The sequence below is a fragment of the Phyllobates terribilis genome, unplaced genomic scaffold (genome assembly GCF_046119375.1).
Source record: "Phyllobates terribilis strain yellow unplaced genomic scaffold, ASM4611937v1 Scaffold_2__4_contigs__length_985480577, whole genome shotgun sequence".
NCBI lineage: Eukaryota > Metazoa > Chordata > Amphibia > Anura > Dendrobatidae > Phyllobates > Phyllobates terribilis.
Window position 1 is genome coordinate 328,593,713 of NW_027362762.1, and position 72,089 is coordinate 328,665,801.

Sequence of the window (72,089 nt, forward strand, 5' to 3'; positions counted from 1 at the left end):
CAAAAGTAAATTTGCAGAAATTATTCCTGCCATAGAAAGGGATGCACGCATGCAGGAGTATCAGCAGAGACTGTTGCAGAATCTTACATGTGCTTTTCCACAAAACACCAGTGGTGCACGTAGTGAATCTCACAGTTCCAACTTGCCAACCGTGGGACCGTCAAGTGTTCAGCACTCAAACCGTAACAGAACCACAGTATCTGCTGGTAACATCAATTTTGCGGAATCATTTCACCACTTTTTTAGCCCATCCTTTGCAAGGCCACAGGAGACAAGAAGTCTGACACATAGTCAACGCCTAGAGACGATGGTACAGGATTATCTCCAAGTAAACATTGAAGCCATGACTGTGTCACTGGACCCTTGCTCTTTTTGGGCTTCCAATCTGGATAAATGGCCGGAGCTAGCCACTTACGCCTTGGAGATTTTGTCATGCCCCGCAGACAGCGTTCTGTCTGAACGTGTGTTCAGCGCTGCTGGTGGTGTGCTGACAGATAAGCGCACGCGGCTCTCCACTGATAATGTAGACAGACTCACGTTCATAAAGATGAACAAATCATGGATCCGAAACGACTTTTCTACCCCTGTGTCATCCTGGGGAGAGTAAAAGCTTGATGATTGGTTAAAATCACCCTACCAACCGTTTTAAGCTTTCAAATTACTAATCATGTTTATCTGTATCTTGACTGGAAAATTATTTGGGCTTTGTAGCAGTGTGCAGCACTGATCCTATTAGCCCATCTATACTAAGCTCCACCAGATTTAAAATTAATAATAATTTGTAGCTGCATCTAGCCCGGAAAATAATTTTGGGGCTCCGAGATGCGCAAGACACATAAGTGCCTTCTTGCTGCACTACCTGCAACATGACCCTCATATTGTCAGAATTCTAAGTAATCATGACTACTGGGTTGCCACACTCTTAGATCCCCCAAACTTTTCGATCAACCTTTTCATTTTAATAAAGACCAAAAAAATGGTCATTTTTGAAATTATAAGCATTAGCAGATTATTAGAAACTGAAATCAAACAGTTTTCAACTCAAAACTTTATTCTAGGTGATGTTACATTTTCACATAGGACCCGTTGTTCGAAAGGAGCTTCTGAACTCTCTCGTCCATTGAATTTGTCAGGTTTTGGATGGTTTCTGCTTCAATTGTTTTGCATGAGGACAGAATACCCTCCCAGAGCTGTTGCTTAGATGTGAACTGCCTCCCGCCATCATAGACACTCCTTTTGATGATGCTCCAGAGGTTCTGAATGGGGTAGAGGTCAGGGGAGCATGGGGGTCACACCATAAGTTTGTCCCCTTTTATGCCCATATCAGCCAGAGATGCAGATGTTTTATGTGCAGCATGAGATGGTGCATTATCATGCAAAAAAATGATCTTGCTGTGAAATACATGGTTCTTCTTCTTGAACCATGGCAGGAAGTGCTGTTTGAGAAAATCCACATACATTATAGAGTTCATCTTTAGCGCCTTCAGGGATCCTAAAGGGGCCGACAATCTCTCTCCCCATGATTCCAGCCCAAAACATTACTCCACCTCCTCCTTGTTGGCGCTGTAGCCGTGTTTGCGTGGGGTGTCCATCAACCAGCCATCCTCCACTCCATCCATCTGGACCATCGAGCGCTGCACGGCACTCATCGGTGAACAAAACAGTTTTGAAATCAGTCTTCAGGTAATGTTTGGCCCACTGGAGCCGTTTCTGCTTGTGTGAAGTGGATAGAGGAGGTCGACAGGATGGCATATGCACAGCTGCAAACCTCTGAAAGACCCTGCATCTTGTTGTTCGGGGGACGTTGGAGGCACCAGCAGCTTCAAAAACTTGTCTGCTGCTATGACAAGGCTTTTTGCCGCTGCTCTTTTAACCTGACGTAATTGCCTGTAGGAAAGAGTCCTCAATTTGCCCTTATCAGCACGCACACGTGTGTACTGTGAATCAGCTACATACTTCTTGATTGCCAATACACTTCATCCTGATCATCGCACAATGTTGATTGTAGTCATGCCTTGACCTAAACACTCCACAATTTGTTGCTTCTCAGCAGCCGACACATCCTTTTTCTTTCCCATTTTGGCAGAAAATGTAGGCTGCTTAATAATGTGAGACAGCCTTCTTAAGTAGTCTTGCCTTTCATTGGACACACCTGCCAAACTAATTAGCACAGGTGTCTGCAATTGCTTACAGTGATATAAAGAGCCCTGACACACATCACCATCAATGAGTTTAACTGACAAACAAACAAATTCTTCCCTTATCACTCCTAAACACTTTTTGCATAATAATTTGGAACACAGTGTACATGTGCTTTTCCACAAAACACCAGTGGTTCACGTAGTGAATCTTACAGTTCTAACTTGCCAACCGTGGTCTGTATGGAGTTGTTCAATAAAGGGCCCAAAATTAAGATAACATAGATGGGAGAGGTCTCTATGAATAGGAATTCCTAAGTATTTGATACCCTGTGAGGGCCAGGCAAAGGGAAAGTTGGACTGGATGGAATCCTATATGGATTTGGGGAGGGAGACATTGAGGGCCTCAGACTTCGCTGCATTGATTTTAAAATTTGACCATGTAACAAAGTGATCTATTTCAGCCATAACAGCATGGATGGATATATGTGATTGAGTGATATATACTAGTACATCATCAGCAAATAGAGAGCACTTGTACTCGGTGCCTCCCACCTCAATCCACCTAATATTGGGGTTATGGCGAATTGATGAGAGCAGGTGCTCCGTCACTAGGATGTATAAGAGAGGGGACAGAGGACATCCCTGCCTTGTCCCATTGGTGATTGTGAAAGGTGATGAAAATGTTCTGATGCACCCCCTGGGCCTTGGGACACCTGGAGCCGGACCCTTTTTGGTGGATGCTGGTGGTTGTAGTCTTCGTGGCGGCGACCCGGTTCCATGGCTCAGGGTGGTCAAACCAGTGGCGGAACTATTTATGTGGTTTTGATGTTTAAATGTCCGACTACGCCACCCGTGGATTGCGGTCAGAGTGAACCGCCGCTGCAGGGCAGACCGCTGAGGCTGGTGTTGTGGGTGTAGCAGAGCGTAGCATAACTCCCCACGGGAGGAGTATAGCCTCAGGGCAGTGTATGCGGAGGATGTGGGTGATGGTGCAGGGCAGCAGCAGTAACGACACGGAGTCAGTGATGCAGTCCAGGGCCTTTACTCACAGTTCTTATTATCCAGACCACGTCTGCAGGTAACGGCTGCCCACGTCGTACTGTGCTCACCAGGTGAGGGGCTCAGAAAACTCCCAGATAACTTTGGAGCACTTCACAGGACCCCCTTTGTGTGTCCTTTGTCTGGCCTTTCTTACCAACCCTTCTGTCCGGCTGCCTCGGGCCTCCTCTTGGTAAACTTGGCGCCAGTTTCCCTGACCCTATGTGCTGCCCTCCTAGCGGGTGTAGCGAGGGGCTGCGCCACATAAAATGTCACAGCCTCTGGTTTCTAGCTGAGGGTCGTTTCCTGCCTCCACTAGTTTCGGGGACCGGTCTCCCCCTTTGGCCTGACCCCTCCATGCAGGTGGATTCGGGCGTGCGGTGGTGACTCTCCCGTCCGCACCCCTGGGATCCCTTCGTTCCTCGTTCCTGGAGCCTTCTCCGCTCCTCTTCCTTCCTTCTCCCTCTTCCAGGCCTGGGCCTCTGTTACTAGGCCCGCCTCCGGAGCAGAGCTCATGCAGAGCCCCTGCTCCCTGCCACTTCTGCTCAGACTTCTCTGCACTGAACTAAGATGGTGCCCACCTTTTATACTCCCTTCTCAATGCACCCAGGAACTGCTTCCTCCCTGCTCCTGCACTACAGGGTTCCCCTTCCTCAGTGTTCCCTCCCCCCACTCCAGCCAGGGACAGGGACTGTCGTGCCCATCTCAGGGGCATATTGGTCGCCCTGCCCCACGGCAATGTGGTGTAATGCATGCAGGTGTCGGGTCCTGATCCACACTCCATCCTTACCTGAGAGTGAGATATCACACCTCTGGGTGAGGTGCAATACCTCTGTAGCAACCGAGCCCTCAGGGTGCTACAGTTCAATTTATCTTCAGCCTAGGTGACGTATTGCGATACAGGGCCGTGATTTTGGCTATAAAAGGGTCCCCTAGACCCCTACCCCAAGCTTTTTAAGAGAATCATATATGGCGTGCCAGGAGACTCTATGGAATGCTTTCTCAGCATCCAACGAGAGTATCTAATTACAAATTTTTAACTGCATCTAGCCCAGGAAATACTTTGTGCCTAGTAGCAGTGTCTGCTAGTCAGCGGATTATCCCGGCTGTTAAGCAAGCTACACCACCTGTAGTTTGGACACTTAATTTTTTCAAAGGAAATGCTTCGGGACCACGGGATACTCAGTGAAGAGCATCAGGAGACACCCCAAGGCATAGGGGCTGGGACTGGCAGTAGGATGCCTTGCGGTGGACAGCCGAGCTCGATCCTTATAAAAGCTTTTTAACTGCAGCAGCTTTAGTGGACGCTACTGGAGCTGGAATTACGCGGCTGCTGGCATGAGACTTGCCCTCCAATAGATCCTTGTAAATGGATTTAAAGTGTATTCATTCAAATTAGAGAGACAATTTAAATTAAAAAGCTTAGAGCTGCCTCCACCACAGGGGGGCTCGCTCGACCCACCAGCGGACAGGCACCAGTATTGGGAGAGGGGGGCTGGCCGTCAGGGTTCACCGCGGCTCTGGCACAAACCCGGTGACACGGAGGTGGCACGGGCAGGAGCGGACTGAACGTGTCGGCTTCTCACTTTTTGGATTTTAGAAGGGCATGACATGCCTATATCTGTGTCTCCCCCTCCTTTTACTCCTCCACCTCTTTTCTTTTCTCATGACTATATGTACTTGTCACTTTTCCATGTGTTAGTTGTGTCTTCTGAGCAGTTTGTCAGCTTTTGGACACCTTTGAAGGTGTTCTCTATGTGTTTCTATGTGTTTTTGTTTGCCTGCCATTGGTTTTAATGGTGTTCGAAGGTGTTCGACGAACAGTTCGACGAACAGTTCGGCGAACACACGGGTGTTCGACGAACCGAACCGAACTCGAACACTACGGGGGTGGCTCAACACTACTTGCAATGCCTCTTACAAGAGCCATGCAGTACAGCATATTACAAACATTATTCCCATTATTGGGGAGTGGGTCTCCCATAGTCTTTGCTTATGCCTTCCAAGCAAAAGCTGCCAAAAATTAGGACAGAGGAACTAGCAATGCCCCTTACAAGAGCCATGCAGTACAGCATATTACAAACATTATTCCCATGATTGGGGTGTGGGTCTCCCATAGTATTTGCTTATGCCTTCCAAGCAAAAGCTGCCAAAAATTAGGATGGAGGAACTTGCAATGCCCCTTACAAGAGCCATGCAGTACAGCATATTACAAACATTTTTCCCATGATTGGGGAGTGTGTCTCCCATAGTATTTGCTTATGCCTTCCAAGCAAAAGCTGCCAAAAATTAGGACGGAGGAACTTGCAATGCCCCTTACAAGAGCCATGCAGTACAGCATATTACAAACATTAATCCCATGATTGGGGAGTGGGTCTCCCATAGTATTTACTTATGCCTTCCAAGCAAAAGCTGCCAAAAATGAGGATGGAGGAACTTACAATGCACCTTACAAGAGCCATGCAGTACGGCATATTACAAACATTATTCCCATGATTGGGGAGTAGGTCTCCCATAGTATTTGCTTTTGCCTTCCAAGCAAAAGCTGCCAAAAATTAGGATGGAGGAACTTGCAATGCCCCTTACAAGAGCCATGCCGTACAGCATATTACAAACATTATTCCCATTATTGGGGAGTGGGTCTCCCATAGTGTTTGCTTATGCCTTCCAAGCAAAAGCTGCCAAAAATTAGGGCGGAGGAACTTGCAATGCCCCTTACAAGAGCCATGCAGTACAGCATATTACAAACATTATTCCCATGATTGGGAAGTGGTCTCCCATAGTATTTGCTTATGCCTTCCAAGCAAAAGCTGCCAAAAATTAGGACGGAGGAACTTGCAATGCCCCTTACAAGACCATGCAGTACAGCATATTACAAACATTATTCCCATGATTGGGGAGTGGGTCTCCCATAGTGTTTGCTTATGCCTTCCAAGCAAAAGCTGCCAAAAATTAGGACGGAAGAACTTGCAATGCCCCTTACAAGAGCCATGCAGTACACCATATTACAAACATTATTCCCATGATTGGGGAGTGAGTCTCCCATAGTATTTACTTATGCCTTCTAAGCAAAAGCTGCCAAAAATTAGGATGGAGGAACTTGCAATGCCCCTTACAAGAGCCATGCAGTACAGCATATTACAAACATTATTCCCATGATTGGGGAGTGGGTCTCCCATAGTATTTGCTTATGCCTTCCAAGCAAAAGCTGCCAAAAATTAGGACGGATGAACTTGCAATGCCTCTTACAAGAGCCATACAGTACAGCATCTTAAAAATATTATTCCCATTATTGGGGAGTGGGTCTTCCACAGTCTTTGCTTATGCCTTCCATCAAAAGCTGACAAAAATAAGGACGGAGGAACTTTCAATAATGGCAACACGGACCACGGTCACCCTGGTAGTATAGTGGTGGTGGAGGCTGAGGATAAAGAGAAGAACATAAAACAGCCGAAATGAGGAAGCGTATACCCATGTGTGGGTGTGAAGCGGTGCATGTGAATACACCTCCCGAAAAAACACAGTGGATTTGACTTTATGTTACTCTGCTGTCATTTGGTGGTGATGAGAAGTCTGGCCCAATCCAGCCCTTGTTCAATTTGATAAGGGTCAGCTTGTCAGCATTGTCAGTTGACAGGCGAGTGCGCTTATCAGTTATAATTCCCCCAGCGGCACTAAATACACGCTCTGATAACATGCTAGCGGCAGGGCAGGCCAGGACCTCCAAGGCGTACAGAGCGAGTTCATTCCAAGTGTCCAGCTTGGATACCCAATAATTAAAAGGCAGAGCGGAATCACGGATGACGCTGGTATGGTCGGCAAGGTACTCCCTCACCATCATTTGATGGGGGAGTACCCCGCGCCTCAGGACCTGTAAGCTGGGCGGGTCTCAGAAAACTGTCCAAGAACTTTGACAGTGTTCCCCTGCCTCTGCTGGATTGGAGTTGCCTTTCTCTCACTTGAACGCCTTGGTTGGTCAACGAACTCTGACCTCTGCCGCTAGCATGTTCAGATGGGAACTTTTTTAACAGTTCTGCAGCAAGGGCCTTCTGGTACTGCCCCATTTTTGTAGACCTCTCCACCTCAGGAATAAGAGAGTGAAAGTTCTCCTTGTAGCGGGGGTCTAAAAGTGTCACCAACCAGTAATGACTGTCACCCAACATTTTGACAACGCGAGGGTCACGGTTAAGGCAGCGTAACATAAAGTCAGCCATGCGTGCCAGACTGGTAACGGACAAGACTTCCGTGTTCTCCCCAAGATGACGACTGACCATGCTCTCCTCCTCCTCCTCCTCCCCCCTGTCCTCAGGCCACCCACGCTGAACCGACGGTATGACAGTTGTACAGGTACTACGGTCTACAGCGCATGATACAAGCTCCTGTTCTTCCTCCTCCTCCTCCTCTCCCTCATTGTCCCCCAATGCACGTTGGGATGAGATGAGGCTGGGCTGTGTGTAATCGACCACTATGGCTTCTTGATCCATCTCATCATACTCTGGCTGCAATGCCTCCTCTTTAATTCTCTGCAGAGAGCGTTGCAAAAGACAGACAAGTAGAATGCTAACGCTAATGATGGTGTCATCGCCACTCACCATCTGGGTGGACTCCTCAAAATTTGTCAAGATGGTACCAATGTCAGACATCCAGGTCCACTACTGAGGTCTTATGTGTGGAGTCTGACCTGAATATCGACGGCCTTGTTGCAGCTGGTACTCCACAACTGCTCTCTTCTGCTCACAAATCCTTTGCAACATGTGGAGGGTAGAGTTCCAACATGTGGGGACTTCACACACCAGTCGGTGTGACGGAAGCTGCAAATGCTGCTGCAACACAGCAAAGGTGGCGGAAGCTGTAGCCAATTTGCGAAAATGAGCTGACAGGCGGCGTACTTTGAGGAGCAGATCTAGCAACTCGGGGTACGATTTAAGAAACCGCTGAACCACGAGGTTAAGCACATGAGCCAGGCATGGTACGTGTGTGATCTCGCCTCGCCTCAGAGCCACCACCAGGTTACGGCCATTGTCACACATGACCATGCCGGGCTGTAGGTTCAGCGGTCTCAGCCACAGATCTACCTGCTCTGTCACAGCTGTCCACAACTCACAAGCAGTGTGAGGTTTCTCACCTAAGTTTAGGAGTTTCAGCTGTTATGTTCTGCTACCAAAGCTAAGGAAAGAGAGGAGATCTGTCCCTACTATAAGACTCAGCTGAATCCCTACGATGTAACAGGGAACCTGATCCTGCGATCAGACCTGCTAAAGTCCTAATCTAGTCTGTACGGAGACCTATAGATTTGGGGAGGGAATCCCTACAAGTACTAAGGACTGGGAGGAATATGGGACACCTCCTAACAGAAATAGTAGCAGACAGACGAACAAACAAAATAGATAGAACATAGAGGTCCGTAGACCAAGCAAACTAACAGAGTTAGATACAGAGCACAGGCTAGCTAGAAAGTAGATATACAATGAAGTCCAGCAAAGCCAGAAGGGCGGAGCAGGATTAAATAGGCCAACAAGGTCATGTGACCAGCAAAGGAAAAAAAACCTAACAGCAAGGTTCTAACAGTACCCCCCCTTCTAAGAGGATCCTCCGGATCCCCTAGGACCAGGCTTATCAGGAAATCTCCTGTGAAACGCTCTGATAAGTCTGGACGCGGAAACATCATCTGACCTCACCCAAGAGTTATCCTCGGGTCCGAAACCTTTCCAGGCCACAAGATACTGCAAACTACCTCTATACCGTCTAGAGTCAAGGATGCGAGAAATTTCATATTCCCCGTCCTCCACCACCGGAGGAACAGAGGCAGAGGCGTCACCATCCGACACAACAGCTTTTTTTAACAGAGAGACATGAAAGACCGGATTAATTCTCCAGGAGGTAGGAACCTCCAACCTAACAGCAGATTGGTTGACAACCTGAAGCACCTTAAAGGGCCCTACAAACTTGGGACCCAATTTCTTAGAAGGAATCCTCAACCGCAGATTCCTAGAGGACAACCAAACCATGTCACCAACAGCGAACAAAACCTCCTGTCGTTTCCTATCAAAGTAGTCTTTAGATTTTCTGTTGGCCTCCTGAAGATTACCATGCACATCCGTCCAAACTCTTTCCAAATCACCGGAAAAATTCTCCTCCTCAGGCACGGCAGATCCCAACTTGGAGAACGACCCAAACGACGGATGTCTCCCAGAACAACAAAAAAAAGGCGAACAACCAGCAGAAGAAGATGTATGATTGTTCAGAGCAAATTCGGCAAGTGGCAGAAACTCAGACCACCCCTCTTGATTGTCTGCCACAAAACAACGCAAGAACTGCTCAACATCCTGGTTTTTCCTTTCTGTCTGGCCATTAGATTCAGGATGATATCCGGACGAAAACGACAAATGAATTCCCAACCTGTCACAAAAGGCACGCCAAAAACGAGCCACGAACTGAGGACCCCTATCAGAAACAATGTCAGTAGGAACGCCATGAAGTCTGACAATTTCCTTGACAAAGGCCTTAGCGAGAGTTTTAGCGCAGGGCAGTTTGACGAAGGGAACCAAGTGACACATCTTGCTAAAACGGTCCACGACCACCCAGATGACAGTAAAACCCTCAGAGGGGGGAAGGTCAGTTATAAAGTCCATAGCCAAATGTGTCCAAGGAGCACTGGGGACCTCCAAAGGACAAAGCAACCCCGCAGCAGGAGTATGTGAGGACTTAGATCTAGCACATATAGTACATTGGCGCACCCACTTAATGACTTCCTTCTGCCATCCAGGCCACCAAAAACTGCGACCCACCAGTCTCTTGGTCTCAGAGATTCCGGGATGACCTGCCAACCGAGATTCGTGACACTCAACAAACAAATCTCTCCTAAAGGTCCCAGGCACAAACAACCTCCCATGAGGAGTGTTAGATGGGGCATTCTCCTGAGCTTTAAGAATCTCATCTTCCAAAACGGAGTCTAAAGCAGCTATCACAACACCTTCTTGTAAAATGTTTTCCTCTTTCTCAGCACCGACTATGGGAGAAAAACTGCGAGACAAGGCATCCGCCTTAACATTCTTAGTACCAGGGATGTAAGTAACGGAGAAATTAAACCGCGAGAAAAACAGTGCCCACCTAGCCTGACGGGCATTCAGGCGCTTGGCAGCGTCAAGATATATCAGATTTTTATGATCCGTAAGAACCTGAACGGGAAATTCCGCACCTTCCAAGAAGTGGCGCCAGTGTTCAAATGCGAGTTTAATAGCCAATAATTCCCGATTACCAATATCGTAATTCAATTCAGTCTCCGAAAATTTTTTTGAAAAAAATGCACAGGGATGTAATCCATCCCCGTTATCCTGAGACAATACTGCGCCAACCCCCACAGAGGAAGCATCAACCTCAACCAAAAACGGCCTAGTAACATCAGGCTGCATAAGGATGGGAGCAGAGGTGAACCTCTCCTTGAGATACACAAAAGCTTCAATGGCCTCAGAAGACCACTGAACCACATCAGCACCTTTCCTGGTGAGATCAGTCAGAGGTTTGACAATACTAGAAAAAATTTTTATGAATTTTCTATAGTAATTGGCGAAACCCAAAAACCTCTGTATCGATTTCAAACCAATAGGTCTAGGCCATTCCTGCACAGCCTGAACCTTAACCGGATCCATCTCAAAACCTTTGCTGGAGATAATGTAGCCCAAAAAACTAATTCTCTGTACAGCGAACTCACATTTCTCCAGCTTAGCAAAAAGCGAATTGTCCATTAATAACTGTAATACCTCACGCACGCTCCGCCAATGAGACTCCAGATCTGGCGAATAAATCAAAATGTCATCCAAATACACAACCACATTTTTACCGATCAAAGGTCTAAGGATGTCATTAATCAGATTCTGAAAAAATGCAGGAGCATTAGTAAGACCAAAAGGCATAACCAGATTCTCAAAATGACCCACAGGAGTGTTAAAAGCAGTCTTCCATTCATCACCCTCCTTCATGCGCAACAGATTGTATGCCCCCTTAAGGTCAATTTTAGAGAACCACTTGGCCCCCAATAACTGGTTAAACAGATCAGGAATCAATGGCAGTGGGTAAGGATTGCGTACCGTAATTTTGTTAATCTCACGAAAATCCAGACAAGGACGTAAACCGCCGTCCTTTTTTTTTACAAAAAAAAATCCAACCGCCACAGGAGACTTAGAGGGCCTAATGTGACCGGCGGCCAAACTTGTCTGTATGTATTCCTCCAAAGCCTTCCTCTCAGGAATAGTAAGGTTAAATAAACGACTTTTAGGAAGAGTCGCTCCAGGGACAAATTCAATAGAACAATCATAGTCTCTATGGGGAGGCAAAACCTGCGATTCTTTCTCAGAAAAAACTCTCCAAAAATCCTGAATAGGAACAGGCAATTCTCCCCTATCCAAAGCTGCAATACGCCCGTTACAACACTTGTCATAACATTTATGGCTCCAGGATTTAATTTCACTGGTAGACCAATCCAGTACAGGATTGTGAAATTTTAACCAGGGCAAACCCAATATTACTGGAGAAGGCAAGTTATTCAACACTACCAAATCCAATTTCTCATGGTGAACACCATTAATAGTGAGAGGAAATTCACTGACCTTGAGAGTAATATTCTTCAAAGGGGAGCCATCCACAGAAACCACAGCAATGGGGGATGATAAAGGTTCAGGTTTTAAATTGAGTTTTTCCACGAATCCCCCATCAATAACATTCAGTGTAGATCCGCAATCAACAAACACCCGAAATTCCATTAATTTTTCCTGAGCAATCGTGGAAGCAGCTAAAAATATACCCTTGGAATTTAAACAGGCAATACGGGTGTGACTGACCATTTTTGTTTCTTTCTTCATACGAAGCTCACATCCTTTAATCAAATGACCAGATTTCCCGCAATAGAAACACAAGCCTTCTGAAAAACGACGGTGTTTTTCTTGAGAGCGAGGTGCCACCGATCCAATCTCCATCGGTTCACCACTGTTAGTACACACATTATCATAACCAGAAACTGACATAGCAGAGGATTTGCTCTCATTAACCCTAGCACGCAGTCTTCTATCCACCCGTATAGCTAATTGCATAGCCTGTTGCAAATCTTCAGGTGTAGGATAAGCAATTAGCAGGTCTTTAACCTTTTCACTGAGCCCAGCAAGAAATAGACTTTTCAGAGCAGAATCGTTCCACCCTGTTTGAGTGGACCAACGACGAAAATGTGTACAATATTTTTCCATATTACCTGATCCTTGTTTTAAACGTCTCAACTCAGTCTCAGCTGATGCCACACGGTCAGGATCATCATATAATAGTCCTAAAGCAGAAAAAAAACTATCCACTGATCTGAAGCATGTATCACTAGGTTGCAAAGAAAAGGCCCACTCCTGAGGCTCTTTGCGCAAAAGTGACATTATGAACCCTACGCGCTGGGATTCATCCCCAGAGGACTTGGGTCTCAAACGAAAATACAATAAGCAAGCATTTTTAAATGAAAAAAATTCTCGATGTTCACCAAAAAATAAATCCGGCAAACATACCTTAGGCTCCAAGAAATATGCTCCAGGACAGTTACTCACATGCTGACGGAGCTCGGCCACTTCCAGAGAGAGTCCCTGCAGGTGTTTAGCCAAATCCTGAACCGACACCATGATGGAACAAAAAAAAATCTTTCCTTAGAGAATTTACAGGCTGGACTTACTGTTATGTTCTGCTACCAAAGCTAAGGAAAGAGAGGAGATCTGTCCCTACTATAAGACTCAGCTGAATCCCTACGATGTAACAGGGAACCTGATCCTGCGATCAGACCTGCTAAAGTCCTAATCTAGTCTGTACGGAGACCTATAGATTTGGGGAGGGAATCCCTACAAGTACTAAGGACTGGGAGGAATATGGGACACCTCCTAACAGAAATAGTAGCAGACAGACGAACAAACAAAATAGATAGAACATAGAGGTCCGTAGACCAAGCAAACTAACAGAGTTAGATGCAGAGCACAGGCTAGCTAGAAAGTAGATATACAATGAAGTCCAGCAAAGCCAGAAGGGCGGAGCAGGATTAAATAGGCCAACAAGGTCATGTGACCAGCAAAGGAAAAAAAACCTAACAGCAAGGTTCTAACATCAGCACAGCCTGTTGCCGCTTGGAGGAGGCAGTACTGCAGTGCTTCCAGCTTGTAACTGATGTGGTGATATCTGAGATGGAGGCTGAACATGATGAGGAGGAGGAGGATGATGCGCAGGAGCTGTACACTGTGGGGGCAACTCTGACTGACATATGGCCCGCAATCCTCGGTGTGGGGAGGATGTGTTCCGTCCCAAGGTCCGGCTGGGTCCCGGCTTTCACTATGTTTACCCAATGTGCCGTCACGGAGATGTACCGTCCCTTGCTACAAGCACTTGTCCACGTGTCTGTTGTCAGGTGGACTCTCCCATTAACTGTGTTGTTGAGGGCACAGCAGATGTTTTGGGACACGTGCTTGTGTAATGTGGGGATGGCACACCGGGCAAAATAGTGTCGGCTGGGGACCGAGTACCCAGGGACAGCCACCGCCATAAGGTTGCGGAAGGATTCCGTCTCCACCAGCCTAAAAGGCAGCATTTCCAATGCAAGCAGTCATGAAATGTGTGAATTTAGGATTGTGGCCTGTGGGATGTTAGCTGCGAATTTCCGCTTTCGTTCAAAGGTCTGGGATATGGACAATTGAATGCTGCGGTGGGACGTGGACGTGGACGTTGATGCTGTTTCTTGAGAAACTGCATAACAAGTGAAGACTGAGAGAAGGGGGCATCTTTGCATGCAGTATGGACAGGGGATTGCCTTGCAGACACAACAGGGCGCTCTATTGCACGCACAACAGTGGAAGAAGCAGTGGTGACACCCACTGACATTGGTCGTGGACGCTGGGTTCGCCCCACAAAGTCGGGTGCTTTGCTGCCATGTGCCTGATCATGCTGGTGGTGTGGTGGTCAGGCTGGTAGTTTTGTCACCCCTGCTGATGCTGGCCTGGCAGGTGGTACAAATGGCCTTTTTGGGGTTATCAGCAGAGTCTTTAAAAAAAATTCCAGACTCTGGAAGACCTACCGCTTGTACTGGCAACGTCCCTCGTGTTGGTGTTACGGGGAACGGTTGCCCGCCTTCTGTCTGCGGCCACCACACTGCTTCTTCCTGCCTGTTGGGGTACTCTGCCTCCCTCCCCCTGTGTGTTGCTGGCCTCCTCTGCATGTCCTTCTGCCACGTGGGGTCAGTTACTAGATCATCCACCACCTCCTCCTCTTCCACTTGCGCACCACGATCCTCCTCCTCACTTCCTGGCAATTGTGTCTCGTCATCGTCCACCTCTTGCGACAAATTGCCAGCGTCGACTTCCTGTGGCTGTGGCTGTTCAAATATTTGGGCATCGCTACATGGGATCTCCTCTTCCACCACTTCAAGCGTATCAGGCGAGGGGCACAAAACTGGAAATGGACCAGTGAACAGCTCTTCAGAGTGTCCAAGTGTGGGATCAGTTGCTGTCTGACGACACTCGGCATGGTGGGAGGAAGGAGCATCAGGGTGAGGAGGCGTACGCGGTTGAGACTCATGGCTACTAAGAGTCGACTGTTTGGAAGACAGGCCGGAGGTGGTGGTGCCCAGGTAACTGGAAGGATTATCTGCTATCCAATTAATAACCTGCTCACACTGATCTGTTCGCAATACTGGTGTTGTTCTTTGCTTCCCTGGTAATTCGGTCAAGAAGTGGGAGCGAGAAGATGTGGCTGTTGGTTGTGGCTCATTTTCACCTTGGCCACGGCTCCGTCCTCTGCATGCACCATCGCCAGAACATCCACTTCCATGTCCCTTGCCATGCGCCTTGCCCATTGTAAAGTAAGTAAAATAGCTTACACTCAAACTATCAATGCAAAAACGGTAAGAAAAGGTAGATTAGAACCGTGGAAGAGGAAAACCACAGTTCTATTTCTCTGGCCTACACCCGACTCTTTTAAACAATCTGAACAATCAGGGAGAAAATATTACTGTTTTTCTTTGCGGAAAAAATGCCAAAAGCTGAATAATAGAGATTTCTTACTGTGGAACAGCAAAACCACAGTTATAATTTACTGGTGTATACCAGACTTTTTTAAACATATATATTTGCGGCTGAACAGTGAGCGACACACTCAAACTGTTTTTTTTAGATACAAATGGCCCAAAAGTGGATAATACAGAGGTTTGAACCGTGGAACTGCAAAACCACACTTGTATTTCTCGGGCCTACACCAGACTATTTTCAACAGATATATTTGTGTCTGAACAATCAGGAGACACTATTGTTTATTTTTTTACGGCCAAAAATTGCGAAAAGCAGGATAATACAGAGATTTGACCCGTGGAACAGCAAAACCACACTTGTATTTCTTGGGCCTACACAAGACTATTTTGAACAGATATATTTGTGTCTGAACAATCAGGAGACACTATTTATTTTTTACGGCAAAAAATGCCAAAACAGGATAATAGAGATTTTTTACTGTGGAACAGCAAAACCACAGTTATAATTTACTGGTGTATACCAGACTTTTTTAAACATATATATTTGTGGCTGAAACAGTGAGCGACACACTCAAGCTGTTTTTTTTAGATACAAATGGCCCAAAAGTGGATAATACAGAGGTTTGAACCGTGGAACTGCAAAACCACACTTGTATCTCTCGGGCCTACACCAGACTATTTTCAACAGATATATTTGTGTCTGAACTATCAGGAGACACTATTATTTATTTTTTACGGCCAAAAATTGCGAAAAGCAGGATAAAACAGAGATTTGACCCATGGAACTGCAAAACCACACTTGTATTTCTCGGGCCTACACCAGACTATTTTCAATGGATATATTTGTGTCTGAACAATCAGGAGACACTATTTATTTTTTACGGCAAAAAATGCCAAGAGCAGGATAATAGAGATTTTTTACCGTGGAACAGCAAAAGCACACTTCTGTCTCTCTGGCCTACACCAGACTATTTTCAACAGATATATTTGTGCCTGAAAAATCAGGGAGACACTATTATTTTTTTTTTTACGGCAAAAAATGCCAAGAGCAGGATAATAGAGATTTTTTACCGTGGAACAGCAAAACCACAGTTATAATTTACTGGTGTATACCAGACTTTTTTAAATATATATATTTGCGGCTGAACAGTGAGCGACACACTCAAACTGTTTTTTTTAGATACAAATGGCCCATGGAACTGCAAAACCACACTTCTCTTTCTCTGGCCTACACCAGACTGTTTTCAACAGATATATTTGTGCCTGAAAAATCAGAGACACACTTTTTTTTTTGAGGGGGGGGGGCACCAAAAGGTTAATAAGACGGGTATTTGTACAGTGTGAAGGAGGAAAAAAAAAGGATTTAGATGAAAAAAAAAGGATTTTTCCTGACCCCCGAGACCTGGAGCTATGTCCTGCAATTTCAGCAACAGGAGCACACAGGACTGTAATGCAGCGTTTGCTGGTATAACCACTGCATCTCCTATACAGCCTGCCTGCCTGCCTGATATCTGGGATGGATATTAGTCCTGAGAAGGACTGTTTGTTTGATCTGGCAGCCTTTACAGACCCTACACTAACTATTTTGCAGGATATATCTCTCCCTAAATCAGCAGCGCTGTCCCTACACTGTCTGATCCGGAGTGACTGTGTCCAAGATGGCGGCGCCCGGTTTTAAATACTCGAGGAGACGCTGTGCGGCCAGCCAATCACTGTAATGCCCACAAACAACATGGCTGCGGCATTACAGTGACTGGCTGGCAATCCCTGCATGTTCATTGGCTCTGAAAAGAGCGCCAAACATGCAGGGTGGAGACCCGAGCTCCCGCCAGAGTAACCCGGAATTGCTCCGTGCTCGCCGAACATTCCGAGTAGCGTGATGCTTGGGCGAGTACCGAGTAGTGTCGAGCATGCTCGCTCAACACTAGTTAAAACCAATAGTCATTTATTATAAACATTTTAAAAATTAAGGGGAAATATTACAAAATTAAGAACAGGCGGTGAAACCTCTGGCAAGAGGTGGAGGGGGGACGGAGGCAGGAAAAAAATTACGCAATGATACGTGTTTCAAATGACAAGCGTTCTTAGGCTTTGGTATCAGACTAATAAGACAGACAGAACAAACCTTCAAGGAAGAAAGGAATAATTAGAGAACAGGAATGAGATGGGTGAGATGCCCCCGGGGAAAATCCTAAATAACAATCCAAAATAAATAGGAATAAAAATAAGCCTACATTAATGCTCATCTATAGCATACATTTCCAGATGATTTCAAATATTGTGAGATGCAATTTACACAATCTAAGAGAGGATGAAACAATGGACAAGATTTTACAGGAAGGTATAAGAATATTGCACGAGTCAAATTTCAGGTTCTGGAACATGTACCACCATTAAGAAGCGGGGGCAATAGGATTCAGACGTTAAACATCATGAAGCCTTTTGGATCCATACGTTGGAGCCTCAGGGTCTAAATAGATAGTACGAGTTATCTAGCTTTCTGTAAACTGTATCAATTATTGTTTTTTCTGCTTCAGACACATACTACTTGATTCCTTTCTCTGGAACGGCATGAAATCACATTTCGTCTCATAGAACCTCATTCACTCCTGTGGGTGATGATGTTGTCTGTTGATTAATGCTACATATCACCTACTCCTCTCTATTTTCTCCTCTCCTTTTCCTTTCTTTTATTTCAATCTAATACTACATTAGGCAGTGATCGGTATATTTCCTTATATTACTTTTCCTTATCCACTCCCCCTTTTTTTCCCTTTTTCCTTTGGCCTAATTTATCCTTAAACATGTGTTACCCTATTTCTCATGCCATTAGACTCTCATAAGAATAATACCATTGTTAGCTAGAGGTCCACGCTCTATTAATAGCTGTAAATCCATTATACATACTCCCCACTCATTTTAACTGCTTTTACCTATTTTTATCTTTCCTATTTGGATCTGGGTTATTGCAGATCCAATAACATGACACGGGTGGCAACAGACACATTTGTGCTTGTTACTTCTGGGTTCGCGATTGTGTGACCTGATCACATGACCGGAAGTGAGTCACGCAGGTCCTTTTGCTCAGATTATATTGCAACTAATGAAACAGGAAGTGACCGATTGGCAGGTCCTTGTCTCATTACACTGATCATATAAAAACCCAGGGGCTCTACAGACATTAGCGCTTTTCTCCTAGCACTTGGGTGCTTTTCCTCACAGCGCCATACAGGACTTCCTGATGCATGTATTTTGCTAACAATCCCTGGGTAAGCTTATATGTCTGCACCTGTCTTTCTTCTATAGTTAAATGATGGACAACATCCTGATTTAGCTCTTCATTCTATTACAGATCTTTCTCCAGCCATATTTATACAGCTATAAAATTCTGGTAATGCTGTTTTCATTATTTTTCTTTATTCCCGCTTCTCTATATACCTCTGGATCAGATATGCTACTTTAGTGTATAGATTCATTATCTTCTTTTACTCACGGTATGACTATATGCATTTTCTGAGAGGTGATGTACTAACCATTTTTTTTAATATGTGTCTGGATATATTGCCATATGACTATATTGTACCTCTTTTTTTTTTTCTTTTACTTTGTTTCAATGTATTGATATATATATTATACTTTGTTTATAGTTCTGAAGAAGGCAAATAAATAGGCCAAATCTACTTTTCTTACTTCTGGAGTGGTGTCCTATTTGTGCACCCTCTAAGAGAATGCCACGCAGCCCTTTTTTTACTTAACATATGATTAGTTATGCAGATTATTGTCATGTCACTGAATTGTTACTGTTTTGCTCCTGGTGGTGGAAAAAAATAAATTCTTCCTGTATACTACAAAATACAACCTGTTCTCACATTCATTTATAGCTCAATGTGTTATTAGGTTGATTCCCAAGTGAAAGGTCATTAGTTTGAATCAAGGAGCAGCCATGAATAAGATTACCCAATAAAAGAGAAACAGCATCATCCAGCTCATTGATAGCAGTCTTTGGGCCAAGAAAATTGCCAAACTGCATCACGTGTGCCATGACTGTTGGAAGAATATGAAGTTAAGTCAGTCCATCCATTAAAAAGCCAAGAGCTGAACGTCCAGGCAATAGATCGGGGTCAACAAGTCAGTTCATCACAAGGTCTATCACTTCTGGCCCGACAAACATGGCAGTGGAGTTGGCTTGTATGCTTCGTAATAGTGAGAACACAGACATCCATGCAAGTTCCGTGCAATGCACATTACACAAGTCTGGAATGGAGGATCGAAAAAAGGTACAGAAGCCTCAACTTCAATATCGTCAATTGAAGCGTCAGATCAAGTTTGCAAAAAAAGTATGAAAAGTGGACGGTAGAAGATTGGAAATGGGGGATTTGTTGCGATGAGACGAAAGTCAATAGATTGGGCTCTTATGGGTCCAAATCGGTCTGGAAGAAATAAGGAAAAAAGAGGCTAATGGATCAGGAAATTGAAGGGACTGTCAAGTTCAGTGGAGAGAACCTGATGATATGGGATTGTTTTACAGCCAAAAGCGTTGAATACTTGACTAGGTTCAATGGTGGTCTCAATGCTGAGCTATATGTGAGCATCCTACAAGACAAGTTACTTCATACACTTGAGTACTATGGGTATGAAAATGACAACATAGTGTTCCAGTTGGACAACAACCCGAAGCATACCTCAAGATTGATGAAGAAATTGTACAATGACATAGAGGTGCTGGATTGGCCTCCTCAGTCCACAGACCTCAACTCAATCGAACATTTGTGGGTAGATTTAAAAAAAAAAACTACATACCCAAGTGAGTCGACCAGTATGCAACAACTTTGGGAATGTGTAGAAGAGACCTGGGATCAGATTTCGGGCAAAACATGTTTGGATCTGATCGAGAGCGTGCCCAGAAGGATTGAGGCAGTGTTGAAAACCAAAATACTAACAAAATAATAAAATTAACATTTAGATTTTTAGAAGCAGAACAGTAACAATGCAGAGGCATGACAAGAATCTGCATAACTAATCATATGCTAAACAATTGCAAGTTAAATTAATGTATGAGCTAGCTAATATAATTGCCTATGAAATTATGGTAGTCTCACGTTACTCATGTTACTTTATTTCTTTCTTAAGACAAAAGAAAAATCTGAACATGCCAAAATTTTTAATGCACACAATGGGGAAGTTTTAAAAAGTTTTACATTTTTTTGCACACTTATAAGTCTAATATTACACTGGTACATGTTATGGCTTTATGTTGGGAGGAAGTAAAATATTGTTAAAAAACTTTATTTTGAAAAGCTTAATTGATTTATCACACGTTTTACTTTTGGCATACCTTTTTTACTAGTCAATTTTAGCAATTGTATACTACGCAAACATACTGCGAGTTTACTTTCTGTGAATATGCATTTGACTAACATAGTAATAAAATTTACCTGTCATTTGTTATTACATTGTCCTTTTTGGCTAAGAGGATATAACTTAGCTTAAAAAAATAAAAAGGAATTTAATAAAATCTAGAGTTTTTATTGTTCTGCTTTGTTTTAGTACACCTGTTTAATTTTGCCAATTGGAGACGTGTAGACAGGACACCAATACTATCGGCAGAGCTGTTTTTATATTAGCCATTGTGGCCCGCTATGTGTATCTTAACTTACATTTCTGGTTCATTCTATATTTTTACAAAGTTGGAAAAGAGTATTTAAACTTTTTTTGTAAACTTTATAATTGTGTCCAAAATGTATGGTGAATGAACATGATAGTGTAAGAGAAAAAAACTATATTACAGCTAAAAATGTTGGAGCCATAAACAGCAGCAGCACCACCTCTGGCACCAAGCAACCAAGCATCCTGCTTGTAGAACTAGTGCCAAATGCAGGCCACAATTGCCCTCTTTTCCTCTAGCAAGCATATTAGTGGTGAGAATGTGGAGGGTGTATTGGAATGTATGGCACATCCTTTAACTCACAGTAGGAAGATGTTACCAATGACAGTGACAACATCAGCTTGAATCAGTGTTCTGAACAGTCTTTCTCCTCCATCTCCAAAATACCTAATATTTTTCAATTGTGCTAATAACTCCACTTTCCACTCAGCCACTTAGTCCCCTAACCCACAACACTTCTGAAGTTATTTCATAAGAACAGCTTCTTCTAGTTGATTTATTGGATGAGATGACAGCCTATATACTCAGATGGCATGCGGCAGAAGGTGATGGAGGACACAATTCAAACACCTAGCAGTGTTGCTGTCTCTGCAAGCCATGGCTATTAGGGAACTGGCAGTGGTATTGGGACTCTGAGACTTTAGTTGTGGTCGTGTTGGTAGCGAGTCTTATGTGCAGCATCTTGGGTGTGGAAATTCTTTTCCACATTGCCAGAGGACCAGTCTTTTGCAGTGTACATGCTCTGATGTTTTAAAATAAGCTACAGTTGAAACCAGTAGTTCACATACACTATATAAAAAGACACATATTTATTTATCTATTTTATTTTACTCACTTATATAGCGCCATTAATTCCACAGCGCTTTACAGACATTATGGGCACTGTTCCCATTGAAGCTCACAATCTAAATTCCCTATCAGTATGTCTTTGGAATGTGGGAGGAAACCGGAGTGCTCGGAGGAAACCCACATAAACACAGGGAGAATATATAAACTCTTTGCAGATGTGGTCCTTGGTGGGATTTGAACCACCGAGCCACCATGCTGCCCCTATATATTAATAATAATCTCTTTATTTATATAGCGCCAACATATTCCACAGCTCTTTACAATTCATACACATTATCGGCACTGTCCCCATTGGGGCTCACAGTCTAAATTCCCTATCAGTATGTCTTTGAGTGTGGGAGGAAACTGGAGAACCCGAAGGAAACCCATGCAAACACGGGGAGAACATACCAACTCCTTGCAGATGTTGTCCTTGGTGGGATTTCAACCCAGGACCCCAGCGCTGCAAGGCTACTAACCACTGAGCCACCGTGCTTGTTTTTCTCAATATCTGACATGAAATCAGAATAAACATTTCCAGTTTTAGGTCAATTAGGATTACCATAATTTTTCATATTTGTCAAATGCCAGAATAATGAGAGAATGTTTTAAGACATTTTTATTACTTACTGCAAAGTCAAAAGTTTACATACACTAAGATTACTATGCCTATAAAAAAAATTCTGGACTGCCCATATGATGATGTCATGTGTTTGGAAGCTTCTGTTTTTGGCAACATCTAAGTTAATTAGAGACACACCTGTGGATGTATTTTAATGCACACCTGAAACACACTGCTACTTTGTGTAGCATAATGGGAAAGTTTAAAGAAATCAGTTAAAATATCAGGAAGAGAATTGTGGACTTGCACAAGTCTGGCTCATCCTTGTGTACAATTTCAAGATATCTGAAGGTGCCTTGTTCATCTGTACAAACAATTATATACAAGTACAAACAAGATGGGAATGTCTAGCCATCATACCGCTCAGGAAGGAGATGGGTTCTACGTCCCAGAGATGAACGTGCTTTGGTCCAACATGTGCATATCAACCCATGCACAAAAGCAAAAGACCTTGTGAAGATGATGGAGGAAGCTGGTAATATCCACAGTGAAATGAATACTGTATCAACATGGGCTGAAAGGCCACTCTGCCAGGAAGAAGCCATTACCCCAAAAGAAACATAAAAAGGGCAGATTAATGTTTGCAAATGCACACAGGAACAAAGACCTTAATTTTTGGAGACATGCCCTGTGGCCTGATGAAACTAAAACTTAACTTTTTGAGCATAATGACCATCATTACGTTTGGAGGAAAAAGGGAGAAGCTTCGAAGCCTAAAAATACCATCCCAACTGTGAAACACGGGGTTGGCAGCATCATGTTGTGGGATTGTTTTGCACTTCACAAAATAGATGGCATCATGAGAAAAGAAAATTATGTGGAAATACTGAAGCAACTTCTCAAGACATCAGCCAGGAAGTTAAAGCTTGGGCGGAAATGGGTCTTCCAAATGGACAATGACCCGAAGCATACTGCCAAAATGGTAACAAAGTGGCTTAAGGATAACAAAGTTAATGTTTTCGAGTGGCCATCACAAAGCCCTGATCTCAATCATATTGAAAATTTATGGGCAAAGCTGAAAAAGCAGGTGCGAGCAAGGCGACCTGCAACCCTGGATCAGTTACTGTCATGGTTGTGTCGCCACGAAGATCGTCACGATTGCACAGCCTGACTTCTCGCAGCTGAGTTTTTGGTGCTTTGTGCTTTTCGGCAGTGAGGGAGTTAACTCTCTCTCTCTGTGCTAGACAAGGTCCAGCCTCGCCCAGCTGCAATCAATTCTGCAGTAGTGAGATTCCTTCATATGTCTGCTGCTCTGTTAGGGAAGTGTCGGTGAAAGCATTTCATGCAGACTAACAGAGCGGATTGTGGTATTTGGAGTTTCAGAGATAAGTGTATTTGGAGTGTTTTTTCCCTTCCTCGCTTTATCATTTATCTCCTTTCCCGTTGGTGTTCCCTCTGTTGTAGTTGTGTAGTTTTTGTATGCAAGGTGGTTTTGGTTTTACCCTTGTACTGTCTCGTTCGTCTAAGTACTGAGTGTTGGCATATTATTACCTGTCCCCTTTTGTTGTGATCGGGGTCCTTCTCAGGACTAGATTACTTAGGTGCAGGGATCCTCAGGAGGTAGGGGATACGCTGGCGGCCTGGACCTCTGTACCTTTAACAGTACCTCCAGGTAGAGGGATTAGTCAGGGCCCCAGCTCAGGGTCAGCTTAGGCCCCCTACCTCCAGTACACAGAGACAGCGTGACAGTTACACCAGTTTTTTTGAGAGAAATGGGCCCAAATTCAAACCAACTATTGTGAGAAGCTTGTGGAAGGATATTCCAAACGTTTGACCCAAGCCATTCAGTTTAAGGCCAATGGTACGAAATGCTAATGAAATGTATGTAAATTTTAGACTTTGCAGTAAGTAATAAAATCACCTTAAAACATTCTCTCTCTCATTATTCTGGCATTTAGCAAATATTAAAAATGATTGTAATCCTAACTGACCTAATACGGGAAAGGTTTATTCTGATTTCATGTTAGGTATTGAGAAAAACATACATATGTGTCTTTTTATATAGTGTATGTAAACTTCTGGTTTCAACTGTATGTACATGTCATGTTACACATCAACTGTCTTCTGTTACCTTTGTGAAAATCTAAAAGTTGGGGCTAAAGCAATATTGTTCTGGGAAAAAGTACAATTTTAATTTTTTCCTTCCACATTACTTTAATCTATTAGAGATGGCTCAAAGTGTTATACACTGCTCAAAAAATAAAGGGAACACTCAAATAACACATCCTAGATCTGAATGAATGAAATATTCTCATTTAATACTTTGTTCTGTACAAAGTTGAATGTGCTGACAACAAAATCACACAAAAATCATCAATGGAAATCAAATTTATTAACCAATGGAGGCCTGGATTTGGAGTCACCCCCAAAATTAAAGTGGATAAACACATTACAGGCTGATCCAACTTAAAACAAGTCAAAATGAGACTCAGTATTGTGTGTGGCCTCCACGTGCCTGTATGACCTCCCTACAATGCCTGGGAATGCTCCTGATGAGTTTGCAGATTGTCTCCTGTGGGATCTCCTCCCAGACCTGGACTAAAACATTTGCCAACTCCTGGACAGTCTGTGGTACAACGTGACGCTGGTGGATGGAGCGAGACATGATGTCGCAGGTGTGCTCAATCGGATTCAGGTCTGGGGAACGGGCGGGCCAGTCCATAGCTTCAACGTCTTTATCTTGCAGGAACTGCTGACACACTCCAGGAACATGAGGTCTGGCATTGTCCTGCATTAGGAGGAACCCAGGGCCAACCGCACCAGCATATGGTCTTACAAGGGGTCTGAGGATCTCACCTCGGTACCTAATTGCAGTCAGGATACCTCTGGCGAGCACATGGAGGGCTGTGCGGCCCTCCAAAGAAATGCCACCCCACACCATTACTGACCCACTGCCAAACCGGTCATGCTGAAGGATGTTGCAGGCAGCAGATTGCTCTCGCCAGCGTCTCCAGACTCTGTCACGTCTGTCACATGTGCTCAGTGCCAACCTGCTTTCATCTGTGAAGAGCACAGAGCGCCAGTGGCTACTTTGCCAATCCTGTTCTGTGGCAAATGCCAAGCGTACTGCACAGTGTTGGGCTGTGAGCACAACCCCCATCTGTGGACATCGGGCCCTCATACCACCCTCATGGAGTCGGTTTCTAACTGTTTGTGCAGACACATGCACATTTGTAGCCTGCCGGAGGTCATTTTGCAGGGCTCTTGCAGTGCTCCTCCTGTTCCTCCTTGCACAAATGCGTAGGTAGTGGTCCTGCTGCTTGGTTGTTGCCCTCCTACGGCCCCCTCCACATCTCCTGGTGTACTGGCCTGTCTCCTAGTAGCGCCTCCAGCCTCTGGACGCTACGCTGACAGACACAGCAAACCGTTTTGCCACAGCTCACATTGATGTGCCATACTGGATAAGCTGCACTACCTGAGCAACTTCTGTGGGTTGTAGAGTCCGTCTCATGCTACCACGAGTGTGAAAGCACAACCAACATTCAAAAGTGACCAAAACATCAGCCAGAAAGCATTGGTACTGAGATGTGGTCTGTGGTCCCCACCTGCAGAACCACTCCTTTATTGAGGGTGTCTTGATAATTGCCAATAATTTCCATCTATTGTCTATTCCATTTGCACAACAGCATGTGAAATTGATTGTCAATCAGTGATGCTTCCTAAGTGGACAGTTTGATTTCACAGAAGTTTGATTTACTTGGAGTTATATTCTGTTGTTTAAGTGTTCCCTTTATTTTTTTGAGTAGTGTATATTTTTAAAAGTGCTGCAAAAACCTTTGGAGATTAAATATCGAATCAAACAGTAGAAAAGTGGAAAAAAACACGTAACTTTTACAAATTTACTTCAATTTTTGTGTTTCTCTCTCTTACCATCCAAATAAAATACAATATGTGATGAAAAAACAATGTAAGAATTACTTTGATTTGCAAAACTTTCAGGTAAGGTATGTGAACACAAAGTCTTTTTTCAGCTGGATTCCACCTGAAATTTGCCTGAAAAAGTGCTTGAAAAAATGCTAAAATGATCCTACATATGTACTGCAATGTCAAGAAACTTGCTGTGTATATTTTCAGTCTATTTGAGCTTCTTTTAACAACTTCAGGCTTCAAAAGCTGCCAAGCAGCTTAAAGAAGGGACCCGTTCATGCTTAGGCTATGTGCCCATGATGCAGAAATGTTCTGGATTTTTCCTGAGCGTTTCTTCATCTCCCTGGCAGAAAAAACACATGCGGATTTTACATGCGTTTTTCCTGTCAGGGACAAGCGTAAGTAAAGCGTTTTGATCATGCGATTTCGCATCCGGATTGTCAAGCGCTTTCCAAGTGATTTTAGCATCACTTGGAAAGTGCTTGAGAACTTTGTCACACTATATAAATCCATGCAACTGGCATAGATTTTATATAGTGTGACCAAGTTAGTTAAAAAAAAAAGAATAAAAATGGTAAAAAATAAAAAAAAACACATATACTCACCTTCTGATGGCCCCCGGTCTCCTTATCCGGTGTCTCACGGTTGTGTAAAAGGACCTTCCATGACGTCATTTAGTCATGTGACAGGTCACGCGACCGCCGACTTCAGCGATTGCGTGATCCATCTCATGACTAAATGACGTCATGGCAGGTCCTTTTAGACCATCACGAGCTGCCGGGGAGCCAGGACACATCGCTATGGAGACCGAGGGCCATCCGAAGGTGAGTATAATCTATATATTTTTTATTATATTTCTTTTTTTTTACAGCTACTATGGTACCCGGGTCTGGATGAGAGTCTCCTCTTCTCCAGACCCGGGTACCATCCGCACATTGAATCGCTTAATATCCGCATGTGCACATGTAGTGATGCGGATGTTAAGCGATTCAATGCAAGTCAATGGCGGGGAAAACGCCGCGATTACGCTAAATAATTGGTAGTGCTGCGGATTGTTCCTCAATGATAATCCGCCACGGAAATTGCCGCAGCATGTGCACAGCACATGCGGATTATCATTGGGGAACATTGCAGATCTTCTACCAAGTGTTTTTAAGCGTTTCTGCAGTGGAATTGCCGCTGCGGAAATGCTTAAAAAACGCATAGAGGGCACACAGCCCACATGCGGCTTTTATTTGGAAGCTGCTCATTAGTAGTATTGAGCAAATTTGTTCTGTGAATGTTCAAAAGTTTCAAATATGACACATTCGGATTCGTGATTGCAAAGGTGAGCAAATTTTCTTAAAATCGGAAAAGTTCAACTAATTTGCACGGGACCACGAATACAGGGCAACCACAGCGTTTTGAACAGTTTTGTTAGCATATTACAAGTGTATGATGAGCGGTGACATGTGCCAGGTGAGTGTGGGGGCTGTGGAGAGCTTAGAACAGGTCAAATCAGCTGCGCACTGCTTTTTTTTTTGTTTGTCAGATAGTGTAGATAATTCCTGGCCTGTGTACCTCTGCAACCGCTGGTGCAGCACATTTTTGGTGTTCTTGTGCAAGTATCGAGATTCTGACAGAAACAGAGGGTCCATGCCACACAATAGTGCTGTGCACCGCTGGTAAAGAGTTCCATGTCTCAGTATACCTTGAATCTTTTTTTGCACTTGCTAATGTGATCAAGCAAGCGCTGTGCACCTTTTCATTTAGTGGGGTGGAAATTGTTCTCTGCACAGTCTGCAGAGCTTCTTATTGCAGAGCACAAAATCTGTTTTTTTTCTGTTGCTATTGTGATATTGAAAGCTGTGTGCACTAAAGTTTTTTTTAGTGTCAGATACTATTATAGTGGAGTTGAACTTCAGGTGGTTTCAGAGTAAAAAAATAATTTTTTTCTCTTACTACGCCCAGTCCAAAAAATATTTGTTCCTGTGCCAAAAGTCATACAGTGCTATAAGTCAGCTATTACGTCAGTGGCGGTCAAATTCAGCTTGTACGCACAATCAAACCTATATATATTTTTGGTTGGCAGGCAGGGTTCACCAAAAGTTTTTTACTGTGGCAAAGTTGATCCAGTCTGCTAAAAGGCAGATCCTATTTTAGTAGCGTTGAACTTGTCCTGGTTTCACAGTAAAAAAACAAAACTTCTCTTACTAGGCCCAGTCCAAAAAATATTTTTTTCCTGTGCCAAAAGTCATACAGTGCTATAAGCCAGGTCACTACGTCAGTGGCAGTCAAAGTCAGCTGGACGCAGAGCATAAGCAGAGTAACCCAAAAACATTTTTTGCTCTGAGTAAAGTGATACAGCTGGCTAGATCTAAGTTTGAAATATTTTGGAGCATATATTCTATGTCATACTGGCCTCATCCACATTAAAAAAAAAGATTTCTTCTGTTCCTAAAGTAATACAGCAGGGGACATCTCAATTTGAAATTGTTTGGAGAATATCTCATAGGTTTTATCGGCCTCATGCACACTAACAAATTTCTTTTGTCTTGTTAGTAACGTTATACGACAGGCCATATCTTACCTTGTCATTTAGTGTCGCTGAAATTCAGGTGTGTGCTGAGCTATTGCACAGGAAAAAAAATATTTTTCTTTAGATAATTGCATTCTCCTACCACTGTATCTGACCAACATGAGTGGGAAACAGAGATGGCGTGGTGAAAGGGGGAATAGGCTTGGTGTTCAAGGTGTACATGGGGTACGTGGTAATGTTAGTGAAAGCACTAGTGAACCAACACAAACAGGTCCAATCCAAAGACAACTGACAACTTATGTTAGTGGAAGGCCTACTGCACTCCCTTCCATTGGCAGCCGCACAGCGATATGCCTTGTTGTTAAGGCCCAGAAAGAGCAGGTGCTCCAGTGGATGGCAAGCTCTGCTTCCAGTGCCCTCTCCTCTTCTTCCTCCACCTCAACATCACACGTAGTACAGTCCACAGAGGTGGCACCCCAATGCTTCTCCCCGCGTCACAACTGGCAAACAGCCCAACTGACTGTAGCAAACCACAGATGGGTGAGTCTGTGGAACTCTTCACCCATTCTACACCATGGCCATCAGAAGTGTACTCCAAACAGTCACAGAGTCAAGGAGAGGAAAGAATCTGCCCCGATGCCCAAATTTTTTTTAGCTTCTATTCGGGGCAGGACGAAGTAGGGTCCAAGCAGGTTCCTGACCCTTGTCACCAGAAATTAACTGCAGGGGAGGGAGGTGATCCGGATATGACTCAGATACCTGAGGCTCATGCAGACGGTACTGTGCTGTCCGGACAACAAGAGGAGAGGGGTCACTCTGAGGGTAAGGAATGGGATAACACATTGGATGATGACGAGGTTGAAGATTCTACTTGGTGTTGACCCCGAGTCACGCATTCGAGTAGCACATCTTAGGAGGTGGAGGAGGAAGATGAGTAGGTTACATTTCGCCCTACGGTGCAGACATGGAGTCATGCAAGCATGAGGAGCACTGCATCCTTAGCCACAACCGTGGCTGTGGCCAGCAGCAGTCACAGGTCTGCAGCTCGCAGGGGCAGCAAGGGTTGCCTAGCCTGGGCCTTTTTTGTCACTGCAAAGTATGAGCCAACTCACGTTATCTGCAAACTTTGCGATAAAACACTCAGTAGAGGGAAAAACTGCAATAATTTGACTACTACATGCATGAACATTCACATGCTCAAACAACATTATTTACACTGGGAATCTTACCGCACTGAAATGTGGACCAGCGCACCTCAACAACCATCAGCTGCCCCATCAAACGCATCCTCTGCTTCTTCCTCCTTCTCTGTTACCATGCCAAGTATTGTCACTCAGGTCTCCCATCACAGAAACTCTGGTTCTTTACCCGCTCCAGTCAGGCTAAGTGACAGCCCGTCAGCTGTAATGGAAGTGGACACGCCTGCTGTGTTTGTTTCACTGAGCACACCGCATGTTACTCAATCCACCGTAACATCTGCACCTCACTCACTCTCCACCAGTTTTTCCGGTTCACCATACTCCACCCTCTCTCAGCACCTTAGCCAGCCCTCGGTCCCGCAGTTGTGGTCACGTAAAAGATTGTTTCATCCTATGCATGACAAAGCTAAGAGGATGAACTCCACCATCTCCAATATGTTGGCCATGGAAATGCTGCCTTTCCGCCTGGTAGATACAGACGGTTTCCAAAAACTGATTACTGTCGCAGTCCCCCAGTCACCATTACTTCTCTAAGAAATCTGTGCCTGTGCTACACCAGCATGTCGCAGACACATAACCTGTTCCTTGTCTAAATCTACGTGTGCCACGGTGCATTTCACCACAGACACCTGGATGAGTAAGCATGGCCAAGGGCGTTACATCTCACTGACTGGGAACTGGGTGAATCTGGTGGCTGTGGGGGCAGGCGGGGAAGGGGCAACTCCACAAATCTTGGAATCCCCAAGGCTTGCAGAAGAAACCTCTGTATTTACCACTTCCTCCGCTGCTTCTGCGTACTCCACCTCCTCTTGGGCCTCCACCTGTGCACTCAACCTCTGCCTTAACGAGACATGCGTTCCAAGGGTGCAGAGCGAATACACACCACCTCCATACTGGGCAGTCAGGGCTCACCGTAATCAGGCAGTCTTCAAATTAAAATGCCTTGGAGATTGCAGTCATACAGGTGAAGACTTGTAGGCAGCTGTCTAGGCTCAGTTTGCGCAATGGCTTTCTCCGCTGAATCTAGAGCCAGGGAAGGCCGTGTGCGATAACGGTGCAAACCTGTTAGCTGCCCTAGGCTGAGGCACACTGACACACGTGACTTGCATGGCTCACATCCTCAACCTGCTGGTACAGCAATTTCTCCACCACTATCCTGGCCTGGTTGAGCTGCTTCACGAAGTACGTAAGCTGTGTGCTCACTTCCGCCATTTGCACCCCTCATGTCATCGACTTGCATCGATACAGAGGTCTTTGTCTGTGCCAGTTAACAGGTTGATCTGCGATGTCCCGACGCGGTAGTATTCTACTCTGCACATGTTGCAGTGACTGTGCCAGCAGCAATGAGCTCTGATGCAGTATGTCATGATGTATAGCTTTGGGCAACGCTGTACGGACTTGGGGCATATCACGTTTGCGAAGTGGGAACAGATTAAGGACCTCTGCACCCTTCAGCACGGTTTTGAAATGGCTACTAAACTGGTTAGCACTGACGATGCCATCATCAGCCTCACTATTCCAGTCATATACATTCTGGAGCAAACTTTGAATAACCTGCGGCAGGAGGTGGTGGCCCCAGAAGAAGAGGAGGATGAGGAAGGGATACCAATGTCTCAAATTTCCAGACTGTCATCACACAGGCGGATGCCAAGTGACGGTGGATTACTGCGATTGAGGGGGTTTGGTGATACCAGGCAAACTGTTAGTGAAGGTGCAAGAGCCGAGGAACTAATGGAGGAGGAAGAGGTGATGGGCGAGCAGCTGTCAGAGGATGAAGAGGATAATCATTCCCTCTTATTTGAACATTCTTGGCAGGAGGGGACGGAGGAAACAGGCATCAGTGTTATGCTGCCCACAATACAGCTTGGTTTTGGACCTCCTGGAAGAGCCCGACATATGAGTGCCTTCTTGGTGCTCTATCTGTAACCTGATCCCCGTATAGTTAGGATTCGAAATAATGCTGACTACTGGGTTTCCACTTTGTTAGATTCACGTTATGAGAGTCAATTTTGCCAGATGCTTCCCGCCCTGGAAAGGGGCCTGCTTATGTTGGAGTATCGAAACAAGCTTTTAAGCAACCTTTATATAAGTTTTCCCCAAGATAACAGTGAGGTACACACTGTGCATCGCAGCTGTAGTCTTTCAACCTCCAGCACGTCAGTTCGGCAACGCCAAAACATTAGCTGCAGCAGCAGAGTAAGTGGCAGAAGCAATTTGTGGGAGTCCTTTCACACATTTTTTGCACCAGAACAACAGAGTACAAGTCTGACATGTGGTGAACGACTGGAAAGGATGGTGTAGGAGTATCTAGAGTTCAATATCAATACCATCAGGGAGGGTTTGGACCCTTTTACATTTTGATCTTCAAAAATGGATGAATGGCCTGAGCTCACCTCTTACTCCTTGGAGGTTTTATCATGCCCGGCAGCAAGCGTTCTCTCTGAACATGTCTTCAGCGCTGCTGGTAGTGTCTTGACGGATAAGCACACTCAGCTGTCCCCTTAAAGTGTAGACCGCCTAACTTTCATCAAGATGACCAAGTCATGGATCTACAAGGACTTTTGCACCCCAATTGCAGACTGTACAGAGTAGGCGACTTTGTCGTTTTGAGTGTGCTGCATTGATCTCTTGAAATTGCAGTCTGTGATATGGCTTCAGTGCCTGCTCTTGCTCTTGCTGCTGCTGCAGGTTTTAGACCCTAATTTTGGGAAATGTGGAGAATTCTGATTGTGTCTCCATCCATTGGGTTGGCTGCAGTGGGACAGGTTTCGGTCTGCATTAAACTGCTTGTAGTCTGATGACATTGATGCCAATTTGGTGGTGTTAGGCCCTCATTTAAGGCAATGTGAACACTCCTGGTTAGGTGTCCATCTCCTAGGTTGGCTGTACTTGAAGAGGTGTGGGTCTTATATACACTATTTCTACAGTAGTGAAATTGATGCCACTTTGCTGGCGTCTGCCACTAATTTTTTTAAATGTGGGGAATCCTGATTGCGTTTCCATCTATTGGGTTGGATGTAGTGGAACCTTCCTGTTCTGCAGTCTAAGTTGTGTAAGGTTTCGTACCAGTCCTTGCTGCACTCCTGATACAGACTCTGCCTGCTTCACTCCTGATACAGACTCTGCCTGCTGCACTCTGATACAGACTCTGCCTGCTACACTCTGATACAGACTCTGCCTGCTGCACTCTGATACAGACTCTGCCTGCTGCACTCTGATACAGACTCTGCCTGCTGCACTCTGATACAGACTCTGCCTGCAACACTCCTGATACAGACTCTGCCTGCTGCCTCTGATACAGACTCTGCCTGCTGCACCATTTAGTCTGTCCTACTGGGTCCAGCTGCTGCGCATTCGTTGGTCTGTCCTCGAGTGGTACCTGGCGTTCATCGGGAGCCAAGTCTAACCTCATCATCAGAGGCTCTAGTGAACAGTTCAGTGCTCGCTCAGTCATGCCCCTCCAGGCTCTCCAGGGACTGTGGCACAGTGGTTCCACAAACCACGTCCGTAACAGTGCGCCCTCGCAGGCAGGGTCCTCTCTCTGTTGTACCAGTCGGTGAACCCTTTTGACATGTAAAGCGTAACTGAATAAATGTCGCTGTCACAGTAATAATAATTATAGTACTTGTACTATGGGTCAACTGATGGCACTTCCCTGGTGTCAACACCTAATTTGATGTGTTTTGGCATCTTTTGGTCCCGTTTCTAGGTGTTGTATATGCATTGACTCCTATGGGATTTGGAAATGTTCGACGAACATTCGGCGAATATCAATTTGTTCGGCGAACTTTTCCGAACCGAACATTGAAATGTTCGCTCATGCCTACTCATTCGTTTCTGTAAACAGTTGCTGCAAAATGTTCAGAAAGACGCCAGAGAAAAATGTCGCTGGCATGAAGTGGCTTCCGCTTCAAAACATCTGAGGATGGTATATGCTCATACCTTTACAAAGTTTTCTTTTCATCTGATAAAATCAGACATTCCAGTTTTCCAATATCTGGCTTGGTCATTATGGTCTAAACTGCCTCGGTCATTAAAGCATTAATAGTGTTATTATTGTTCTTATTTTTAAATTATATTATTATTATCAATTTTACGTTAATTTGTGAGTTTTATCCCTTAGTATTCCCAAACCAGTTTTTTTTAAAGATAAATACTTATGACATATATTGAATTTGATTACATTAGAACAAGTGGGCTTTGATTGATAGCTTTATATTTAAGCAATGGAAATCATCAATCACCAGAGAAATAATATCAGTTACAACCTAATGCAAAAATCAATGTTGGGAGTGTATAAAATTAACTTCAGTCCTCTATGTGGCCCGGATGAAACAATCTAGACACAATATTAATACACCGAGACCATAAAATTTTAAACAAAAACTAGCTATTTGGAGACCTTTAAACTAAATTATAGCATTAGTTATCATGAAGTGATTGACAAATGAAATAATAAGTTGATAAAGATTATTTATTCAAGTTGATTACATGCCAACAACATATTTGACCGCACTGTACAGATATGCTCATTACTAACATACATCATGTTCCTAATGGGGCTTACAATCTATTTCCCTAGACACAAATTAGTACCAACTTCAAAGGAAGCAAATTCACTTAGCAATTTTGGGAGATGTGGTCCCATGCAGCTATCAGAGAACATGCAAAGTCCAAGCAGATATTGTCCTTGAATGGATTTAAACCCAGGCTTCCAGCACTACAAAAAAACAATAATAACCACTGAAACACCAGGCACAATATATTGAATTGCTATATAAACAGATTGTAGGAACAGTCTGCCATTTATTAATTAACTGTGTACAAAGCAATAAGCACAGAAATTACAGAAGGGACCGATATTGAAGAAGCATCAATGAAACACTGACTTGATTTCTTTTAAAAAAATTAGCACAAATTTATTAAGGAGTGTATGGGTTTGAGCATGCTTTGTGTTTTTGCCGTGTTTTTATTCTTTTTCCGCAAGTTTTTGCCACAGAACAAATGCAACGTTTTACAGTACCAGCAAAGTAAATAAGATTTCTGAAATCTCATTCACGCGATGCTTATTTTCTCCTTGCAGATTTGAACAATAAGGCTAAGTTCCCACAATGAGCTTTTGGTGCCATTTTAACGCTGCAGAACTTCTCCACCATTTCGGCACCTATTAAGTAAAATAGGTTATTTGCATTTTTTTTTTTAAATCTGCAACATCAAAAACTCACCAAAAGCTCATTGAAAGAATGTAGCTTTATGCTACGTTCTCACAATGAACTTTTGGTGAGTTTTTCACGCTGCAGAATTCCTGCATCTATTATTTAAATTAGGTTACATGCGGTTTTTCATTGCATTTTTGTGTGTGTGTTTTTACATGTGTTTTTATCGCGTTTTTAACACTGCTGTTTTTGTCTCTTTTTGGTGTGTAATGCCTTAAATATGTTGATACCTCCTGGTATTAGGATTTGACAAAACTTTATTGATATATTTAGGTGCGGATTACTTGCGTTTTTGATTAGTTTCCGCCAAGGAAACTCTCTAAAAATGCATGTGCTTTTTTAACTATGGAATTTCCACACCTAATGCAAGTCTTTGGGGAAATTACCCAGAGAAAACTCAGTGTAAGAGAAACTGACACGTTGCAGATTTCAAACACACACTGCAGGTCAGTTAATCCAGCGTTAGAAAGAAGCACTGTGGCACTTTACGCAGGGCCAAAACGCAGCAAAAGCTCATTGTGGAAACGTACCCTTTCTTTTCAATTCCAGTAGTGTTTTTTTTTTTCAGTTCTGCAGCATGCAAATTCCTTCAGCATTTTTGCAGCATTTTTCACCTATTCAAATGAATGTGGAAAAAAAACAGGTAAAAATGCATAAAAAAATGGACATTTTACACAATGTTTTTCCTGCCAGCACCCTGTTTTTTTCAGCAGAAAGCTCAGCTGTAAATACCTTTTCATGTGCCATTACCCTATGGCAGTGTTTGACCTACAGTGTGGCACTAAAATTTTGCGATGGTTTGCAACATTTTAGCAGCAAAATGTGTGACCTTTTTGCGTCACTTAATCAATTTGGCCAGTGATGAGAAAATTTGATTGACCTGATTCATTATTGCATTTGAGCCTGTTTAAAGTTGAGATTTTACCCTATGTGCACATGGAAATGGGCCAAAAATGCTAGGTAATCCGTGTGCCAGCTAATGCAATGACAATCCTGAAGTGCTGTGCACATGATAAAGAATTTTCCTGTCAGGATTGTCATTGTGTTTAAATCTGCAGTATTTCAATTCTTTGGGTGTTTATGCAGTGTTTTTCACCCATTGACTTCAATTGAGTCAGTCAAATCCACAGCAAAAATGCAGGTATAAATATATTTACGGATTTGCTGCGGATGTTTGCTGCCTATTTGACTGACTCAATTCAAGTCAATGAGTCAAAAATGCTGCAAAAATGCACAAAGAATTGTCCATGGGAGACTACTCCTCCCATCATTCTACGGCCGCTCCCACTGACAATAGCGGGAGCAGGCGCGGCTGAGGGAAGATGTAGTCTCCTCAGCCGACGTGTGTGCGCTGTGTAAAAACATAAATAAATAAATCTATATTACAATAAAAACACTTTATATTCAACTGTCCGGCGTAATTCCAATGTCCCATGGTGATCCGATCACCCGGCAGCACTGTATACACTGACGGGAGCGCGATCACTCCCTGCAGTGTATAGCGCAGAGCTGCTGGGACTGAGGTCATTTGAGTCCATCAGCTGAAGATCAGCTGAGAGCTCCGGTGCCCTCACTTACAGCATCGGATCAGTGCTGCTTGTGAATTTTTCCATACAACACTGATGCAGTAACTGAGGTCACTGGAGCTCTCAGCTGATCTTCAGCTGATGAACTCAAGTGACCTCAGTCCCAGCAGCTCAGTGCTATACACTGACAGGAGTGATTATACTCCTATTAGTTTATATAGTGCTGTCCTCTACAATAGGCACACCAGTGTTTGCTGGTGTGACTGCTGTAGAAGTGCCCCAGATCATGGTGTGGCAATGGATTATGTCACCACGGCGGACAGGTGAAGGATATTGTTGTTTTTTATTTTTGGTGGAATTTTATTTAAGATAAAAGACTTTATTCTGGCTATGTCTTTATTTAAAAAACTTTACTATGGGGTTAGTAATGGGAGTGTCTTATAGATGCCTTCCATTACTAACCTGGGCTTCATGTCAGCAGCCAATACAAGGCTGACATGAACCCCAACCCTATTACCCCACTTTTTTTCTGGGGTGCCCCTGTAATTTATCCAGTAAAGGCTAAGCAAACAGCTTAAGGCTAATGTCCCCTTCCCCTTCTACTTACATCAGCCCCCAGTGATTGGCTTTCACTCTGCTGGTTATGGAAATTACGCGGGAGCCCACACCATTTTTTTTTTTTATTTAAGCTATGTGCCCACAATCCGAACATATCAATTACTTAGATTTTTTTCATCCCTTTTCTGCGTTATACAGTTCAACTACCTTTTCCCGTAGATCTGTTGACAATTGTTTTGCTTTACCCATGATTCACAATCCAGAAATGTCAGTGGCTGGATGAAAGATGCAAGAGCCTGTCTGGATCCCAGAAACTCACTCAGCTTTTATGCACACACACTGATTACAAGCAAAGAGGTCATAGGTGAGGATGTTACCTTTAGTAGCCATTCAAACCCATTTGTGTCAAATTCTGTGCATGTTATCAGGCCAAAATCACCAGGGTACGTGAACTTTTGATCAGGGTCATTTGGATGTTTTTGGTTGTTGTTGGTTGTTTGACAATAAATGGCTTCACCCAACCAATAACCATGAGTGGAGAAAAAGTTTTTTTGTTATTGTTCATATTCTCTGAAACAAGGCCAAAATAGGAAAAATTCTGCCGGGGTATGTAAACTTTTGAGCACAACTGTATATATATATATATATATATATATATATATATATATATATATATATATATATATACAGTACAGACCAAAAGTTTGGACACACCTTCTCATTTAAATATTTTTCTGTATTTTCATGACTTTGAAAATTGTACATTCACACTGAAGGCATCAAAACTATGAATTAACACATGTGGAATTATATACTTAACAAAAAAGTGTGAAACAACTGAAAATATGTCTTATATTCTAGGTTCTTCAAAGTAGCCACCTTTTGCTTTGATGACTGCTTTGCACACTCTTGGCATTCTCTTGATGAACTTCAAGAGGTAGTCACTGGAAATGGTTTTCACTTCACAGGTATGCCTTGTCAGGTTTAACAAGTGGGATTTCTTGCCTTATAAATGGGGTTGGGACCATCAGTTGTGTTGTGCAGAAGTCTGGTGGATACACAGCTGATAGTCCTACTGAATAGACTGTTAGCTGATTTTTTCTTGCCATAATACAAATTCTAAGTAAAGAAAACAAGTGGCCATCATTACTTTAAGAAATAAAGGTCAGTCAGTCTGAAAAATTGGGAAAACTTTGAAAGTGTCCCCAAGTGCAGTTGCAAAAACCATCAAGCGCTACAAAGAAACTGGCTCACATGAGGACCGCCCCAGGAAAGGAAGACCAAGAGTCACCTCTGCTTCTGAGGATAAGTTTATCCGAGTCACCAGCCTCAGAAATCACAGGTTAACAGCAGCTCAGATTAGAGACCAGGTCAATGTCACACAGAGTTCTAGCTGCAGACACATCTCTACAAAAACTGTTAAGAGGAGACTTTGTGCAGCAGGCCTTCATGGTAAAATAGCTACTAGGAAACCACTGCTAAGGACAGGCAACAAGCAGAAGAGACTTATTTGGGCTAAAGAACACAAGGAATGGACATTAGACCAGTGGAAATCTGTGCTTTTGTCTGATGAGTCCAAATTTGAGATCTTTGGTTCCAACCACCGTGTCTTTGTGCGACGCAGAAAAGGTGAACGGATGGACTCTACATGCCTGGTTCCCACTGTGAAGCATGGAGGAGGAGGTGTGATGGTGTGGGGGTGCTTTACTGGTGACACTGTTGGGGATTTATTCAAAATTGAAGGCATACTGAACCAGCATGGCTACCAAAGCATCTTGCAGCGGCATGTTATTCCATCTGGTTTGCGTTTAGTTGGACCATCATTTATTTTTCAACAGGACAATGACCCCAAACACACCTCCAGGCTGTGTAAGGGCTATTTGACCAAGAAAGAGAGTGATGCAGTGCTACGCCAGATGACCTGGCCTCCACAGTCACCAGACCTGAACCCAATCGAGATGGTTTGGGGTGAGCTAGACCGCAGAGTGAAGGCAAAAGGGCCAACAAGTGCTAAGCATCTCTGGGAACTCCTTCAAGATTGTTGGAAGACCATTTCCGGTGACTACTACTTGAAGTTCATCAATAGAATGCCAAGAGTGTGCAAAGCAGTCATCAAAGCAAAAGGTGGCTACTTTGAAGAACCTAGAATATAAGACATATTTTCAGTTGTTTCACACTTTTTTGTTAAGTATATAATTCCACATGTGTTAATTCATAATTTTGATGCCTTCAGTGTGAATGTACAATTTTCATAGTCATGAAAATATAGAAAAATCTTTAAATGAGAAGGTGTGTCAAAACTTTTGGTCTGTACTGTATATATATACACATATATATATATATATATACATATATATATATATATATACCACTCACTATTTATTTATTTCTTTAGGAATGGTGATTGTATGGAGTTACATTTATGTATTATGTGAGCGGTTTCCAAGAAAGTTACTTTGATTACTATTTTTCCTCTAATATTAGTTGATTTATTTTTTAGCAACATGTATCTAGGAAGATGTGTTTTATGATGTTGCACAGTCAAGTATATACAACAATAATGCCATAACCATGGGTTTTTATGCTCCATATATATGCCAGACTGTCTTTTTGGAATGTTTGACAACTTACCAACTAAATACTGTTTTTTGAAAATGTTATCAGCTGATCCTGTCAACTGCAGGTATATCCAATGTCTAAAACAGTTGTATGTATTATAATAACTGTCTCTGTAAGATCTCTTATATATGGCAGCAGTTCTAGATGCTTAGTTACTATTACTTTGTAAGGTCAATGGAATGATGAGTATGGTATAATCCAATATTTGATATGCTTGCTTATATGGCACCAACACATTCTGCAGCTTTTCGCTACATTTTTATCACTGTACCCATTAGGTTTCACAATCTGAATTCCCTATGAGTTTGTCTTTGTTTGTCTTTGGAGTGTGGGAGGAAACCAGAGAACCCGGAGGAAACCCACAGCAACACAGGGGGAACATACAAACTTCTTGCAGATGTTGTGCTTTGAATCTAAGACCACAGCCCTGAAAACCACTGAGCAACTATACCAACACTCACCAAACCTGAGAAATAAGCTGCCTATATTAGGGGGTGTTGTAGAAGTGAGGATATGCAAATAGCTTCTGTTTTAAGACTGTAATTTTATACAATTCTGAAATTGAGATGACAAGGATAACAGTGTAACATATTATTCTTGAATAGAAATATTCTCAGAATAGTTTTATAAAGCTGTTTAGGCAAGAAAAAATCCTATGGTTTATAGAGTAATTTTCCATTTTCCAGGTCTGCTGTTTCATATCTAAGACCAGCACAACAAGTTGTGTACTTTGTGCGCTTGTCTGGAAAAAATGTTGTACTTCTTATTCTTTGATCCTGCTCCTGAATCTGTCAAGCACAAGGGCGGACATATCATTAGTGCAACCTGGGCAGCCGCACAGGGGTCCATGAGGTAAGGGGGTCCATTTTCACCTCCAAAGCAGGTGGAAATGTGCACTATGATGGTCTATGGTGATCTATTGGACTGCAATGGGCCCATATACTGTTCTTTCACAGGCTCCCTTTTCTGTCTTTCTCAACCAGTGGTCAAGCACAATAAATGGATGTGTAGGATGTCAGAAAGAATTCAATAGAAAAAAAAAAAAGGCATTTCTATACCGAGTCTTAGAGAAAAAACACTGGGTGGCCATAGATATGTCAACCCACCATAAAATTTATACAAATCTTTTCTAGAAAGTTTTTATTCATAGTCACCACCCATAATCCTAAAGAAACAAACATGCCTTAATTGTTGCATATGCATATATTATCTAAGTAAAAAAAGTTGTTACATGTTTACTTACAAAATAAAATTATATATTAATAATGATGTAAAAAAGCGAATGGAGCTCTGATTTAATAATTGATGATAATGTTGTCGATGATGATTATGATGAGGACTGGCATTGAAGATTACAATCTGCATTCATTCTTTAGCTTAATAATAATAATGCCAACATTTTGTTTTTCAAACCTCTTAAACTATTTGCATTCTGAAAAGTCAAATGCATATATTGGCATGTGAAAATTAAATGCGAAATTAAAGCTTAATTGATTGTAAAGTCAGATAATTTAATAATGGAGTAGACGAGACTGCCTCACCAAGACGCAAAAGCCCAGAATTGAGCTCTTTTCAGATCTGTCAAGAAAGTTTATAAATAATAAACATTCAGCCTGCTTTATTAGGAAAAGTGCCAAGGTCTGAGAATGTGCAGCATAGTGAAACCAAAGTTACGGTACATCTCAAATATAAAAGAAAAAAAGATGCAATCAATCCTTCCTCTCCAAGGAAATGAAAGAACAACCCCTGGCCAACAATCCAGCACTCAGTGTTCATTAGTTCAACACAGTTAAAATATCATTTGGCTAAGAAGACAAGTTTTCATAAGCTTTATGTTCAAAACAGCATGTTAGAGGGAAATGACTGGCACAAACATGACACATGGTCTGGTTCAGGTAAATGACTGCACTGTAATTGATAGAAAGTATCTAAAGAACGTATCAAATGGAAATGTTGGGCCTTGGGGGCCTGACCATACAAAGCTCTGAATGCGCCATTAAATTAGAAGTCAGATTAAACAATTCTACAGTGCTGTTGAAGTGCTGAATGCAATGATCACAGCAAAATTGATAGCAATGGCAGCTACCGGATGTCATTCTAATTCAGAGCTGTCAAAACAGAAAAGAATAAATTGCTTCTTTAACTTCACTAACAGACAGTTTGATTGCGGCACAACGAGCAACCTGTAATGACTTCCCAACAACTGTAAACCATGTCACATAAAAGTATGCTTTGTTTTTGAGGTTAGGAATGATTTGTGCTATAGATAGTATTTGCTCAAAATTATGATGGTTGCTTCAATTTTAATGCTGGAATATTCGTGGACTTTAGCTCTGAAATGCCAAAAAACAGCAACAAAGACACATAAGATCACACCTGTTGAATTTCCCATTTGCATCCAGAGACTTATATAAATGAACATTGGGAAAACTATGGTTCCTAGTTTGTTTCATAGCTATGTATATTGAAAGTAATTTTTAAAATAGCTAAAATGAATTCCATTTTTTTCTATGGGACAAAACTCAATTTATTTCCCTTTTGGGGTTTTTTATCCTTGTTTTCCAAGAGCCTTATTTTTTTTACTATTTTTTAGGTATAACTTTTAGTTTTGAATGTCACCATTTAATTTACCATATAATATACAGAAAAAAAGGCCAAAAAAATGTGTGTGGATTAATGAAAAAAACAAAAAGAAATTCTCACATTTAGGTTTTACACTCTTCACCATTAAAATTGGAACACCACGAAGGAAAAGTGAAGAGTTATGAAAATCATAGGATCTCGCTAGACATGTTAATAACAAGCAAACAATAAAATTTTTTAAAGAAAATGTTCAAAACATTCTGATTTATTCAGCATCAACTATAAACACCATGTTCAGAAATACACACGCTATTAATGAAGCTATTAATGGTTGTCTGAGGACTGTTATGCCACACTGAATGCACTTGGACACATAAATCTTCACGATCTGCAGCTCCCATTGCAATTGACATCCCAAATGTGCTGGATGGAAGACAAATCCAGAGGCGCTACAGGTTATGGTTCATTATTTAGGCCATGCAGACTGCCCAAAAAAGCATGATCAATAAGCCCTTTGTCATTGCCATGTTAAACTGTTGCTCTTTGTTTTCACGTTCCCTCATGAACAATTCTTAATGGTGTTGCCCTCATAGTCTCCAGACTAATCTCAAAATATTATTGCATTTAAGACAAAAGCAGGACCCATTACTGAAAAGTATAGACCTTCATTCCAACTTCCATTGCCACTTTGCTCTGCAACATGATAGCCTTTGAGAGCAGTGGCATGAGGTCAATGGAACTTTTGTAGCTGGACATCTGACTCGTAGCTCAATGTCATACAAAAGCCTTCTGATTGTTTGAGTAGACACTGTTTGATGTGTTTGGCTTAGTGTGCAACATTTAAATTTCACTTACAGGACAGAAAGTATCACCACAACGCCATTCTTTGAATATATAAGGAGACCACGTGGGCAACGCCATGAAGAGGCCTTCACAAGGGAACATCACAGCTGTCCTATTCCTGGGATTATGGTATGGGGGTCACATAATGTACGGTAGTGGGACCCCTCTAGTTTTCTATTCAGGTACACTAACAGCTCGGCATTACGTTCATTTGGTTGTGAAACTAAGTGTCCCAAAAGCAAACGCAACACAGCAATGTCAGGCCACATGTTGCTCATGCTACTGTTGGCAGCCTGTGTGGCCTTAGCATGCTACCATGCCATGCAGCATCTTTGGAATTGTCTCCCATTGAGAAGATTTGGGACTTCATTACTCGCAATTGCAAAATGAGCAGCCTGTTGCAGATCTTGATGATTTGCATGCCCAATTGCATTCAGCATGGCATAATATTCCTCAGACAGCCATTAATAACCTCATTAATATCATTGCAAATGGTTTAATTATGTTTATTTTTGCGCGTGGCACTCATACTCAATGCTAACTAAATTGAGATGTTTTTAAAAATTTTCTTACATTTTTCATAATTTGCATATCATTAACATGTCTGGTGATCCTATGATTGCCCTAATTCCACAATTTTTCCTTTTTGGTGTTGCAATTTCAATGCTGAGAAATGTATCTTAATGGTATTCAGTTGTAAAAATGACATGGTACCTCCATTCTGTGGGTCAGTATGATTACAGTGATATTAAATTCATATAATTTTTTATTGTTTAAAATCCCAATCCCAATAGGTTACCCTATCCAAATAACAGCCAATTAACTGTACTAAATTAAGATAATTAAAACACATAAAGACAAAAATACAAGATCAGATAATGGTAAAAATCTTAAAATCAGTACACATCATAATATCAAAGTATCAGTATGCACTTAAAAGTAGATGCAGAACATGTACAGAACTTTGTAACATCAAAACTAAAGAAAGCTGAAAATACCTAAGAAGTACATATATGCACCTAAAGATACTTAAAAAAACACCTATAAAGTCAAAAGGTATCACACAACAATTCGTAGAAATAATAATTTACCTTTATTAATTAGTATGTTAAAAAGAACATACAGACAGGTTGAAAGAATAAGTTAAAAATGGTCACAGTCTGTAAATAAATGTATGAAGAGATAGTCATAAATTAGTTACTAAACATTAAATCAATCACAAGCATACTACTGTATAGCTCACAAATTTGATAGACACTATATCAACAAAAGTATTTGACTCCTACACATAACATCTACAGGAACTTTTATGACATCCTATTTTGAGTATATAGGCATTAAATAAGCCCTGCCATGAATATTATGTTGCTATAAATCTGTGTATATGTGCATGTAATGTAGTGTGAGTGTGTTAATACACTCACCTACTGCTGCCTTCTCCAGGATCCAGCTCTGTTCTGCTCCTCTTCTCAGTGAAATCACCACTTTTCAGACTATCTTGGTCACTTTATACTCTAGAGTTGCTGTAGCCAGAAGTCTCTTTTACAACGTAAATCTATGGAGCCTCATTCTGATGCACCATGGGCTTTTATTGTAAAAGCCAATTGCAGGTCATGCAAAGTATAATGTCACCCAGAGAGCGGTAACGTCACTGAGAAGAGCTGCAGAACGGTGCTTGATTCCAGAGAAGGTGGCAGTAGGTGAGTATATAAACCCATACACACTGCTCTACATACACATATAAACAGATTTGTAAAAAAAAATGGGAGTGTGTCTTTAATATGGAGTTGGTTCACTCTTTGCAGCCAATAGAGCTTCCATTTTACTGAGAAGGCTTCCTGTAAGATTTTGGCATGTGTCTGTTCGTATTTTCACCCATTTATTCCAAAGGGCATTTGTGAGATCAGACATTGATGATAGATGTGAGGTCCTGGCTCAAAATGTCCATTCTGGTTCATCCCAAAAGTGTTCAATGGGGTTGAGCTCAGGGCTCTGTGCCGGCCAATCAAGTTCTTTCACACCAATCTCACCCAATCATGCTTTTATGAACCTCTCTTTTTGCACTGCGGCACAGTCATGCTGGAAAATAAAAATACTTTCACCAAACTGTTCCCACATCATTGAATGCAAACAATTGTCCAAAATTTCTTGATATGCTAAAGTACGACGATTAGCCCTGAACTATCGCGTCTAGCCCTGAAGAACAACCCCACAGCATTATCCCTACTCCAGAGGCGTATCTAGGGGGGTGCAGCCGGCAGGGGGTCGCAGTCGGGCCGCTTAATGTGGCGGTCCGATATGTCTCCCCTGGCGGCTGCGTTCTGCCACCCCCTGGACTGGGAGTCGGCAGTTCTCTGAGCAGGGTGTCAAGCTGACATCCAACCCAGAGAAGCTGCAGCGTGCTGGCTCCCAGCACTGAAGCTCTGACCTCAGGGTCAGAGCGACCCCAGCAGCGTGATTAGGTTATGTGATCATGCTGTTGACGTAACTGCAGCTGCAGAGACATTGGTGGAAAGTGCTCTGTGCTTAAGAGCTGAAGATTCCAAAGATGGAATGGAGGTGAAGATTCATTGTGGGGGATGATTTATTGTATGACTGTGGGGGTGATTTACTATGGGGAGGTGATTTATGGTATGGATGGGGGCTGATTTACTATGGGGGGTGATTTATGGTAAGGATGGGGGTTGATTTATTGTATGGCTAGCGGGTGATTTCTATGGTGGGGTGATTTATGCTAAGGCTGGGGGGGGGATTTAATATGGGGAGGTGATTTATGGTATGGCTGGGGGCTGATTTACTATGGGTGGGTGATTTATGGTATGGCTGAGGGTTGCTTTATTGTATGGCTAAGGGGTGATTTACTATGGGGGGTGATTTATAGTATGGCTGAGGGGTGATTTACTGTATGGTTGGGGGGTGATTTACTATGGGGGGGTGATTTATTGTATGGTTGGGGGGTGATTTACTATGGGGGATGATTTATGGTATGGCTGGGGGGGTGATTTACTATGGGGGGTGATTTATGGTATGGCTGGGGGTGATTTACTATGGGGGGGTGATTTATGGTATGTCTGGGGGGAGAATTCCTGTGGGGGGAGAGTTATGTTATGGCTGGGGGGAGATTTATTGTATGGCTGGGGAAGATTTATTATACTGCTGGAGGGAGATTTATTGTATGGCTGGGGGAAGATTTAGTGTGGGGGAGATTTATTGTATGGCTGGGGGGAAGATTTATTGTATGGCTGGGGGAAGATTTATTATATTGCTGGGGGGAGATTTAGTGTGGGGGGAGGGGTGGGAGAGATTTTGTGTCTGGGTGATTGGTGCAGACACAGAATGGGGAGAATGGGTACATACGCAATATGGGGAGCAAAGGAGGGGAATGTATGCGGACACAGTATGGGAAGCGAGGGTGATGTGATGTGTGCAGACACAATATAGGGAATTGGGGGATGTGTGAGGGTAAATATATGAGGAGACAGTATGGTTAGCAGGGGGGATGTGAGAGAGGACAGTATGAGGAGGAGAGGGGGAAATAATGGGGGGAGAAAAGTGTGAATGGGGACAGAATAGAGACTGAGTAGTGTTGGGGGTGTAGTGTGGGGGGACAGTGTAAGAGTACAGCCAGGAAGGGATAGTAGGCCAAGGAAGGGGAGTGTGATGAGGGGTCACAGTATAGAGATTGGGACCTATAGAGGGGACAGTGTAAGAGGACAGTGTGAAGAGTGGGCCCAGTATGGTAAGTAGAGGGTAGTGTGGAGGGCATGTATCATAAGAGGGACAGTGAGGGGGTCATATTTTGTGCAGGGAATATAGTGAGGGGCAATTATTTATTCAGGGGCTCAGCGTAGGGCATATATTTTTATTCAGGAGCATTATAATGACTCTGCTATCTTTAAGGGCATCGTGTCGGGATGTGCTGCAGAAGACTGGAGAAGATGGAAGTTTACAGAGACGAGGTGAGGATGGGAAAAGTCATCATGGCATCAGGACAAGAGGAAGAAAAGAAAGAGAATGACTCCAGAGACAATGTCATCGATCAGGTACCTGGATATAAGTGTTTTTTGTGATACTGACTAATTCTCATATTTTTATTTATGCTAGGAGCATTAAAGGGGTTGTTTAAGTTTGTGATGAGTCTGCAGTCATTCTATGTGACAGCAGACTTCTGACTTCTCACAGTACGCACTGCACGCTGTCAGGATTCTCTGGTGCCGGTGATTTGTATACTTGCGGTCACATGCTGACTAGACATGCGTGGCCTCACTCAATGACAATGAATTGAGCGAGGCCGGACACGTCTAGTCAGAATGTGGCCAGAAGTATACAAATCACATACTTGTACAAGGCAGAATCCTAAAAGTGTGCAGTGCATGCGCTGTGAGAATTCAGAAGCCTGCAGTGACATAGAGTGACTGAAGACTTTAATCTCAAACCTTGTCAAGCCCTTTAATTATAAATTGAAGGCTTGTAGCCAATCCTAACAGCATATAATATACTCACTGTCAGGATTCAGCTCTGCTTTCAGGTTCCAGCAGTCATCACAAGGATACCTCATTCATATGGATTTTCATACTTACAGTAACATGACAACTCGCTTCTCTTTCTGCTTCTCTCAGTTTTTCACTGAACATTGAGAGAATTAGGGAGAGCAGCTCGTCGGCACGTGACTAAGTGTGCAAATCGCATATGTGCTGGGGGAGGAGGGGTGCCAAACTGAACTCTTGCTCCGGGTACCAGAAAGCCTAGATACAGTTGTGCTCAAAAGTTCACATACCCTGGCAGAATTTTTGCTTTCTTGGCCTTGTTTCAGAGAATATGAATGATAACAAAAAAACTTTTTCTCCACTCATGGTTATTGGTTGGGTGAAGCCATTTATTGTCAAACTACTGTGTTTTCTCTTCTTAAATCTTAATGACAACCAAAATCATCCAAATGACCCTGACCAAAAGTTCACATACCCTGGTGATTTTGGCCTGATAACATGCACAGAATTTGACACAAATAGTTTTGAAAGACTACGAAAGGTAACTTCCTCACCTGTGACATGTTTGCTTGTAATCAGTGTGTGTGCATAAAAGCTGAGTGAGTTTCTGGGAACCAGACAGACTCTTGCATCCTTAGTCCAACCACTGACATTTCTGGATTGTGAGTCATTGGCAAAGCAAAAGAATTGTCATCGGATCTACCGGAAATGGTAGTTGAACTGTATAACACAGGAAAGGGATACAAAAAGGTATCCAAGGAATTGATAATGCCAGTCAGCACCATTCAAACTGTGATTAACAAATGGAAAATCAGGGGCTCTGTAAAAACCAAACCACGGTCAGGTAGACCACCATAAATTTCGATGACAACTGCTAGGAAAATTGTTCGGGATGCAAAGAAAACCCCACAAATAACATCAGCTGAAATTCAGGACCCTCTGAAAACTAGCTGTGTGGCTGTTTCAAGATGCACAATAAGGAGGCACTTGAAGAAAAATGGGCTGCATGGTCAAGTCGTCAGAGTAAAGCCATTACTGCGTAAATGCCACAAAGTATCTCACCTACAATATGCCAAACAGCACAGAGACAAGCCTCAAAATGTCTGGAACAAGGTAATTTGGAGTGATGAGACCAAAATTGAACTTTTTGGCCACAACTATAAACGTTACATTTGTAGAGAGGTCAACAAGGCCTATGATGAAAGAAACATTATTCCTACTGTAAAGCACGGAGGTGGATCGCTGATGTTTTGGGGATGTGTGAGCTACAAAGGCACAGGAAACTTGGTAAAAGTTGAAGGTAAGATGAGTGCAGCACGTTATCAGCAAATACTGGAGGCAAATTTGCACTCATCATCCCGGAAGCTGCGCATGGGACGTACTTGGACGTTCCAACAAGACAACGATCCAAAACACAAGGCCAAGTTGACCTGTCATTGGCTACAGCAGAACAAAGTGAAGGTTCTGGAGTGGCCATCTCAGTCTCCTGACCTTAATATCATTGAGCTACTCTGGGGAGATCTCAAGCGTGCAGTTCATGCTAGACAGCCCAGGAATTTACAAGAACTGGGGCTTTTTGCCAAGAAGAATGGGCAGCTTTACCATCTGAGAAAATAAAGAACCTCATCCACAACTACCATAAAAGACTTCAAGCTGTCATTGATGTTAAAGGGGTCAATACATGGTATTAAGAACTGGGGTATGTGAACTTTTGATCAGGGTCATTTGGATGTTTTAGGTTGTCATTAAGATTTAAAAAGAGAAAACACAGTAGTTTGACAATAAATGGCTTCATCCAACCAATAACCAATAGTGGAGAAAAAGTTTTTTTGTTAACATTCATATTCTCTGAAACAAGGCCAAGAAAGCAAAAATTCTGCCAGGGTATGTAAACTTTTGAGGTCAACTGTACATCTCTGCCCTACTCCACCAAACTTTACATTTGGTACAGAGCCGTCAAGCAGGTTGACGTTCTTCTGGCATTTGTCAAACCCAGACTTGTCCATCAAATTGCCAGATAAAAAAGCACGATTTGTCACTTCACAGACCATGTTTTCATTGCTCCAGAGTCCAGTGATTTACACCACTCCTTCCGTCACTTGCGACAATTTGGATCTCTGTAATTGTTTCAAAATATGTCACATTCTAGTTTGAATATTGACTTGAAAAAAAATATAATTTTATATCACATCCTTACGTTACATCCTACTGCTACGTGATCTACTTGTGGTAACAGAGGAAAACATAGTAAGGTTAGAACACAATTATGTCTAGCCAGATTGAGTAAGTATTGATCTAAGAAAACAGCAAATTATGGCAGAAGAAATCTTTCCTTACATTAAAGAAAAATTCCTTCCAGAATTTAAATATAAAGTAAGAATAAATCCTATTGCCCAATCCCCAGTAATCTTAAAAATCTAGAAATTCTCATACAGAGAATCAGGAATCACATCTTCCTCTGGCAGATGATAACATGGTCAACAATCTTAGATTAAGCAATCTCTATTTATGCTGAAAGTGAGACCTTATTTCCTTCCTCATTGTAGTGGATTTCCCTTGTCTTTGTTACAAGCCCACACATGTGTCCTTTCTTACCAGTTTTCTTGGATTGACATATCTAGAGATGTATTGTGTAAGATGACTAGGTTTGAAAAAACATAATTTCACAAAACTAAGTCAGTACATGAATATGACATATGTGTAAATTTTTGTATTGTGTGCTTAACAAAATTAGTGGAAAGGTAGGGGAGGATGCATCTATGTTTAAAGAGATCAATTCTTTGGGATCATTAATTAGGCCCTTTTCCCTTAACTTCGGTAATCCTTCTTCTGAGCAAATATTCTGTGTCTGCTCTGCCTTTCTTGAACTCTAGTGTCCAAAATTGTACACAATGAGCCTTTTTCATAAAAACTGTCTAAGGCTATGTTCACACATCTTGTTTTTTTCAGCATTTTTTGATGCGTTTTTTTAAAGCTAATTTTCAGCTGTGTTTTACAGTACCAGCAAAGTCTATGAGATTCCAGAAATCACACGCACACAGCTTGTGCTTTGCATGATTTTGTTCTTTGCATGTTTTTTTTTTCAAAATAGAGCATATTACTTCTTTGAGCATTTTTTTCAGTGTTTTTTTCACCCATTGGAAATAATGGGTGGTGAAAAACGCTGAAAAAATGCACCAAAAACGCAGGTGTCAGGTTTTTCAGCGTTTTTTGTGCCAAAACAAGAATGAGATTTTTTTTTCTCACTGAATTTTATGTACTTGCATGAAGACACAAAAGGACAGTGAAAAAAAATGCTGAAAAATGCACCAAAAACACACAAAAAGACAAGCAAAAAAGCAAGAAAAAATCCTGAACAAACCTCCTGGCTAGAGATCAGGTTTTGCTGCAAAAAAAATTGCAGAAAAAAACGCAATGTGTGAACATAGCCTTAAGAGGCAAACAATCGGAGTTTAGTTTTCATTTCTTAAACTGTTTTGATAAAATAAAAGTTGTGCTGTGATTAGGTGCAATGGAAAGCAAAGTCCATTTTTCTTGTAGACAGTTTTTATAAATCCCCAATTTTTCCAATTTGGCTTATTACCTCTTTGGACCTAACTTTTCAGATGGAAGGTGGAAATAGCCTATTACACAGATATTTATTGTGGTTACATGATAACAAATTCTGTTAGAATTTCATTTATTAGTTTAAAGAGGTCTTTAATTAAATGTAACATACATGGTAATTTGAGGTTCTAATATTGGAAAGGGCTTAATGTCGATGTATCACAAAACTGAAGGAGATTATCCTTAGTTATTAGACAGTTTTTGAACATGTTTTGCCTAATAACCAGCTAAGGACCTCCAACAATATTTTTCTAGATGTTATCAACCCTTTTCACAGTTGTTTTAAGACATTTGGTTCTACAAGACATAACATATGTCATTTTTACAATAATACTTCCTTGGTAGTGTAGTGTTGCACATCATATATTAGGAATGACATTATAGGACATAATTAAGAATTGGAATACAAAATCCTTTACATGTGGATTAGAAGACTAATCCTAAAATCAGAAGCCTTTACTTTAGACATCTGCAGTGCTCATACATGCAACGCTAAGGCTGATTAGCCCATTTATCACCAGACATATCACTCATTTGAAGCTATCATTATAAGTGGCTTCACAATTCCCCAGAAAATCTCACAATCATTGTGATATATTACATCTCTTTCAGTGAATTGTAGCTACTTTGTAAATGGTGGATGTTTGCATCTTCGCTTGTCAAGAGGAATGTGACGTCTGTTGTAACATTGTGGAGCACAGCAAAGCGCTTGGTGCATGCAAATAGTTCCAGAATAAATCATTCCATATTGCATCAAATCCCCTGAGGGGCTTTGTACCTATGGAATCGGATGCTGTCACTACCCTTCCACATATACCTTAATCATGTTATTTATTCTGCCAGGGAAATGTACATTATAGTAGGAGGCTTTAATCCCACACTGCTGTTGATCTAATACCTTGAAAGAAGCAATCCCAGTGAAATGTGCCTTTCAAACACATATTTTGCCATACAAGACCCACAAAGTTTCTAATTATCATAACATTTCCATACATTTGTTCTGAGGGAGGTGTTTTTATATCTAGATTGACAGCAAGAAGTAAATGTTACCTTTAAGGTAGAATACTTTTTTTCCCCAGCGCATTGGTTATTAGATCCTTAGTGGCTACCAAACACCAAGGGAAATACACTAAATTACTTTATTCCAGCTCACATTTATTCTTCTCTATTCCCTACAGAATCCATCTCCCTGCTGCACCATCCAAATTCCCTTGAACCTAGGCATCATTTCTAATTTTACATTTCTAACACATTTCAAACTGTTTTTAGCTAAATATATTCATATTGTACAATGTAAAGTGCTAGGGAAAATACAGATTTTTTTTTTTTTTTTATAAAAGATAAATGTATTTTTTAAAATGAGTTCTCAATATACATATTTCTATTGCTCACTGTTTTTCATCACACTTCCTTCCTAGACTTAGAAAAGTCGATGGGTTGCACTGTAAATGATGTTATATTTCTCACTGACACATGGTGTAAAAATTGGGTAAGTATAATTTACAATAACATACAAGCAAAAAGTAGTTCAATTAAACATGTATTATTGAATTGTATGAAAAAGCCTAATAATTTAGAAGTACTACGTGGCACTACAAAATGTATTACACATGAATGTTTTCATTGCTCATTTGTTATATTGTTATATTCATGTTTTATGTTATGTTTATGTATCTTATGTGCATTAAGAGTTGGTTCCTCAGGAATGCCTTGGGCATTTTATTTTACCAATTTATGGTATTCATAATTATTTTAAAAACTTGTTTCAACCTATTTTTAATTCTCTCTCCCTCATTATTTGCTATAGTGTTTCCAGGTTTGTGGCCAGACTTATAAGCAGTACTCATGTTACTCTATGTCTCTGTTTCTGCTGTACTGCATATGCTGCATCACCTAACGATACTCTTTAGCACACATGTCAAGCTCTGACCCGCAGGCCAAATCTGGTTCTCAGGGTGAATATATTTGGCCAATGATGCCAGGGATTATGTGGGGCCATTATACTGTATCAATGACTATGTGGGGCCATTATACTGTATGGGGACTATGTGGGGCCAATTATACTGTGTGTGGACTATGTGGGGCCCATTATTCAGTCTGTGATGGACTATGTGGTGCCCATTATTCTGTATGGAGGACTATGTGGGGCCATTATACTGTATGGGGATTATGTGGGGCCCATTATTCTGTATGGAGAACTATGTGGGGCCAATTATACTGTGTGGAGGTCTGTGTGGGGTCCATTATACTGTATGGAAGACTATGTGGGGCCCATTATACTGTATGGAGGACTATGTGGGGCCCATTATTCAGTCTGTGATGGACTATGTGGGGCCCATTATTCTGTATGGAGGACTATGTGGGGCCAATATACTGTATGGAGGATTATGTGGGGCCCATAATACTGTATCGGGACTACGTGGGGCCCATTATTCTGTATGGAGGACTATGTGGGGCCATTATACTGTATGGGGATTATGTGGGGCCCATTATTCTGTATGGAGAACTATGTGGGGCCCATTATACTGTGTGGAGGTCTGTGTGGGGATCACCATTGGGGCATCATACTGTGCATGTGGAGGCTACTGTGAGTGAATAATTTTTGTAATGAGGATTTTTAAAATAATCATCTTAACAAATTTACTAAGCTTTTCATTTACTATTTATTTAAATGCCATCTTGGTTGTGAGACAATTCTTTTAATTTTTTATGGATCCCTTTAGTGCTCATTGGATTCTAAATTGAGAATAAATATATTTTGACTGAGTCATTTCCATTCATAACAAGCAGTAAACATAAAATGACCACAAAGGATATACCTCTGCAAACCTTGGCCATGTACAAGCACAGGATATACAAGAAGAAGCCACTACCATAAGAGAAAGCAATAATAAAACATTCTAGCATCTACCAAGGATTCATGTAGCTTTAACACAAAAGGTGAATAATGACAATGAATAATCAATAATAAAGCATATAAAAAATCCATCTTCCAAGAATTTGTTCACTTTATGACTTTGCAAGAAATAAATAAAAGATGTAGAAGCAATAATTTCCAGCATTTCAATTCTGGTAAAAAGAGAAGTAAATCATAATATTTAGCGCTTGTTAAATTACATATCAGTAAATTCATAAAAACAATGAATACCTATAAGACCATATCACTGCAGAAGACATTAGTGAATCAAGAGGTTATTAAGAAAAAGAAAATATAAAGAAATAGTTGTAGAGAAACAGTTGTTCCTGCACCCAGAAGTAGGACCACTCTCTTGCTGCTGCAGTCAAGTTTTCCAGAATGTGCCCTCACCCCTACTAGGTCAGTAAAATATAGCAGTAATACAATTTTCTTTATTAAATTTCCACCTAACACATTGAAATAAAGTGCTCATTGGACTCTGAGACCTACAGGAATATAAGCAGTTTGATCAGTGACCAATTGTTTATCTTGGTCAGCTCCTGATCTAGAGTTGCTATTATCAGTCCTATAAAATTACAAATCCCCCTGGCTCCCACCTGTTGCTGCTTCCATAGCAGTTCTCCTAATCAATGCTCTCACTTTCCTGAGCCATGTGCTTGCTCAAAAGTCTTGTTATCTCTAAATGAAAATAAAGTGATAACAGTGTAGACTTCAGAACAAGCCATTGAGAGACCTGAATGTGTCACAATAGCATGATAAGCTCAGCAGACAAACAATGCTACTGATCTTAACTATTAGTGTTGAGCGAACATGCTCGACACTGCTCGGTACTCGCCCGAGCATCACGCTACTCGGGATATTCGGCGAGCACTGAGCATTTCCGGGTTACTCGGGTGGGAGCTCGGGTCTCCGCCCTGCATGTTTGGCGCTCTTTACAGAGCCAATGAACATGCAGGGATTGCCAGCCAGTCACTGTAATGCCGCAGCCATGTTGTTTGTGGGCATTACAGTGATTGGCTGGCCGCACAGCGTCACCTCGAGTATTTAAAACCGGGCGCCGCCATCTTGGACACAGTCGCTCCGGATCAGACAGTGTAGGGACAGCGCTGCTGATTTAGGGAGAGATATATCCTGCAAAATAGTTAGTGTAGGGTCTGTAAAGGCTGCCAGAACAAACAAACAGTCCTTCTCAGGACTAATATCCATCCCAGGTATATCAGGCAGGCAGGCAGGCTGTATAGGAGACGCAGTGGTTATACCAGCAAACGCTGCATTACGGTCCTCTGTGCTGCTCCTGTTGCTGAAATTGCTGGACTTAGCTCCAGGTCCCGGGGGCCAGGAAAAATCCTTTTTTTTTATCTAAATCCTCTTTTTTTTTTCCTCCTTCACAATGTACAAATACCCATCTTATTAACCTTTTGGTGTCCCCCCCCCCCCAAAAAAAAAGTGTGCCTCTGATTTTTCAGACACAAATATATCTGTTGAAAATAGTCTGGTGTAGGCCAGAGAAATAGAAGTGTGGTTTTGCAGTTCTATGGGCCATTTGTATCTAAAAAAAAACTGTTTGAGTGTGTCGCTCACTGTTCAGCCGCAAATATATATATTTAAAAAAGTCTGGTATACACCATTTTTTGCTGTATAAAAATAATAATAGTGTCTCCCTGATTTTTCAGACACAAATATATCTGTTGAAAATAGTCTGGTGTAGGCCAGAGAGACAGAAGTGTGCTTTTGCTGTTCCACGGTAAAAAATCTCTATTATCCTGCTTTTTGCATTTTTTGCTGTAAAATAAAAAAATAATAGTGTCTTCCTGATTTTTCAGACACAAATATATCTGTTGAAAATAGTCTGGTGTAGGCCCGAGAAATACAAGTGTGGTTTTGCAGTTCCACGGTACAAACCTCTGTATTATCCACTTTTGGGCCTTTTGTATCTAAAAAAAACAGTTTGAGTGTGTCGCTCACTGTTCAGCCGCAAATATATATATATTTTAAAAAGCCTGGTATACACCAGTAAATTATAACTGTGGTTTTGCTGTTCCACAGTAAAAAATCTCTATTATCCTGCTTTTGGCATTTTTTGCCGTAAAAAATAAATAGTGTCTCCTGATTGTTCAGACACAAATATATCTGTTGAAAATAGTCTAGTGTAGGCCCGAGAAATGCAAGTGTGGCTTTGCAGTTTCACGGTTCAAACCTCAGTATTATCCAGTTTTGGGCCATTTGTATCTAAAAAAAACAGTTTGTGTCGCTCACTGTTCAGCCGCAAATATCTCTATTTAAAAAAGTGTGGTATACCCCAGTAAACAATAACTGTGGTTTTGCCATCCCATGGTAAAAAATCTCTATTATTCAGGTTTTGGTAGTTTTTTACGTAAAGAAAAACAGTAGTGTCTCCTGACTGTTGTGACACAAAAATATATCTGTTGAAAATAGTCTTGTGTAGGCACGACATCCCAGTGTGGTTTCGCAGTTCCACGGGTCAAATCGCTGTACTATCCAGTTTTGGGCCTTTGGTATCTAAAAAAAAAGCAGTTTGAGTGTGTCGCTCACTGATCAGCCGCAAATATCTCTATTTAAAAAAGTGTGGTATACCCCAGTAAACAATAACTGTGGTTTTCCTCTTCCATGGTTCTTATCTACTCTTTATTACCCTTTTTCTATTGATAGTGCAAGTGTAAGCTATTTTACTTAATTTACAATGGGCAAGGCGCGTGGCAAGGGACGTGGAAGTGGACGTTCTGGTGATGGTTCGTGCAGAGGACGGGGCCGTGGCCAAGGTGAAAATGTGCCACAACCAACAGCCACATCTTCTCGCTCCCACTTCTTGACCAAATTACTAGGGAAGCACAGAACAACACGAGTATTGAGAACTGATCAGTGTGAACAGGTTATTAATTGGATAGCAGACAATACTTCCAGTTACCTGGGCACCACCACCTCCGGTCTGTCTTCCACACGGTCAACTTTTAGTAGCCGTGAGTCTCGACTGCATACTCCTCCTCACCCTGATGCTCCTTCCTCCCACCATGCCGAGTGTCGTCAGACAGCAAGTGATCCCACACTTGGACACTATGAAGAGCTGTTCACTGGTCCATTTCCATATTTGGGCCCCTCGCCTGATACGCTTGAAGTGGTGGAAGAGGAGATCCCATGTTGCGATGCCCAAATATTTGAACAGCCACGGCCACAGGAAGTCGACGTTGGCAATCTGTCACAAGAGGTGGACGATGACGAGACACAATTGCCAGGAAGTGAGGAGGAGGATCGTGGTGCGCAAGTGGAAGAGGAGGAGGTGGTGGATGATCTAGTAATTGACCCAACGTGGAAGGAGGACATGCAGAGTGAGGCCAGCAGCACACAGGGGGAGGGAGGCAGAGTACCCCAACAGGCAGGAAGAAGCAGTGTGGTGGCCGCAGACAGAAGGCAGGCAACCGTTCCCTGTAACACCAACACGAGGGACGTTGCCAGTACAAGCGGTAGGTCTTCCAGAGTCTGGAATTTTTTTAAAGACTCTGCTGATAACCCCAAAAAGGCCATATGTTCCACCTGCCATGCCAGCATCAGCAGGGGTGACAAAACTACCAGCCTGACCACCACCAGCATGATCAGGCACATGGCAGCAAAGCACCCGACTTTGTGGGGCGAAACCCAGGGTCCACGACCAGTGTCAGCGTGTGTCACCACTGCTTCTTCCACTGTTGTGCGTGCAATAGAACCCCCTGTTGTGTGTGCAAGGCAATCCCCTGTCCATACTGCATGTAAAGATGCCCCCTCCTCTCAGTCTTCACTTGTTATGGCAGTTTCTCAAGAAACAGCATCAACGTCCACGTCCACGTCCCACCGCAGCGTTCAATTGTCCATATCCCAGACATTTGAACGAAAGCGGAAATTCGCAGCTAACGCCCCACAGGCCACAGTCCTAAATTCGCACATTTCACGACTGCTTGCATTGGAAATGCTGCCTTTTAGGCTGGTGGAGACGGAATCCTTCCGCAATCTTATGGCGGTGGCCGTCCCTCGGTACTCGGTCCCCAGCCGACACTATTTTGCCCGGTGTGCCATCCCCGCATTACACAAGCACGTATCCCAAAGCATCTGCAGTGCCCTCAACAACGCAGTTACTGGGAGAGTCCACCTGACAACGGACACGTGGACAAGTGCTAGTGGCCAGGGACGGTACATCTCTCTGACGGCACACTGGGTAAACATAATGGAAGCCGGGGCCCAGTCGGACCTGGGATGGAACACATCCTCCCCACACCGAGGATTGCGGGCCCTATGTCAGTCAGAGTTGCCCCCACAGTGTACAGCTCCTGCGCATCCTCCTCCTCCTCCTCCTCCTCATGTTCAGCCTCCATCTCAGATATCACCACATCAGTTACAAGCTGGAAGCATTGCAGTACTGCCTCCGCCAAGCGGCAACAGGCTGTGCTGAAACTCATAAGTTTAGGTAATAAACCTCACACTGCTTGTGAGTTGTGGACAGCTGTGAAAGAGCAGGCAGATCTGTGGCTGAGACTGCTGAACCTACATCCCGGCATGGTCGTGTGTGACAATGGCCGTAACCTGGTGGCGGCTCTGAGGCGAGGTGAGATCACACACGCACCATGCCTGGCTCATGTGCTTAACCTCGTGGTTCAGCGGTTTCTTAAATCGTACCCCGAGTTGCCAGATCTGCTCGTGAAAGTACGCCGCCTGTCAGCTCATTTTCACAAGTCGGCTACAGCTTCCGCCGCCCTTGCTGTGTTGCAGCAGCGTTTGCAGCTTCCGGCACACCGACTGGTGTGTGATGTCCCCACACGTTGGAACTCTACCCTCCACATGTTGCAAAGGATTTGTGAGCAGAAGAGAGCAGTTGTGGAGTACCAGCTGCAACAAGGCCGTCGATATTCAGGTCAGACTCCACACATAAGACCTCAGGAGTGAACCTGGATGTCTGACATATGTACCATCCTGACAAACTTTGGGGAGGCCACCAAGATGGTGAGTGGCGATGACGCCATCATTAGTGTCAGCATCCCACTTGTCTGTCTTTTGCAACGCTCTCTGCAGAGAATTAAAGAGGAGGCATTGCAGCCAGAGTATGATGAGATGGATCAAGAAGCCGCAGCGGGCGATTACACACAGCCCAGCCTCATCTCATCCCAACGTGCATTGGGGGACAATGAGGGAGAGGAGCAGGAGGAGGAGGAGGAGGAAGAACAGGAGCTGCTATCATGCATTGTAGACGGTAGTACCTGTACAAGTGTCATACCGTCGGTTCAGCGTGGGTGGCCTGAGGACAGGGGGGAGGAGGAAGAGGAGGAGGAGAGCATGGTCAGTCGTCATCTTGGTGAGGACACGGAAATCTTGCCCGTTACCAGTCTGGCACGCATGGCTGAATTTATGTTACGCTGCCTTAACCGTGACCCTCGCGTTGTCAAAATGTTGGGTGACAGTCATTACTGGTTGTTGACACTTGTAGACCCCCGCTACAAGGAGAACTTTCACTCTCTTATTCCTGAGGTGGAAAGGTCTACAAAAATGGGGCAATACCAGAAGGCCCTTGCTGCAGAACTCTTAAAAAAATTCCCATCTGAACACGCTAGCGGCAGAGGTCACAGTTCGTTGCCCAACCAAGTCATACAGGCGAGAGAGATGCAACTCCAATCCAGCAGAGGCAGGGGAACACTGTCAACGTTTTGGGACAGTTTTCTGACACCCGCCCAGCTTACAGGCCCTGAGGCGCGGGGTACTCTCACAAGGAGTGGAAAGTTTCAAAAGATGGTGAGGGAGTACCTTGCCGATCGTACCAGCATCCTCCGTGATTCCTCTGTGCCTTTTAATTATTGGGTATCCAAGCTGGACACTTGGAGTGAACTCGCTCTGTACGCCTTGGAGGTCCTGGCCTGCCCTGCCGCTAGCGTGTTATCGGAGCGTGTTTTTAGTGCCGCTGGGGGAATTATAACTGATAAGCGCACTCGCCTGTCAACTGACAATGCTGACAAGCTGACCCTTAACAAAATGAACAAGGGCTGGATTGGGCCAGACTTCTCATCACCACCAAATGACAGCAGAGTAGCATAAAGTCAAATCCACTGTGTTATTTCAGGAGGTGTATTCACATGCACCGCTTCACACCCACACATGGGTATACGCATCCTCGTTTCGGCTGTTTAATCTTCTTCTCCTTATCCTCAGCCTCCACCACCACTATACCACCAGGGTGCCAGCATTGCAAGTTCCTCCGTCCTAATTTTTGGCAGCTTTTGCTGGGAAAGCATAAGCAAATACCATGGGACACCCACTCCCCAATAATGGGACTTATTTTTGTAATATGCTGTACTGCATGGCTCTTGTAAGGGGCATTGCAAGTTGCTCCGTCCTAATTTTTGGCAGCTTTTGCTGGGAAAGCATAAGCAAATACTATGGGAGACCCACTCCCCAATAATGGGACTTATGTTTGTAATATTCTGTACTGCATGGCTCTTGTAAGGGGCATTGCAAGTTGCTCCGTCCTAATTTTTGGCAGCTTTTGCTGGGAAAGCATAAGCAAATACTATGGGAGACCCACTCCCCAATAATGGGACTTATGTTTGTAATATGCTGTACTGCATGGCTCTTGTAAGTGGCATTGCAAGTTGCTCCATCCTAATTTTTGGCAGCTTTTGCTTGCAAGGCATAAGCAAATACTATGGGACACCCACTCCCCAATAATGGGACTTATGCTTGTAATATGCTGTACTGCATGGCTCTTGTAAGGGGCATTGCAAGTTGCTCCGTCCTAATTTTTGGCAGCTTTTGCTGGGAAAGCATAAGCAAATACTATGGGAGACCCACTCCCCAATAATGGGACTTATGTTTGTAATATGCTGTACTGCATGGCTCTTGTAAGGGGCATTGCAAGTTAATCCGTCCTAATTTTTGGCAGCTTTTGCTGGGAAAGCATAAGCAAATACTATGGGACACCCACTCCCCAATAATGGGACTTATGTTTGTAATATGCTGTACTGCATGTGACGCGCCCCCTGGGCCGTGTGTACACGTGTGTGGGATACCCGGTGCCGGGTCTCTGGGGTCTGTAGTCTCCGTGGCGGTGACCCGGTCCCATGGCTCAGGCTGGTCAAACCAGTGGCAGTCTTTCTTAGGTTTTGAGGTTAATTGTCCGACTGCGCCACCCGTGGATTGCGGTCAGAGAGTACCACCGCTGCGAGGCAGACCCCTGAGGCTGGTGTTGTGTGCGCAGCATAGAATGGGATAACTCCCCTCGGGAGGAGTATAGCCTCAGGGCAGTGAGTGTGGATGATGGGGGTGATGGTGCACGAGCGCAGCCGGAACGACTCAGAGTCTTTGCAGTGCAGTTCAGGGTCTTTACTGATGATTATAAGGTAGACCCTCCCGGGAGTACTGGCTAGCATAAGAGGCCTGGTCAGTCTGTGAGCAAGCAGGAATTCCCCTGGCCAGGGGGAGTTGTAGGCCTCCCCGTCTGTCTGCACTCTCCTGGCTACCTTGCTGTAAGCGGGTAGAAGTAGCCCACGTCCCTGAGTGTACCGTGTAGTGCTCACCCGTATGGCTGGTGACTTGGGGCCTTCTGTTAGCCTCCGCTCCACGACGTCAGTGCTGGTCCCTTGCTTGTGACTGAGCCTCCGGGCTTCTATGGCCAGAGGACCTGAAATCCCCTGCCGGCTGGTTTCTGCTGCTGGATATATAAGTCCTCACAGCTTCGGACTCCTGTGTCCGGTTCTTATATTCTTCTGCCAGGGCGAGCTCTGCTCAGCTTCCAGCCCCTGGTCTTTAGCTCCTAGCTCCTACAGAGCTCCTTGCTGTTACTTTCCCTTGCTCTCACTCTGACTCTGACTGTTCTCTGACTCACTCAACCCCGCCCCAGATCCAGTTTATAAGGGCAGAATTCTCCCCTCCCAGGACTGGGGCAGGAGGATGTTGCATGTTTAAGGGATCCTGACCAGGAAACCTCCCACTTGCTCTCCGACGTAATATCTCTATTACTGTGGTGACCAGACCCCTGGGGTGCCACACATGGCTCTTGTAAGGGGCATTGCAGTTCCTCATAATTTTTGGAAAGCCTTCCATTCACTGCTTAGGCCAACAGTGCACAGGAGACCCAGTTGCTATAAATCGAAAAAAAGGTTTAGTTAACGCCCTCTGACCTCCATGTCATTTCCAAGGGGCATTGGAGTGGCTCGAAATTTTTGGTAGGCATTGCACTCACGGTATGCCCTATAACTGTGTAGCCGAACCGCTCCTTTTGTTACAGAAACATATCCTACAAGACATATCTGGCTGACTGGCCTGATATTGATGTGAATGGTCCCTGTTCCTCCTGCTCTTTCTCCTTTGCCACCACCTCATCCATCATTTATCACCTGAAGCTTTGTTTTAACGGGAGTCATAGAACTGGGATAGTAGCAGGAAAACATCCAGCAATCCTCGGAGGAGGTAGGATATGCGCCAAAACGTGGACCACCTCAGGCCTAGCCGCTACTACATACATGCGCTTGCATTCCAAGAAAACAAAGCAGATGCTAACTTCTATCATCATCATCATGCTCCTCACCTAGGCACTCTCAACTCCCCAGATGGAGAAGCCAGGGCCCACAGGAGGAGTCTGGTTCTCTGGTGGGCTCGTCCAATGCTGCCCTAAAGCAGGCCAGGCTAAGAAAAGTGTGGGGGATGGTGACAGGAGAAATCAGGGCGGCTGGGGACCGAGTATGGAGACCTGGCCGCCACCTGGTGGCTGGGGACCGAGCGTGGACACCCGGCCGCCGGGCGGCTGGGGACAGAGTATGGATACCTCGCTGCCGAAGCGGCCATGAGGTAGTGGCCAGCTTCAGCCTCCTCCAAACTAAAAGGCCCCATTTCAAGTGAAAACTAGCAGTATGGTATTGCAGCCTGCGGGCGGTTGGGTGGTTGGCTGCATATTTTCGCTTGCATTGCAAGAAATGGGGGAGGTACAATTGAACACTGCCCTGGGACAAGGACTTGCACGGGGATAGTTGCAAGTCTGCATCTTCTGATGCGGCAAGGATCACTTCTGATGGGCACACTTTTAGACAGTGACCTGGGGATCAGAGATGCTTCCAGGGGTCTTCCCCATGCTGATCCCTTGCCTTTTCAGCACTGTATGCATGTGTCACACAGCACATGGCCAGATAAGGTTGTAAAATGTTAAAATGACATTTCCCGGTGAATGCATTTGTCACGGTTGAAAGCAATACAAAAGTGCAAAAACATATCCCAAGGTGTGGAGGAGTATTTTTGTTTTTGGTTATTTATTTTACCTTATACACAAGTTTTTACCCTGGAAAGGAAATTCCTTAACATATTTCACAGGAAAACCGTTTCAGTTTCGTTTTTGAACATTTTATTGTGAGCCCGCAAAAGTGGCTTAATACCTCTGACCACGTTGTTGACAGCAGTGACCTGGAGGTCAGAAATGCTTCCAGGGGCGATCCCCATGCTGCCCCCATGTCTTTTGAGCACTGTCACTATCGTTTTGGGCACTTTTTAGGCTTTCTACAGACTGCCGGGGGTGCTGCCACAAAAATGCTCGGGTCTCTCATAGACTAACATTGGGCTCGTTGCTCGGGTCGAGCACCCGAGTATCACGGTAAGCTCGGCCCGAGCTTCGAGCACCCGAGCATTTTAGTGATCGCTCAACACTTTCAGTCATCATCTTGGTGAGGACATGGAAGTCTTGCCCGTTACCAGTCTGGCACCCATGGCTGACTTTATGTTACGCTGCCTTAACCGTGACCCTCACATTGTCAAAATGTTGGGTGACAGTCATTACTGGTTGATGACACTTTTAGACCCCCTTTACAAGGAGAACTTTCACTCTCTTATTCCTGAGTTGGAGAGGTCTACAAAAATGGGGCAGTACCAGAAGGCCCTTGCTGCAGAACTATTAAAAAAATTCCCATCTGAACACGGTAGCGGCAGAGGTCACAGTTCGCTGCCCAACTAAGGCATACAGGCGAGAGAGATGCAGCTCCAATCCAGCAGAGGCAGGGGAACACTGTCAATGTTCTAGGACAGTTCTCTGAGACCTGCCCAGCTTACAGGCCCTGAGGCGCAGGGTACTCTCACAAGGAGTGGAAAGTTTCAAAAGATGGTGAGGGAGTACCAGCGTCCTCCGTGATTCCTCTGTGCCTTTTAATTATTGGTATCCAAGCTGGACACTTGGAATGAACTCACTCTGTATGCCTTGGAGGTCCTGGCCTGCCCTGCCGCTATCGTGTTATCGGAGCATGTTTTTAGTGCCGCTGGGGGAATTATAACTGATAAGCGCACTCGCCTGTCAACTGACAATGCTGACAAGCTGACCCTTATCAAAATGAACAAGGGCTGGATTGGGCCAGACTTCTCATCACCACCAAATGACAGCAGAGTAACATAAAGTCAAATCCACTGTGTTATTTCGGGAGGTGTATTCCCATGCATCGCTTCACACCCACACATGAGTATACGCTTCTTCAATTCGGCTGTTTTTTGCTCTTCTCCTTATCCTCAGCCTCCACGACCACTATACCACCAGGGTGACCGTGGTCCATGTTGCCAGCATTGCAAGTTCCTCTGTCCTAATTTTTGGCGGCTTTTGCTTGGAAGGCATAGGCAAAGACTATGGGAGACCCACTCCCCAATAATGGGAATAAAGTTTTTAATATGCTGTACTGCATGGCTCTTGTAAGGGACATTGCAAGTTCCCCCTTCCTAATTTTTGGCAGCTTTTGCTTGGAAGGCATAGGCAAAGACTATGGGAGACCCACTCCCCAATAATGGGAATAATGTTTTTAATATGCTGTACTGCATGGCTCTTGTAAGGGGCATTAAAATCGTCTTGTTAAGCTACTGTGACCTCCACGTCTCTTCCAAGGGTCGTTAATATTGTCTTTTTATTCCACTGCGACCTCCACCACTCTTCCAAGGGGCATTAAAAGCATCTTGTTAAGCTACTGTGACCTCCACGTCTCTTCCACAGGGCGTTGATATTGTCTTTTTATTCCACTGTAACCTCCACCACTCTTCCAAGGGGCATTGATATTGTCTTTTTATTCCACTGCGACCTCCACCACTCTTCCAATGGGCATTAAAACCGTCTTTGTTAAGCTACTGTGACCTCCACGTCTCTTCCACGGGGCATTGATATTGTCTTTTTATTCCACTGTAACCTCCACCACTCTTCCAAGGGGCATTAAAACTGTCTTGTTAAACCACTCTGAACTCCACGTCTCTTCCAAGGGGTATTAAAACCATCTTGTTAAGCTACTGTGACCTCCACATCTCTTCCAAGGGGCATTAAAACTGTCTTGTTAAACCCCTCTGAACTCCACGTCTCTTCTAAGGGGCATTAAAACCGTCTTGTTAAACCACTCTGAACTCCACAGCTCTTCCAAGGGGCATTGACATGTTGTTTTTAATTACCTCTAACCTCCACGACTCTTGCAACGGGCATTGCATTTCCTCCTAATTTTTGTCAGCTTTTGCTTTTCAATGCATAGGCGAACACTAAGGGAGACCCACTCCCCAATAATGGGTAGAAGGTTTTTAATACGCTGTAATCCACTTCTGTTTCAAGGGGCATTGCAGTGCCTAATAATTTTTGGAAAGCCTTCCATTCCCTGCTTAGGCCAACAGTGTACAGGAGACCCAGTTGCTATAAATGGAAAAAACGGTTTAGTTAAGGCCCTCTGACCTCCATGTCACTTCCAAGGGGCATTGGAGTGCCTCGAAATTTTTGGTAGGCATTGCATTCACTGTATGCCTTATAACTGTGTAGCTGAACCGCTCCTTTTGGTAGAGAAACATATCCTACAAGACATGTGTGGTTGGCTGGCCTGATATTGATGTGAATGGTCCCTGTTCCTCCTGCTCTTTCTCCTTTGCCACCACCTCATCCATCATTCATCACCTGAAGCTTTGTTTTAACGGGAGTCATAGAACTGGGATAGTAGCAGGAAAACATCCAGCAATCCTCGAAGGAGGTAGAATATGCGCCAAAACGCTGACCACCTCAGGCCTAGCTGCTACTACATACATGCGCTTGCATTCCAAGGAACAGAAAGCTAAGGAGGTGGATGGCCTCATGATCATGAATAATTTACTCGTTGTGTAGGAGGCCGACCACTGCTGCTGTCTACCTTCTGAACTTTGTGTTGAAGCCTGATTGACCCAGGACCCGCAATCCTCTATGTCTGGAGGACGTGTTGCATCCCAGTGTCCAACTGTGTCCCGGCTTCCACAATATTAACCCAGTGTGAAGGCGTCAGTGAGATGGACCATTCCTGGCCACATTCACTTGTCCACGTGTTTGTGGTTAGGCTGTCCTTCCCACTAAATGCACTGGGGAGGGGACAGGTAATGTTTTGGTATGCACGCTTGTGTATAAGGCGCACCGGGACAAATAGGGGCGGCTGGGGACCGTTTATGGACACCCGGCCACCCCCACGCGGCTGGGGACTGTGTGTGGGCACCTAGCCGCCCCCTGGCAGCTGGGGACCAAGCGTGGACACCCGGCCGCCGGGCGGCTGGGGACTGAGTATGAATACCAGGCTACCGACGCAGCCATGACGTGGTGGCAAGATTCCACCTCCACATGCCTAAAAGGCCCAATTTCAAGTGCAACCAAGCTAGCAGTATGGTATTGCAGCCTGGGGGTGGGTGGGTGGCAGGCTGCATACTTGTGCTTGTATTGCAAGTTATGGGGGAGGTACAATTGAACACTGCCCTGGGACAAGGACTTGCACGGGGATAGTTGCAAGTCTGCATCTTCTGATGCGGCAAGGATCACTTCTGATGGGCACACTTTTAGGCAGTGACCTGGGTGTCAGAGATGCTTCCAGGGGTCTTCCCCATGCTGTTCCCATGTCTTTTTAGCACTGTATGCATGTGTCACACAGCACATGGCCAGATAAGGTTGTAAAATGTTAAAATGACATTTCCCGGTGAATGCATTTGTCACGGTTGAAAGCAATACAAACGTGCAAAAACGCATAAAAAATGCTACTTGTGAACATAGCCCAAGGTGTGGAGGAGTATTTTTGTTTTTGGTTATTTATTTTACCTTATACACAAGTCTTTACCCTGGAAAGGATGTTCCTTAACCCCTTTCCGACCTGGTCAGTAATAGTACGCACCAGGTCGGGAAGGCCGGTTCAGCGGGGGCTCCGGCGGTGAGCCCGCACTGAAGCGAGCACATGTCAGCTGATTATTGGAATCGCCGCGGCTGTTAACATGTTAAATCTCTGACAGTGGCATTTAACTCGCGCTTCCGGGAGTCCTAAGCCCCGCCCATCAGTGACCCCGTCACGTGATCGCGGGTCACCAATGGGTGGGCATGACAACTCAGGGTCTGCAGCAGACCCCTGTGGTTGTCATGTCTCAATTGCTATGAGCGCCACCTAGTGGTCAGCGCTCATAGCAAGTGAGCATTTCTCCTGCATACAAGCGATCTGCTCATCGCTTGTATGCAGTAGAAGCAATCAGACAACTGCTGCTTCTAGTCTCCTCTGGAGACTATAGAAGCAAGCAGAAAGTGTAAAAAAAAAGTTTTTTAAAAAATAAAAAAAATAAAAAATATGCAAAAGTTTAAGTCACCCCCCTTTCGCACCATTCAAAATAAAATATATATATATAAAAAAAAAAAAACATACACATATTTGGTATCGCCGCGTTCAGAATCGCCCGATCTATCAATATAAAAGAAGAAATAATACAATCAGTAAACGGCGTAACAAGAAAAAAATTTTAAACGCCAGAATTAAGTTTTTTTGGTCGCTACAACTTTGCAATAAAATGCAATAACGGGCGATCAAAACATCGAATCTACCCCAAAATGGTATCAATAAAAACGTCAGCCCGGCACGCAAAAAATAAGCCCTCACCTGGCCTCAGATCCCGAAGAATGGAGAAGCTAAGGGTCTCGGAAAATGGCGTCATTTTTTTTGGTTTTTTTAGCAAGCTTTGGATTTTTTTTTCACCACTTAAATAAAAAAGAACCTATACATGTTTGGTGTCTATGAACTCGTAACGACCTGGAAAATAATGATGGCAGGTCAGTTTTAGTAATCTGTGAACGTGGTAAAAAAAGGACCCAAAAAACAACTGTGGAATTGCATTTTTTTTGCAGTTTCACTGCACTTGGAATTTTTTTCCCATTTTCCAGAACACAATATGGTAAAACCAGTGATGGTGTTTAAAAGTACAACTCGTCCCGCAAAAAATAAGCCCTTACATGGCCATATTGAACGAAAATTAAAAAAGTTCTGGCTCTGGGAAGAAGGGGAGCAAAAAAGGAAAACACAAAAACAGAAAGACCCATGGTCGTTAAGGGGTTAACATATTTCACAGGAAAGCACTTTCACTTTCGTTTTTGAACGTTTTATTGTGAGCCTGTAAAAGTGGCTTAATACCTCTGACCACGTTGTTGACAGCAGTGACCTGGGGGTCAGAAATGCTTCCAGAGGCGATCCCCATGCTGTCCCCATGTCATTTGAGCACTGTCGCTATCGTTTTGGGCACTTTTTAGGCTTTCTACAGACTGCTGGGGGAGCCGCCGCAAAAATGTTCGGGTCTCCCATAGACTAACATTGGGCTCATTGCTCGGGTCGAGCACCCGAGTATCACAGTGAGCTCGGCCCGAGCTTCGAGCACCCGAGCATTTTTGTGCTCGCTCAACACTAATAACTATCAAACAGAAGACCTCGAAACCAACCTCAACCCCCCCAAAGCAACAAGGAAGTGGAGAGTTCTGTGTTCTTGAAGACACATATTAAGAATAAACCTTTAAGAAGCTGAAGTAAACAAAGCATTCCTGAGTCATATTACCTGCTATAAGGAGTTCTCTCTGCCCCTTCAGATTTATTTTTTTTATATTTTTCTTCCATGATAACACATACGTGTCTTCATTCTACTGATTAACATTTACTGAAAGATGATCTTGTTATTAGAAGATTTGTAATGCAGTTGTGGATCAATAACAGATTGAGGTCTACAGGCACAATTTAGTGTATGAATTCTTAGATCTTGCTGTTAGCTCACCAGGATATTACTTTCCTGGTGAGCTAACTGATCATTCTAAATCATAAATGGACTAGTGTGGTAAGCTGCTCTCACAAAAGCAGTCATATCAGTGATATTGGTGCTCTACCAGATACTGCTTTCATTGCTAAGCGTTGCACATATTCCAGTTACTGCACATGATATACTGTAATTTCACATGAATATAGGCCACTATAGGCAAAGACACGAGCCCATGATATAGTCATTGTCCTATTGTCCAAAAGGCCACAGTACATAGTGCTACTGTATATGATTTAGAAATATCACATACTGCTTCTTGACTAATACTTAGAGTAAAATAAAACACAAATATGACAAAGTTCATTCCCTAGGCCCTAGTTGTTCCTCTGATTTAAAGGAAAAAAATCAAAGTTTACTGTTATGTTAGCTCACATGTCATAAATGATTGAGCAAAATTCTTTATTATAGCATAACTTAAAATCATTAATGCACAAAGAGGTACTGGTATAAAATTGGCCGATCACTAAAGGGGTTGTCCACAACTAAGTTATATATGACCTATCCTTAGGGTAGGTAATCAATAATAGATTGGTGGACACACAGCATCCCCACCATCAGGTGTTTTAAGATCCCATAGCTATGGGATTTACAAAGTGTATGGAGTCAGAACAGCATAGCTCCTTATACTGTTTAGTGGTTGGTATCAGGTTCTGAATTGAATAAAATGGGAACTGTGCTGCAGTAGCCAAAATTGGCCACTATACAGTATATGGATCTGTGAGTTTCCAGTTCCCTACACTGCGTGCTTGTGACACCTGCCGCACCTGAAAGCAGCTGATCGGTGGGTAAGGTGGTAGACCCCCAAAGATCTGAATTTGTTGACCTATTGTAAAGATAGGTCATCACTATCTCAGTTGTGGACAATGACTTTAATGTCACTTTATTTGCAGTTTGCATAGCTAGTTCAAAACCCATAGCTATGGGATATACAAAGTGTATGGAGTCAGAACAACATGGCTCCTTATACTGTTTAGTGGCTGGTCTTGGGTGCTGAATTGTAGGAAATGGGAACCGTGCTGAAGTAGCCAAAAGTTGGCCACTATACAGTTTCCCCTATATGGATCTGTGGTATTCCAGCTCTCTATACTTCATACTTGTGGCACCTGTAGCACCTGAAAGCAGCTTATTGGTGGGTGTGTTAGGAGGTAGACCCCCAAAGATCTGAATTTTTTGACATATTGTAAAGATAGGTCATCACTATCTCATTTGTGGACAATGACTTAAATGGCACTTTTTTGCAGTTTACATAAGCTAGTACATAGCATTACGGAGGTAGCATGAAGACTTTGAATTTCATAGTATATTGCATTAAAAGCTAAGGCCGGTCATCTCAGGAGTCTCTGACACATACCTGGAAGTAATTTAATTCACAACACATATTAAATAGCAATTGGCTAGAGGCAGGCTGTAAATAAAAAGTGCTTAAACCAGTGACAGTCGCTGTTATGATGGAAACAATAAGTCAAACTGAAGAAACTAAATTGAGATACAGATAAAGTAATAAAAAAGGCATTTCCCAAATAAATGGCAAAGCTGTCAAAAGAAGAATTATAAATTGAATGTGTAATCTCATATTGTTGCTGTTGCTTCAAATGTATAACATGATCAAACTGGCATTTTTGGAACAATGAGTCCAATAGCAATATTGTAAAATACTGAATGTTTGATACTTGTGGTTATTTATAGCAATAAACTATGGCTTTATCTCAAATTTGAATATCAGAAATGTGATTTTATGACCACAATACCTAAACTGCTGGAATATCTCATTTAAAGATGACAAACAAAAAAAAAGGAAATCTGATGTTCACAAGTTTAATAGAACTATGACATGTTTTTGCGATTTGGGAAAACACAGAATGAGAAGCATTTTAAATGTCATACTGCAACATAATATAATCCTATTACTTTGCATTTATTACATTCATTCTTGAAATAATTTACAGATACAATATTGTCTAGGTTTTAAAATGCATTCAAAATATAAAGTTGGTTTAAATGGCTCAATATAGCACCAAATGGTTTTCATTTTTTTGGTAAAAGGCCAGCTTTCTCTATCAGTACCATATAATTCAAATGGACATATATATAGTACATAACTAACTACATTTAAAATGTTTCATAATTTTCCAAAACTACTAAATCCTATAGTAAATCCTATAATTAAACAGACTATTTTTCATATATCAAAAATTCATTCTTTATTTCATTAGAATTTTACAAACAGACAAAGACTGAATAAAGAAGTTAGAGGGTAACATGCAATACAAGATATATCTTGCATTTTGCAACTTGATTGATTGTTCTCCCTCTATGGGATATACTGCCTCATGCACCATATCCCACAGACTTGCAGTGGAATGGTTTATGAACTATATCCATAGCCATTGTCTCCTGTTGTGGAATTATTTATCTATTTATTTATTTTTTTATTTGCATATATTGTCTTACAAAATACCCACTGGGGCATAAAGATATATGTATATGCTCATCAAGAGAATGCCAAGAGTGTGCAAAGCAGTCATCAAAGCAAAAGGTGGCTACTTTGAAGAACCTAGAATATAAGACATATTTTCAGTTGTTTCACACTTTTTTGTTAAGTATATAATTCCACATGTGTTAATTCATAGTTTTGATGCCTTCAGTGTGAATGTACAATTTTCATAGTCAAGAAAATACAGAAAAATCTTTAAATGAGAAGGTGTGTCCAAACTTTTGGTCTGTACTGTATATGATTTTTTTTCTGT